At 48.4% G+C, this 72,089-nt stretch overlaps 1 protein-coding gene across 1 annotated transcript; it reads left to right on the top strand.

The window, feature by feature from the left end:
• Positions 1-32,960: 32,960 nt before the first annotated feature.
• Positions 32,961-39,050, top strand: LOC146062855 (uncharacterized). Its single transcript, XM_083174861.1, has 10 exons — positions 32,961-33,030; positions 34,647-34,751; positions 34,881-34,985; positions 35,115-35,219; positions 35,322-35,426; positions 35,552-35,656; positions 35,754-35,855; positions 36,014-36,112; positions 36,202-36,309; positions 38,458-39,050. Exons 1-10 carry the CDS (start codon positions 32,961-32,963, stop codon positions 39,048-39,050), a joined length of 1,497 nt encoding a protein of 498 aa, XP_083030987.1.
• The last annotated feature ends 33,039 nt before the right edge of the window (positions 39,051-72,089 follow it).

Genomic DNA, 72,089 nt, shown 5'->3' with positions numbered 1-72,089 from the left:
CCTTATACTCCAGCCTCCATTCAACTCCAGACCTCTCCGTTCAACTACAAGTATTCCCATTGGTCTCCTTTACAGTCACAGTTTTCTCCGTATCCCGTCATCAACTTTATTAATTTATACGCAAGAACTTATTTATTTTATTTATTTACAGTTTCTTATATATTCCGTTGTGCTTTACATAGTTACATAGTAGGTAAGGCTGAAAAAAGACTTGCGTCCATCTAGTTCAACCTGGTATAGATATCCCTTGCTGATTTGGTAGGTTCTGGTATTTTACAGAAAAATTATATTTCTTATTTGTACCCATGGATGTTTTTCTCCAGTAAATGTTTGTCCAACTTTGCCTTGAATGCATTTAATGAGCCAGCCGTTACCACCTCTCTGGGAAGAGAGTTCCAGAGTTTGACTGTTCTGACCGTAAAGAAATTCTTTCTACTAGCTGAATGAAATCTTTTTTCTTCTAATCTATACTCATGCCCTCGCGTCCTAGATTCCTTTCTAGTAGAAAAGAGGGTGTGTGACAGTTCCTTATATTGGCCCTTGATATACTTGTACATGTTGAGCATGTCCCCCCTTAAACGTCTCTTTTCTAATGTAAATAGTCCCAAATTGCTTAATCTCTCCCCGTAGCTTAAATTCTCCATTCCCCTAATAAGCTTTGTTGCTCGCCTTTGGACTTTTTCTAATTCTATGATGTCCTTTTTATAGTGTGGGGCCCAGAACTGTACTCCGTACTCTAGGTGAGGTCTCACCAATGCTTTATATAGTGGCATAATTACCCTCGAGTCCCTAGTTTCCATTCCCCTCTTAATACATGCCAGAATTTTGTTGGCCTTTTTTGTAGCTACATTACAATGGGCACTACATCCTAGTTTGCTGTCTATTTGGACTCCTAGATCCTTTTCAAGTATGGAATTACCCAGTTCCTCTCCACTAAGGTTGTAACTTGCACACTGGTTGTGTCTCCTAAGGTGCATAACCTTACATTTATCTACATTGGACCTCATCTTCCATTTTTTTGCCCACTCATCTAGAATTGCAAGATCATTTTGAAGCATGGTGACATCTTCTGATGATTTGATGACTTTGCTAAGTTTTGTATCGTCCGCAAAGATGGATACATTGCTGAGTAACCCTATCCCAATATCGTTAATAAAAATGTTAAACAAAATGGGCCCCAAAACCGAACCCTGGGGCACTCCACTTAGTACCGGTATCATATCTGATACGGCACCATTCACAACCACTCTTTGTTCTCTATTACATAGCCAATTCCCTACCCATCTGCAGATATTTTCACCCAATCCTAGGTTCTCCATTTTAATAATCAATCTCTTGTGTGGGACAGTATCAAATGCTTTAGTGAAATCTAGGAAAATCACATCTACAGCATTTCCATTATCGAGGTTTTTACTAACCTCTTCATAGAACCCTAGTAGATTAGTTTGGCATGAACGATTTTTCACGAACCCATGTTGGTTAGCACTGAGTAGACTGTGATGATCTAAATATTTCTGGATACCATCCCTTAAAAATCCTTCAAATAGTTTACCCACAATTGATGTTAAACTAACGGGTCTGTAATTAGCGGGATCTTCCTTTTTTCCTTTTTTGAATATTGGCACTACCTCTGCTATTCTCCAATCTTTTGGTACTATACCTGACGATAGTGACTTGTTAAAGATATAATGTAGGGGGGTAGCTAGTTCATCCCTTAATTCCATTAATACCCTTGGATGAATCCCATCTGGCCCTGGTGATTTTTTTACAATAGTAAACAGTGAGGTACTTGTGTAGTTTCACGGTGCCGCCGTGCGCACAGTCTGTCTCAGAATTTTGGCAGCTTGCCAGACGCTCTGTTTAACTGTGTGCGTGCCGCTCTAGCTGTAAGCTACGTATTGTCAGCTACGTTATCAGCGTAGCGCCGGGCAGCAACAGCGCGCTGCCCAGGCGCTGACAGGTCACTGTGGTACTTGTAGTTCCACAGTGAAATAGGCAGCCCTGCGCACCGCTGACAACGGGGGTATGTAAAAGTGAACACCCCGGCACACCGCTGACGTGCCGGGGCTTCCAAACTGTCCCCCATGTAGACGCTAAAATTTAGGCGCAAAACCGTCTGAATCCAGACTGCCTGCAAGCCGCTAAGAAGGGGGAGTCTGGATTTAGACGCTAAAGCGTCTGAATCCAGACTCCCTGCAAGCCGCTAAGAAGGGGGTGCCTGGATTTAGACGCTTCACAGGTATCCGCGTCCCTTTGCGGGCTTCACAGGTATCTGCGTCCGCTCGCCACGCTTTGGGCTAGGTGGCTCGCTGCGCTCGCCACACTTTATAAAGTCAACTCCACGCCGTTGTGGATAGTGAGGGTATGAAAAAGTCGTAGGACGCGTACCGCCTCCGCTCGCCACGCTTCGGGTTGGCGTGAATAGTGGAGCTGTTTCAGGAACACATTCACACCTGCACACTCATACACCTGAGACAGTAATGACGACATTTTTGGTAACTGTTAACTGGTTTTTAGTTAAAATTTAACTGTGAGAACTGAGGAAAAAATAATGAACAGTAACTAATCAAATTCCCTAGTCAAATTTAGGGAAAAGTCATGATTCATGAGAGGAACAGGAAGGTGCTGCTGCGTCATCACCGCCACCACTTGCAGAGGAATCAGCTTCAGATGTGGATGCTGTCGGCTCGGTGCTGTCATCATCCTTCTCGAGCAGGGGGAGCAGGGTCAGAGCATGCAGGATTCGCTTGAAGGGGTCCTGGGCGCCTAAACTCTGCCTCCACATGAACTCCTGGAGGTACGAGTCCAGGTGATGGCGCGCAGTCCCCCTTTGGCGCTTATTGTGCCACTTACAACTGCCCCACAAGCGCTCAATGTTTTGGGTGTGCACCCCAGTGTCAGGATCCACAAAGTTATATCTGTGGTTTACTTTCCTGTGCTGGTACCCGGCCTGCTCCAGCTGCTGCGTGTTATACGCCCTCCAGCAGTCTGTAAACACAGTGGTGCCCGGTTCCACATGGGCCTCAATGGCAGCCATCTGGGTGGTCGCATTCCACCTCTCCACCGCAATGATGAAGCACTGCCCGGTCTCCATCGAGATGCCCCCGAACACCCACTGCTGGGGCTGGAGCCATCCCACATTGCTCTTCCTCTTCGTAGAGACTTTCATCCACCTCCACGATGGTACCTGGCCCTCCAAACCGCAGCTGAGGCTGCGCTAGCAGGTCCACCGTGCAGGCCTCCCTCATCAGGTTGTTGTATTGGACTGCTGTTTTCTGCAAGATATTGAGCTGGCGGTCGCAAAACTTTATGCTGGTCAGCTCTGCCGCCCAGCAATAGATGAAGCGGATCAGGGTGACGAAGCTGAGGTGAGACCCCCTGAACCACTGCACGGACCTCACGCTCACCTTCTTCCGGCAGCTGCGAATGTGTCAGCCTCATGGGGTGGCCATTGGGGCAGGTCTGGGTCTGCGGCCTGCAGGAATGCCACCGCCTCCTCCTCTGTCTGCGGCAGACTAAACAGAGTTAGACGCTCCATCGCCATAGTCAGGTTCGCCACTGCCATTATACACCTCTGTCTCTCACACAGTGCTACTACTGACTGACTACGCTAACTGTGTAGCGCTCTGACTGCCTACGTTACGCCTACCCAAGATTCACAAGTCACTCACTACACCCCCCAGGTCACCCTCTTATTTCTGGCATCAATTCCTTAACCTCCAATATTTCTTTTTATGTTGACTCTTTTTTTTTAAAACACGAATTCTACACATTTTCTTGAATTAATCCAAAATGTTATTTGGAAAGGCAAATATGCAATTTATAGGGAACTATAAGAACTTGCTTCATATTATTTACTTCGCAAGAACTTATTGCTTCATATTATTTACTACGCAATAACTTATTGCTTCATATTTACTTTGTTCTCCCGTTGACCTCAAAGAAGTATTTGAGTGCTTTCCTGTTGTTCTCCATTTATGAAAAAGTAATTCATTAAACCTGCTCGTTTTAACCCCACTTCTCCTGATTCATCTGTGGTCCCGGTAACTCACATGATTCCATCCGATCCTCCACTCGTGACACAAAATTGCTGTGTAATGTAAATACAGTATGGGTCACTATATGCTGTGTAATGTAAATATGGGTCATTTCGTGCTGTGAAATAGGAATATGGGTGTCACAACATTCAGTTATTGTTTGGTGCTTACCTGGTTTGTGTCTTCCCCTGTCAGTTCAGCTCGGCTCCATGCTGCAAGAAAGTTCTGTGTGATCTGAGCTCTGCTAATTAATTGCAGCACCTGGGTGAATCTCTGCTGCAAGGGAGTTCTGTGTAAAGGTGCCCACACACGCACCGATCCCGGCGTGCGTTGTGGGCTTAACTAGCACACATAGCATCGCATCGTATGCCTTGTGCATACGATGTGCATACGATGAGATGCTATGCTAGAAAAAGCTAGTACAAAAAGTATGTGCAGCACATTCTTTTTGTACTGTGCGATGGGGTGCTGCGGGAGCGCGCACCCCATCGTATAGCATCGCACCGCCGGGATCGGTGCGTGTGTGGGCACCTTTACCTGACCATGCTCATCCCTCATTGATTGAGGCACCTGTAGTACCCAGTTCCCTGTGCTTCCTATAAAGGCCGTCTCTGGCAGACAGAATAATCAGATATTTAATAAAGTAGGCAAATAATCAGAGTAATACTCATCTACAGGCAGTAGCAGCTATGTAACCACGGGTATATTCCTCTCAGTGGTAGCCATAAACATGAAGCATAGGAGCCATACATGTACCCTGACGGGCCATTTCGGCGCTTCTGCGCCTTTATCAAAGGGTAACCAGAGTATAGCAGCATAGATGCCCATAATAAAGCAGTGGGGTGTACCACACTTACCTATAGCAGGGGTGTAAATGCCTCAATCACGGTCGCGCTGCATTCCTCAATGCGCCCCACAACATTCCAGCGTCACTGGTCTACTCCCGGAAGTCCCAGAACCAAGATACCGAAAGCGGAACCAAATAGCGCAGATGTTATGTGTGGGAAGCAGTTCAGGACGCCGCGTCAGCCGGAAGTGGTCAGCCGTTTACACCGGTTGCCATGGTAGCATGGTATTCCTATTACCTTCATCAATAAATCAACAAACAATAAAAATAAGAACCATAACATAATCAACATGTAGGGTATATCACAGCCAGTGCCCATTAATGCGAATAATTCTTTTATCCACACTATACAGTGTGACATATAGAGCACCACAAAGGATGCTTTTATCAAAAAAGAACGCCATTATATTTACTGGCAACATGGCTTCGTGTGTACCCCGCATCAAATATATGAACAACAATACACAATATACAACTAATAGAAAGTAAAAATCATGAAAATAAAAAAGGTAAAGGAAACTTATGAAAAAACTGTTAAAGGCACCATAGAGACAGCGTGTGCCAGCATCGCATGCAGTAAATAATGGTCAGTAACCAATAAGCCATAAAGCTCTACCAGGTTTATCCCAATGTGTCCTAAATAAATATAGACATATTAATCTCCTCATTAAGTCCTTGAGGGGCAAGTGATTGTAAATTATAAATCCACTGACTCTCACGTTGGAGTAGTCTCTTATGTTGATCACCCCCTCTCCTCAACGGGGGGATGTGATCGATCGGGATGAATTTGAAATCACTCATCTTATGGCCATTCATCGCAAAGTGTCTTGCAACAGGGGGAGTTGTGTTCTCCACTTTGATTAGTGCCTTTTTTTAATGAGGACTGGTGGGCTGCGATCCTTTCCTTTAGAGTACGGACAGTCTTGCCCACATAAACTTTCTGACACGGGCACAGAACAACATATACGACAAACTTAGTGTCGCGATCCATGCGATGTTTCAAATTGTAAATCCGGCCCGTCAGTGCATGCTGCCAGCTACTGCCTGTCACAATGTGTTTACAATTAACACACCCGGAGCACTTGAACGATCCTTTCTTGGTGCTAAGCCATGTACCTGGTCTGTCTACATGGGGACTAATGTCCGAATATACCACGTGTTGCTTGATGTTTTGGCTCCGTTTATAACAGAAGAGTGGCGGCTTTTTGCACGTTTCACCCATGATGGATTCTGTGCGAAGGATATGCCAATGTGACAGAATTGCTGATCTTAACTTGCCCGATGTAATGGAATATGTGTTGGCGAACATAATCCTGTCCTCCTTATTCCCTTCATGTGATACTGCCTTCAGCAGATCATCTCGTCTAAGGGAAAGGCACCTTGTTCTCGCATTATTGATTTCCTCAGCACTATATCCCCTCTCTGCAAAACATTTGCTCATTCCATCGATAACATTTGTCAAGTCTGACTCTTGTGAAGTTATCCGTACTGCCCTAAGTAGTTGGGCATATGGGAGTCCAGATTTAAGCGGTTGAGGATGGAAGCTGGAGGCCAATAATAAACTGTTCCTATCGGTTGATTTCTTAAACAGTTTTGTTACAAATTGCCCATCATTGATTGCTATAGACACATCAAGAAAGTCTATAGACTCATAACTGGCGGAATGGGTAAACCTGATAGAGCCAGGGAGGGCGTTAAGCTGCCTGACAAACTCATCCAAAAGCTACTCACCTCCGGTCCAAACAAAAAATAAATCATCGATGTAATGTACATACATTGAAATAAAACATGAAAAATTAACATCTGACATAATGAAACGACTTTCAAAATCATACATAAAGAGGTTCGCATACGATGGGGCCATGTTTGACCCCATCGCAGTCCCCTTGAGCTGTAAATAAAAATTATTATCGAAAAGAAAATATTTTTTATGCAAAATGACTTCAATGAGTAAAATCAAAAATTCAGAAGCAGGACCGGAGTAGTGAGTGCTCGAGGATATTATCAGCCTGATAGCAGCTACCCCCTCCTCATGGCCTATATTTGTATATAGGCTGGTGACATCCATGGTCACCAGCATGTTGTTGGTGAGTGGTCTGCCAAAATCGGTCAATTTATTCAAAAAGTGAGTAGTATCTCGCAACCAAAAGGGAGTGTTCTGCAAATGGTAATCAACATATTGTGATTGCTCACTCGATTAGGGTCTGCAGGGGCTGCTGTACACAAGTCCAGTGTACAGGGGCTGCAGTGGCCAGTGTACAAGGGGCTGTACAGGGGCTGTGTTCCGTGTGACAGGGCTTGTGTCCAGTGTGACAGGGCCTGTGTACAGTGTGACAGGGTCTGTGTCCAGTGTGACAGGGTTTGTGTCCAGTGTGACAGGGTTTGTGTCCAGTGTACAGGGGCTCTGTCCAGTGTACAGGGGCTGTGTCCAGTGTACAGGGGTTGTGTCCAGTGTACAGGGGTTGTGTACAGGGACTGTGTCCAGTGTACAGGGGCTGTGTCCAGTGTACAGGGGCTGTGTCCAGGGGCAGTGTCCAGTGAACAGGGGCTGTGTACAGGGGTTGTGTCCAGTGTGACAGGGCCTGTGTCCAGTGTGACAGGGGCTGTGTCCAGTGTACAGGGGCTGTGTCTAGTGTACAGGGGTTGTGTCCAGTGTACAGGAGCTGTGTAAAGTGGCAGTGTCCAGTGTATAGGGGCTGTGTACAGGGTCTGTGTCCAGTGTACAGGAGCTGTGTCCAGAGGCTGTGTCCATTGTCCAGGGGCTGTGTCCAGGGTGACAGGCTGTGTCCAGTGTCCAGGGCCTGTGTCCAGGGGCAGTGTCCAGTGTCCAAGGGTCTGTGTCCAGTGTGACAGGCTGTTTCCAGTGTAAAGTAAGGAAAATAAATAAAAGTAATAAATAAAATAAAAACCCATTTTTGGAGGATGAAGGAGGAGGAAATAGTGGGAGATCAGCAACCTGATAGAAGTGCTGAAGCTGCTACCACCAGTCATGACAAGGCCGATACCTCTTTGTATTTCTCTTTTTTTGGGATAGTTTATTAAACTGCCACCCTGTCTGCCCCTGCAGTGCCGCTCTGCTTCCAAGATGTGCCAGGTTGGAAGTGTAAGGTCCACATGTATGTGATGCCCACTGCTGCCGCTGTCACACTCAGCCGCAGCGGAGCGGGTCCATTACTCACCCGTCCGCGCCCGCCGCCGGCTAGCGTGTGTCAGGCTCCAGTCCTTGGGGCAGCGGGCGGCAGCGGGCTGGCGTGCAGTGAACGGCGGGGAGGCTAGTGAGCACGGCACACGTTCTCCTTGTTGGTGACGCCGGGAGGCCGGCGCCGCCATCTTGCTTAAGGGCAGCACAGGGATTGGTTCCTGGTCTGAGGTTTCCACCCATACTGCCCTGACAGCCAATGGCAGCTAACCCCTGGGGATATAGGGGACCTGCCTAGGGCTGTTCAGGGTCAGTACAAAGAGGTCTCTAGAGTCATTCACAGCTCCTTGCTGACTCCTGACTCGTGACTCCTGGTGCCTAGTTCTATGTGTTTGCTGCTGGAATACTGCTGCCACTGATTCCTTGCTGCTTCTTCCGCCTAGGTCCAAGTGCCTTCCCGCATCCCTGAGTCCTTCAGTGCAGTCTTCCACGAACTCTTCTTCCAGCAATCCTGTATCCTGTTTCTTCCCATTTAAAGGAACGTTACCACCAATCATCAGTGTTACCGTCTTCCGGATCTCCTGCTTCTTCAACCTCCCAATTCAGACTTTTTGTTTATCACAGACGTGGTTCATCTTCTTTCTGGACTTGCTACCCCAACTTATTCGTTTACCACTAACAGTCACTTAAAGACGTATTTGTGCTAAAAGTTGTCTGCCATTTATGAAATCATTTATTAAACCAGCACGGTTCAACCCTTCTCCTTCTGGTCCGCCTCCTGTTCCTGAGCACCACACGACTTCATCCAACCCCCCACTCGTGACAGTTTGTACTGACCCGATGGAGTCGGGTGAAGCACAGGCCTCCATGACGGAGGTACTACAAGGCATCGTGGCTCGTTTGGAACAAGTAGAGGCTACACAGCGTCAAGTAGCCCAATTCCTACAGACCCTGTCACCTCCTTCTGTGGCCTCCCCTGGTCCTCCAGCCCCGGCGCAGGGAGTTCCGATACCGGCACCCATTCCAGGCCCAAGTGTTCCCAACCACCTACACTTGCCAACTCCTAACAAATATGATGGTTCACCAAAAGGATGTCGTGGGTTTTTGAACCAATGTGACGTTCATTTTACCCTTCAGTCTTCCAACTTTTTCACGCCCAAGGCTCGAGTGGCATACATTGTGTCCCTTCTGACAGGGGCCGCCCTGGATTGGGTTTCACCTCTCTGGGAACGCTCTTATCCCCTGCTCAATGACTATGACGCCTTTATTACCTCCTTCCGTCGCATCTTCGACGAACCCGGCAGGGTCTCCTCAGCTGCCACCGAGATCCTAAGGGTTCGCCAGGGAAGCCGTCCGGTGGGACAATACGTCATACAATTCCAAACCCTGGCTTCGGAATTGAGATGGAATGAAGAGGCTCTCGTCTCAGCTTTCTGGAATGGGCTCTCCGGTCGAATCAAGGACGAATTAGCTACACGGGATACTCCGCTCACTCTGGTCGAACTTATTTCGCTATGCAATAAAGTGGATCTACGACTACAGGAGCGTCAACTCGAGAGAAATCGTTCAGATCGCCTTCGCCCTCGTTTTCCTCCTAACCCTCTACCTGCACCCAAGTCGAGTTCTTCGATGGCTGCTCCTTCGGAAGAACCCATGCAGATCAACCGCTCCCGGCTCTCGTTGGAGGAAAAATCCCGTAGACGACGAGAAAATTTATGCATGTATTGTGGCTCCTCCGCTCATTTACTATCCTCCTGCCCACTGCATCCGGGAAACGATCGCTCCTAATCTCCCCGAGGGAGGTCTGATTAGGAGTCTTGCTTCCATCTCCCTCCTCTGCCGATTCCACCATCCCGGTTACCCTCGTATCCCCTCAAGGAAGAATCAAAGTCCAGGCCTTGCTGGATTCAGGAGCAGCGGGGAACTTCCTCTCTGCGTCTTTCATCACCCAACACTCCCTGTCCGTACGACCCTTGGAGCATCCATTGTTCCTTACCGCGGTAGATGGGAGTCGCATCTGTAGCGGGCAGATTACTCTTCAAACCTCTCCAACGACTGTAATTGTGGGGGCTCTTCATCAAGACACAGTAGAGTTCATGGTTCTACCCCAGTCCTCGCATGAAATGGTTCTGGGATTGCCATGGCTCACCCAGCACAACCCTCATATCGACTGGTCCAACATGGAGATCAAGGCTTGGGGCACCAATTGTTCATCCACATGCCTATCCCGGGTTATCCCACTCAACCAGGCTAATCAGCAAGTTGAACCCACCAGCCCTTCTTCGTCTTCTTCATCTCCACCTTTGTCCATACCTACCCCATACCTTCCCTTCTCAGACGTCTTCAGCAAAGGAGGTGCCGACACCCTTCCTCCACACCGGCCTTGGGACTGTCCAATAGAGTTGATGCCCGGAAAGTACCCGCCTCGTGGACGTATCTACCCGTTGTCTCTACCCGAGACTGAGGCCATGTCCACCTATATTCAAGAGAACTTAAGTAAAGGATTCATTCGACCATCCACCTCTCCGGCAGGGGTGGGGTTTTTCTTCGTAAAAAAGAAGGATGGATCCCTCCGGCCTTGTATCGATTACAGAGGGTTGAACGATATCACAATCAAGAATCGTTACCCCCTGCCTCTCATCACAGAATTATTCGATAAGATCAAAGGGGCTTCTATCTTCACAAAATTAGATTTCAGAGGGGCCTACAACTTGATCCGGATCCGTCCCGGAGATGAATGGAAGGCGGCATTCAACACCCGTGATGGTCACTACGAATACCTGGTGATGCCGTTCGGTCTTTGTAACGCTCTTGCCGTCTTCCAGCAATTCGTTAATGATATATTCCGGGACCTGTTATATAATTCCATCATGGTCTATCTGGATGACATCCTCATCTTCTCCCCTAACCTCCATCTTCATAGACAGACAGTGTCAGAAGTCCTGCGGCGTCTTCGCCAAAACCAGTTGTTCTGCAAGTTGGAGAATTGGGTGTTCGAGGTCACCTCCATTCCGTTCCTTGGTCATATCCTCTCCTGCACCGGTTTAGAGATGGATCCAGAGAAGGTGAGAGCCATTCAAGATTGGACGATCCCTACCACTCTCAAAGGAATCCAGAGGTTCCTGGGCTTTTCAAACTATCATCGCCGGTTTATCCGGAATTTCTCCACCATTGCTGCACCTCTCACCGCCCTCACTCGCAAGGGAGCCGATCCAAGCCAATGGTCCCCCGAGGCCTTCCATGCCTTCCAACAACTGAAGGACGCTTTCATGACTGCCCCAATCCTGCTCCAACCAGATCTGGACAGACCTTTCATCCTGGAGGTGGACGCATCCTCTGAGAGGGTAGGAGCAATTCTATCCTAGAGAGGAGATGACCAAGAACTGCACCCGTGTGCCTACTTCTCAAAAAAAAATCTTCCTGCGGAGAAGAACTATTCCATAGGAGAGCAGGAGTTGTTGGCGGTCAAGTCAGCATTTGAAGAGTGGCGCTATCTCTTGGAGGGAGCGCGACATAGGATCACTGTTTACTCCGACCACAAAAATCTTTCTTTCCTCAAACAGGTCCAATGTCTCACTGCCCGTCAAGCCCGCTGGGCTATGTTCTTCGAACGCTTCAACTTTCAGATCCAGTTTCGACCCAGGACCATGAATGCCAAGGCCGATGCCCTTTCTCGCTCTTTTAAAACGTCTACAGATCTCGAAGCAACTCCCCAGCCAATCTTGAGCCCAATCGTCTTCGCTCAGGTGACAACCCAACCTACACCTCCTCCTGGCAAGACCTTCGTTCCTCTCAACCTTCGCAAGAAAGTTTTATCTTGGGCCCACTCTTCCCAGGGCACTCTGGGGCACAAAAGACTCTAGAGTTTCTACTCCGCTCATACTGGTGACCCACCATTCGTAGCGATGTAGCCAACTTTGTCGCATCCTGTGTAAAGTGTGCTCAGCATAAGATGCCCAGAACTCTCCTGCTGGTACTCTTCTCCCGCTCCCCATTCCAACTGAACCGTGGACCCATTTGTCGATGGACTTTATATCCGAGCTTCCCCCCTCAAAGGGGCATACAGTGATCTGGGTGGTGGTTGACCGCTTCTCCAAGATGGTGCACTTCTTCCCATTAAAGAGTCTTCCATCGGCCTCAGTATTAGCTCAACTTTTTATTTCTACCATCTTCAAACTGCATGGTCTACCCAAGGAGATTGTTTCCGACCGCGGAGTACAGTTTGTGGCAAGGTTCTGGAGAGCACTTTGCTCCGCCGTGCAAGTTAAACTCAAATTCTCTACCGCCTTTCATCCACAGACTAACGGCCAGACTGAGCGGGTCAACCAGGAACTAGAGGCATTCATCCGGCTTTTCGTCTCCTCTTCCCAAGATGACTGGGTAGACCTTCTACCATGGGCAGAATACGCCCACAATATCTCCTATCATTCGTCTTCAGGAACCACTCCTTTCTTTACCATATATGGCAAGCACCCACGATCACCAGACTTCACCTATTTACCTTCTTCCGAAGTACCTGCAGCAACCTCCTCGTTGCAACGATTCGGTAGAATCTGGTCGGACGTCCATAACGCCCTCCTCAAATCCTCGGCTCGATACAAGAGGATGGCTGACAGAAAGAGAAAGGCAGTTCCTCGTTTGAGAGTCGGAGATCAGGTATGGCTGTCTACCCGCCATCTACGCCTTCGTTTACCATCCATGAAGCTAGCTCCTCGGTTTATTGGGCCATTTCCGATTACTCAAGTTATTAATCCAGTCGCTTACAGGTTACAACTACCGTCATCTCTGAAGGTTTCCAACTCCTTCCACATCTCCCTTCTCAAACCTCTGAGATTAAACATGTATCAAAGAAAGGTGCCCAAACCGCCTAAGATTTGCTCCGAGAGGGAGGCAGAATTCGAAGTAAACTCATAGACTCCCGTTGTCGTAATTCCCATCTTCAGTTTCTGGTGGAATGGGCTGGATTTGGTCCCGAAGAGAATTCCTGGGTAAATTCTACTGATCTGCACGCTCCGAATCTGGTGAAACAGTTCTTCCAAAGAAACCCACACAAGGTGTGTAGGTGCCCTGGGGTCACCCAGAAAAGGGGGGGTACTGTCACACTCAGCCGCAGCGGAGCGCGGCGGGTCCATTACTCACCCGTCCGCGCCCGCCGCCGGCTAGCGTGTGTCAGGCTCCAGTCCTTGGGGCAGCGGGCGGCAGCGGGCTGGCGTGCAGTGAACGGCGGGGAGGCTAGTGAGCACGGCACACGTTCTCCTTGTTGGTGACGCCAGGAGGCCGGCGCCGCCATCTTGCTTAAGGGCAGCACAGGGATTGGTTCCTGGTCTGAGGTTTCCACCCCTACTGCCCTGACAGCCAATGGCAGCTAACCCCTGGGGATATAGGGGATCTGCCTAGGGCTGTTCAGGGTCAGTACAAAGAGGTCTCTAGAGTCATTCACAGCTCCTTGCTGACTCCTGATTCCTGACTCCTGAAGCCTAGTTCTATGTGTTTGCTGCTGGAATACTGCTGCCACTGATTCCTTGCTGCTTCTTCCGCCTAGGTCCAAGTGCCTTCCCGCATCCCTGAGTCCTTCAGTGCAGTCTTCCACGAACTCTTCTTCCAGCAATCCTGTATCCTGTTTCTTCCCATTTAAAGGAACGTTACCACCAATCATCAGTGTTACCGTCTTCCGGATCTCCTGCTTCTTCAACCTCCCAATACAGACTTTTTGTTTATCACAGACGTGGTTCATCTTCTTTCTGGACTTGCTAACCCAACTTATTCGTTTACCACTAACAGTCACTTAAAGACGTATTTAAGTGCTAAAAGTTGTCTGCCATTTATGAAATCATTTATTAAACCAGCACGGTTCAACCCTTCTCCTTCTGGTCCGCCTCCTGTTCCTGAGCACCACACGACTTCATCCAACCCCCCACTCGTGACAGTCGCTTAGTCATCCAGCTACCTCGGTATATCCTTTTGGCCCAACTACAGTAAATGAAAACAATTTTGTAAGCTGTGAAGTGATCAAAATTGACTAAAAATGAGTGGAAACTAAAGTTATTGAGGTCAATAATACTTTAGGGGCAAAAACAGGCCCAAATTCTGTTATTTTAGCCATTTTTTTGCATTTTTTCATAAAAATCCAGATCCAAAACCAAAACCCACAAGGGTGGTTTTGCCAAAACCAATCCAGATCCAAACCCGAAAAAGTGGCCGCCGCACATCTCTAGTACAAATGTATATCCCTCTCAAGTATCCTCCTATTCTCCCTCTCAAGTCACCATTATTCCTCCTTATTATTCTCATTTCCCCCTGTTCCTCCTCCTTTCATGTCTCCCCCTTTTCCTCCTCCTTTCAAATTTCCCCCTGTTCCTCTCTTCTCATGTCTGCCCCTGTTTCTCTCACTCTCTAACATCTCCTCAAGTACATCTCCTCTTTCATCTCCCCATTTCTCTCCCTCTCTCACCTCTCTCCCTGTTCATCCTCATTTTACCTCTCCCCCTGTTCCTTCTCCTCCTCTTACCTCTCCCCCTGTTCCTTCTCATCTCTCATCTCTCCCTTTTTCTCATCTCAGGTGTCTCCGTTTCTCCTCTCATGTTTCTCCCTATTCCTCCTTCTTTTAAGTTCCCCCCTCTCCTCCTCTTGCATCTCCCTTTCTTCCTCCTCTTGTTCCTCCTCTCATGTTTAAGTCTGTTCCTGCTCTCACACTGGCGCAGATGTATTAAGCCTTAACAAGAGATAAATGCAAGAGTGATAAGGAGAGATAAACGTCCAGCCAATCAGCTCCTTACTGACTTTTTTCAAACACAGGCTGTAACATGGCAGTTAGCGGGTGATTGGCTGGACGTTTATCTCTTCTTATCACTTCTGGATTTATCTCTTGTTAAAGCTTAATACATCTGCCCCTATAACATCTCCCCAGGGAAGAGTCTATGCCAGAAGCCAGGTGCTGACTCCATGTGTGTCTTTGTGCTGTAAATGGCAGTGCCTATATTTAGCCCCAGTTCAGTCCTGGATTGTGCGGTACAAGGCGCGAGGGAGCTCTTGCTGCTGATAAGGGGTTCCCCTGCCTTCCCCTCTTTAAGACTCCAACCTAGGGTGACCAACTCATCCCTTTAATCCGGGACACATATTAATTACACAGGTTCTGTGGCAGTTTAAAACCAGGTGAAATGGAGTCTTGAGGTGTGACAGTTTAAAACCAGGTGAAAGCCAGCCACAGAACCTGTGTAATTTATATGTGTCCCAGATTAAAGGGATGAGTTGGTCACCCTACTCCAACCACCCCATTTTTGGGGCTGCTTTTAGAAATTTCCCAGGCTGGTTTTTCATCCCAATCCGCCCCTGGGTCTTTGACACTCAGGTAAACCACAGCTGACAGGTTCAGATAAGAGCAGGAACTATCACCAGTGATTTGGGAGTGGACAGCCAGAGAATAAAAAGGCAGCTGAGCCAATCAGCATGTAATTGACAAATTGTGTGCAGCTGCGTGTAACCTAGGACTTCCTAGACAACGGGGAATGCCACCTGTTCCTGGTGTCCCAGTTGCCAGGTAACTGACAGCCCGAGCACCTGGAGTCATCCTGTTGCTAAGCACCATGAAGGGATTAGGAGGCTTTGGGTCTGGCGTCTGCCTGTTGCTAAGTGCTGGGTGGGGAGCAGGAGGTGCGGCAGGTGATGGCCGGGGTGCGTACCTGACAGCCAATGACCCCTATGGAGGTGTGAGTGCTTTTACGCGAATTCAGCCCGCCATATAGTGTGCCTGGCATCTTGATGATTCACACTCGCGAATCATCCGCACCAAACAGGATTGTCCCCAATTACTTCATCTTATCCAGTGTATGCGATTTCTTGTCACAATATTTAATATACAATGTTCGGAGATAATCCTCTGACTCTGCTCCTGGAACATGTAACATAGACAACAGATATTATAGCGCAGTAATATTTGTAATCATACATAAACAACCATATTCACATGGAAAAACATTTTTAACCCTCTGGAGTTAATGGTGTCCAAAATGTGAATACATTTACAGTAGAGATGAGCGTGTTCAGATTTGGGGAATCCAAGCACGGGTTTTCCCGCCCAGGCTCGCAGCATGCCTTTCAGGAGCTTGCGAGATCCCGCTGTTGGATCTCGCGAGATCCAAACCCTATATAGGGGTGGGGGGGGGGGGGCGCCATCTTCACTCCAGCCTTGGAGATTGAAGAGGGAGAATATCTGTCTGTCTGCCCGCCCGTGTGCTCGTTCTCCCGCCCATGTGCTCACTCTCCCACCCGCTGCCTGTGTGCCCTGTGCTTCATAGATAACTGCTTAAAGTTATTAATACTATCAATATCTGTAGTGGTTTTAACCACTACAGCTCCTTCCTTCCTGTGCCTCAGTGTTCTGTAGTCCAGTGGCACTGACAGTCTACTGTGCCTGTGCCTCATAGATTATATAACTGTCCTTGTTCTGTAGTCCAGTCCAGTGGCACTGACAGTCTGTGCCTGTGCCTCATAGCAGTAGCGCACAGGCACAGACTGTGAGGGTCCCCTCTTTACATGGCTGAAAGCTGAGGGTTCCCTCTTTCCATGGGTACAAGAATTTTAAAAAACAGCCCTTGGGAACCGGAGATATCTGACTTCAAAGCAGTGGTCCCCATCCAAGCCTATTAATTGCTCTTCCCAGCAGACAAGCCGGCGGTGACCCGGGGGAGCAGATGGAAGCGCCGTCGGAAGGGGGCGCACGCGCCTCTTGTGCGCGCGTCCCCTTCTCGCCATCGATATGTCGCTGGCGGGGGATGGCGGCTGGCATCGCCATCCCCTGCCAAGATGGGACCTGCCCCATCTGTATCAGCCTTCAAGCAGCTGGATACTGCTCCAGCTCCACACACCTGGTATGTAGTTTTATATGCTCATTGACAGATTGCTCTGCCTCCTGAACTCTGATCCCCTAGTCCCCAATACCATTTGGTAGGTGGAATTCTCTAGTTGTTAATTCCATTAAAATCTAAGAAATCTATTTCCGGAAACTGGAGATATCTGCAGTCAGGCAAGCTGTCCTCCCACCAGAAAATTATGAATAATAAGCCCACTCCACTATACTATCCACTGCATATTAAACATCCTCTACCACCCTGGAAGTTATGTATCAGGGCCCCTTCATTCAGCCCAATGCCCTCTTCTCCCACCTCATCTCCCACCATCTGTGCAGTAAAGGGGTAATTAGTGGAAAATACTGATCCAGGCCCTACATGCTGAGTGTTTAATATAATACCCCCTACCACCTGTGGGACATCAAAGCTTCCCCCACCCCTAACGCTGGAGGATCGGTAGGGGCCCAGTAAAGGGATTTTTGTAAGAACTTACCGTTCGAATCCCTTTCTCTGATATGGTCCTGGTGGCACAGCTCAACACTGGGATGTAGGAGGGTCCGAAGGAGCCAGGCACCTATCCTAAAGCTTTTAGAGGGTAGGCTCCTCCCCTACTGCATCCCCGGACTCTTCAGTTCAATCTTTCAAAGCCACTGGAATACATTAACTCAGTACAAACGCCTGCACATATTATATGCACATTTTATAACAATAACTGTTAACTTTTAACCATTTTAACATGAACATCATGAAACTTCTGGCATACTTACTGAGTGTAAGGGAGGGATCGCTGTGTCACCAGGACCATATCAGAGAAAGGGATTCGAACGGTAAGTGCTTACAAAAATCCCTTTTTCTCTTTCAATGGTCCTGGTGACACAGCTCAACACTGGGACGTTCCAGAGCCGGTCCTTTGGGTGGGTACGCTCAGGTCTGCAGCTCTCAGCACTGCTCGCCCGAATGATGCGTCCTCCGACGCGAACTCATGGAATCTATAGAATTTGGCAAAGGTATGAACAGATGACCAAGTGGCAGCCCTGCAAACCTGTTCAGCTGTTGCCCCATGTCGAACCGCCCAAGAGGTGGCAACTGACCTGGTGGTATGCGCATTTATTCTGGCCGGCACAGGCCTTCCCACTTTGGTTTATGCAAAAACTATTACAGATCGCAACCACCTAGCAATAGTCTGCTTAGAAGCAGGCCAACCAATTTTGTGTACAGTATGTCATACAATACCAACAAAGTGTCTGTCTTTCTGACACTCTTTACTCTGTCCACATAAATGCGTAAAGCACGCACAACATCCAAACTCTTCAACTTGTCCCTTTTCTTAACACCCTCTGGGGGTTGAAACACAGGTAGAATTATCTCCCGATTTAAATGGAAGGCAGAGACTACCTTCGGTAAAAACTGAGGACCGCCCTATCGTCATGAAAAATTAAGAAAGGAGATCTGCATGACAAAGCTCCTAACTCTGACACCATCTTAGCTGAAGCCACTGCCAGCAAAAACACCAACTTCCATGTGAGAAACTTAAGGTCCGCCGACCTCAAAGTTTCAAAGGGTGCCTTTTGAAGGCATTCCAAAACCAGTGACAAGTCCCAAGGCGCTACTGGTTGTTTGTATGGAGGTTTCAACCTAGATACCCCCTGCAAAAATGTCTGAATTTCCGGTAAAATGGCTATCCTCTTCTGGAAATAGATGGACAAGGCCGAAATCTGCACCTTCATTGACTGAAGGCTTAGGTCCGATGAGAAACCATCTTGTAAAAATTCCATCATCTTTGATAATTTAAAATGAGATGTGTGTGACTTCCGTCTCTCACACCACCTAATGTAAGTTTTCCATAGTCTATAATAATTTGCCGAGGATACAGATTTCCTGGCTTTAATCATAGTGTGAACCACTGCATCAGAAAAACCTTTTCTTTTCAAAATGGCAGTTTCAATAGCCAGGCCGTCAAAATTAATCGAGCTGAATCCAGGTGATTGAATGGACCTTGTCTTAGAAGGTCTGGCCTCAGAGGTAGACGCCATGAGTCCACAGACAACCTCTGAAGCTTCGAGTACCAGGACCTCCTTGGCCAATCTGGGGCCACCAAGATCACCGGGATCTTCTGCCCTTGTATTTTCTTTAAAAGTCTCGCCAGCATTGGAACTGGTGGAAAGGCATAAAGGAGATTCCCCTCCCAGGGGATAGTCATGGCATCCACTGCCTCCGCTAGTGGATCCCTCGTTCTGGCGTAGAACCTGGGTACTTGATGGTTGAACCTGGATGCCATCAGGTCCACATCCGGAGTTCCCCACCTCGAGGTGATCTGCTGAAACACCTGCGGGTGTAAGCTCCATTCCCCTTCCTTGAGCTCCTCCCTGCTCAGGAAGTCGGCTTCTACATTCTCCACTCCTGGTATGAATATAGCCGATACAGCTGGAACATTCTGTTCCGCCCATAGGAAGATTCTGGACACCTCCCACATGGCCAATCTGCTGCGTGTACCTCCCTGGTGATTCAGATACGCCACAGCTGTGGCATTGTCGGTCTGAATCCTTAAAGGGAGGTTCAGTAACCTGTCTCCCGCCAAGGAAATCACTTTCCAGACAGCTCTCAGCTCCAAGATGTTGATCGGTAAGGCTGACTCCTCTGCAGTCCACAAGCCCTGCAGTCTGAGGTCCAAGACTACTGCCCCCCAGCCCCTGAGGCTGGCGTCGGTAGTCACTACAAGCCAGTTCCAGGTCTGCAATGACCGACCCCACTGAAGTGAATCCACTTCTGTCCACCAGTTCAAGGATGTCACACCAGGGGACTCAGTCGACAAGACTGAGACCTCTGGTGGGGACCTGGACCGGTACCTGAACCGGGGAGGTTGGAGAGGACCCCTGCGCATGAACTGCGCGACAGTGCACCCAGAGCCAATAAGCAGTCAGAGGTAAAAGTACAACCAGATTTATTATGCAGAAGGTTGTAACGGTACAGGCAGTAAAGTATGCAGGAGTAATGACAGTTCATGCAGATTGCAATACTTTACAGGTATGATGGAATGTGGAATCGATGGTGGAACATCGGATGGATATCGGATATGGAGACTGTGGGTCCGGAATGACGGACGGAAGATAGGAGCTTGACTGTGGGTCCGGAATGACGGATGGAAGCTTGACTGTGGGTCCGGAGTATCGGACTATCGATGGTGGAACATCGGAGGTGGATGATGCTGGAGCATCGGAGGACCAGAGTCCTGGAGCTAGGCTGGATCGCTGGGCTGACGAGGCAGGCTCACAGGTGATGGAATAACCTGGACTTCAACAGGAGATGGAATAACCTGGAATACACTGCAGCATGGAAGACAACACCAGCAGAGAAAGACACTTGCACGGAGACAAGGACAGCTGACCATATACAGGAGACAACTGAAGCACTAGCATTGATCTGAGAGCTCCCAGCATACTTATACCCACTGGGTGGCCAGGATTGGCCAGGCAGGTATGACTGGGAGATCAGATCACACAGGATTGGACAGGAATGACATGTGACTGGGAAAACATGGCAGCCCCCATGTCAGGCTATGGCGGGAAAGTATGTTTGCGCACACCATGCTGGATACTGGGAGCAATGGCGGCGGACAGGCGGATTGCCGTGCACTGGGTACTGTCACTGGGGACAAGGAGAGCGGTGCGCCGCGCAGCCGCGGACTCAGCAGCGCTGAGCAGACTGGAGGATGGCAGCGGTGATGGCGCACGGCAGACAGGACGCCGGCAGAGATGACGTCTGGACCGCAAGCTGAACCTGCGGAGGCACTTAGCCGGTAAGAAAGTCTGTCTGAGAGCTCGGATCGTGACAGCACCCCCCCCTTTAAGGGTGGCCCCAGGACACCTTTTAGGCTTGCGGGGAAACTTGGAGTGGAACGCCCGGATGAGTCTGGGAGCATGGACATCGATGGCATTGGTCCATGATCGTTCTTCGGGGCCGTAGCCCTTCCAATCGATCAGATATTGCAGACGACCATATCGGATGCGAGAGTCCAAGATCTTACTGACCTCATATTCTGTTCCACGCTGGGTGCAAACCTTAGGAGCCTTGGGGAGCTTGGAATGAAAGCGATTCAAGACCAGCGGCTTGAGCAGCGAAATGTGGAATGTAGCTGGCACTTTCAAATAGGGCGGCAACTTGAGCTTGTAAGCTACTGGATTGACAACTCGCTCAACTGGGAAAGGACCAATATATCGGGGAGCGAACTTCATCGATGGCACTCTCAATCGAAGATTCTTAGTTGACAACCAGACACGATCTCCTGGACGGAGGGCTGGCACAGCTCTGCGTTTCCTGTCGGCAAATTTTTTGTACCTGCTTGAAGCCTTCAGAAGTGAAGAACGAATGAGCTTCCAGGATTTGACGAATTGCCGGATGGTCGTGTCGACCGCTGGAACAGAGGACACAGGTTGCAGAGTGAAGTCAGGAACTCGAGGATGAAACCCATAATTGGCAAGGAATGGAGTGACATTAGATGAAGAATGATATTGGTTATTATGGCAGAACTCTGCCCATGGAAGGAGTTGAGCCCAGTCATCTTGGGAAGAAGAGACATATGTGCGGAGAAATGCTTCAAGGTCCTGATTCACCCTCTCCGTTTGGCCATTGGTTTGAGGGTGGTAGGCTGTGGAAAACTTTAGCTTGATTTGAAGCAGGGAGCACAGGCTTCGCCAGAATTTGGCTACGAATTGGACTCCTCTATCGGAGATGATTTCGAGAGGCAGTCCATGAAGCTTGAATATCTCTTTGATGAAGAGCTGGGACAGCTTGGAAGCTGACGGAAGACCGGTGAGGGGAACGAAGTGAGCCATCTTGGTGAACCGATCAACAATCACCCAGATGGTGGTGAATTTGTCAGACTCTGGAAGATCAGTTACAAAGTCCATAGAAATATGCGTCCAAGGATGATGTGGCACTGACAGTGGCATCAATTGCCCAGGAGGAGACTGACGACTGGTCTTGTGCTGAGCACATTTAGCACAAGAGGAAACAAAGTCCTGTACATCCTGTTTGAGGGACGGCCACCAGTAGGACCTGGTGATAAACTCGTAAGTTTTCTGAATGCCTGCATGGCCAGCGAATTTTGAAGCATGCGCCCAACAGAGCAACTTCTTTCTTAGAGCTGGCTTTACATATCTTTTCCCTGTAGGGGGCGTGAGATTTGAAACTCTCGTTGCGGAGAAGGCCACTGGATCAATAATAAAATGTTGATGTGTGGACTTTGACTCACTTTCTTGCTCCCATGAGCGGGAAAGGGCATCAGCTTTTCGGTTTTGTGTCCCTGGACAGAACGACAGCTTGAAACGGAACCTGGAAAAGAAAAGTGTCCATATGGCTTGACGGGGATTTAAACATTGAGCAGACTTGAGATACAGAAGATTCTTGTGGTCTGTGATAATTGTGATCTCATGAACAGCGCCCTCTAGAAGATATCTCCACTCTTCTAATGCCAACTTGATGGCGAGAAGCTCTTGGTCACCGATGGCATAGTTACGCTCTGCAGGCAGGAATTTACGGGAGTAGAACCCACAGGGATGAAGACGACCATCGGGCGCTTTCTGCGAGAGGACTGCCCCAACACCCACGGAGGAGGCATCAACCTCGAGAATAAAGGGCAAGGTGGTATCAGGTTGTCTTAAAACAGGAGCGGAAGTGAACCTCTGTTTCAACAGATGGAAGGCTTCGATGGCTTCTGCCGGCCACTTCGCTGGATTAGACCCCTTTTTAGTCAAGGCAGTGATGGTAGCCACAATAGAAGAGAAGTTACGAATGAACTTTCTGTAATAATTGGCAAAACCCAGGAAACGTTGAATACCTTTCAGCGAAGAGGGAATTGGCCAATCTTGGATGGCCTGCAGTTTTCCTGGGTCCATTTGAAGACCGGAACCGGAGACAATGTACCCTAGGAAGGGTATAGACTTCACCTCGAAGACACACTTCTCCAGTTTACAGTAGAGATGATTAGCTCGCAGCCGGGACAGAACCTCTTTGACCCAATAACGATGTTCTGTGATGTTATTGGCGTAGATTAAAATGTCATCGAGATATACAACTACATGACTGTACAGAATGTCCCGAAAGATCTCATTGACATAGTGCTGGAACACGGCTGGGGCATTGCTGAGCCCAAAGGGCATGACGAGGTACTCATAGTGGCCGTCTCTGGTATTAAACGCCGTCTTCCACTCGTCGCCCTCTCGTATGCGGATGAGATTGTATGCACCTCTCAGATCGAGTTTTGTAAAGATGGTTGCACCGCTGACACGGTCAAACAGCTCGGTGATGAGAGGCAACGGATATCGGTTCTTTACTGTAATGTCATTGAGGCCGCGATAATCAATGCAGGGACGTAGGCCTCCATCCTTCTTTTTGACGAAGAAGAATCCTGCGCCAGCAGGAGAAGTTGAAGGACGGATGAATCCCTTTGCCAGATTTTCCTTGATGTAACTGGTCATGGCTTGGGTCTCTGGAAGAGAGAGAGGATAAGTTCTACCTCTGGGTGGTTCTTTGCCTGGGATAAGTTCAATAGGGCAATCCCACGGTCTGTGAGGAGGTAGGACATCAGCGCCAGACTTGCTGAATACATCTGAGTACTCTTGGTAGGGAAGAGGCGGAAGGTCTGCTGCATCGGCTGAAGAATGACGAGCTGGGAGTACCTTTTGGAGACAGGTACCGGAGCAGGAAGGATCCCAGGAAAGGATTTCAGATGTCTTCCAATCAAGACGAGGATTGTGAAGACGGAGCCAGGGTAAACCCAGAACCAGAGCATGAGTGGCTCGGGGTAAAACCAGGAAGGACAAAAGTTCAGTGTGCAGGACTCCCACTTTTACTGTAAGTGGCAAAGTTCTGCGGGAGACTGTCGCATCAGGAATCCTACTGCCATCCACAGCAGTAAGGAAGACAGTCTTGGAAAGACTTTCAGTGGGCAACCCCCACTTGCGGACCAGTTCTGCAGTAACAAAGTTGCCAGCGGCACCGGAATCAAGAAGCGCGGAGACAGTCTTGAAATGCTGACCAACTTGTAGGGAAACTGGAAGGACACAATCGGTTGCTGATGGAGAGGACTTAATTACTCCTAGCCTACCCTCTCCTTGACGGGCTAGGAGGAGGAGTTTTCCTGACGCTTTGGGCATGCAGAAATTTGATGTGCAGGATCGGCACAATACAGGCAGAGCTGTGCCAACCGTCGACGTCGACGTTCTCCTGGAGACAAGCGGAAACGGTTTATCTCCATTGGTTCTTCTTTGGAATGGACCGCAGGAGCAGTGGGTAAAGAAGGCGGAGGAGTTGGCACTTTAACTGGAGCGCTCTTGTGACGTTCTATAGCCCTTTCTCGGAAGCGTAGGTCTACTTTAACACACAATGAAATAAGGTCACTTAGACCTGAGGGTAAGTCTCTTGTAGCGAGTTCATCCTTGATACGATCGGATAGGCCATGCCAGAAAGCTGCGTATAAGGCCCCATCACACCAGGAGAGTTCAGACGCCAGAATCTGGAACTGGACCAGATATTGCCCGACGGAGCGGGATCCCTGTCTGAGACGGAGGAGTTCAGTGGAGGCAGATGCTGATCGCCCAGGCTCATCGAAGATACGCCGGAATGTTGACACGAAGTCCTTGTAATTGGACAAGATGGCATCAGATCTTTCCCATAAGGGAGACGCCCACTCTAGTGCCGCTCCACACAGGAGGGAGATGATGTAGGCAATCTTAACCCTTTCAGTAGGGAAGTTACTGGGTTGCAGCTCGAAATGAATCTCACACTGATTGAGAAAGCCTCGACAGGTCTTGGGGTTCCCATCATACTTGGTGGGGACAGACAGATGAAGGCGAGGTGCAGCAGCCATTACAGGAGGATGAACGGGACTTGGAAGTTCTCTGACAGGCTCAGGGCCACTGAGAGTGGTCTGTAACTTATCCAGCCGGGAAGACAGATCTTGCAGACAATGAATCACTTGGCTCTGCGCAGCCTCTTGCTGATCCAAGCGAACAGCCAGTTGCTGTACAGGGCTGGGTGGAGAAGCTTGGTTTGCGGCTGGATCCATTTGGCTAGTGCTTACTGTCACACCAGGGGACTCAGTCGACAAGACTGAGACCTCTGGTGGGGACCTGGACCGGTACCTGAACCGGGGAGGTTGGAGAGGACCCCTGCGCATGAACTGCGCGACAGTGCACCCAGAGCCAATAAGCAGTCAGAGGTAAAAGTACAACCAGATTTATTATGCAGAAGGTTGTAACGGTACAGGCAGTAAAGTATGCAGGAGTAATGACAGTTCATGCAGATTGCAATACTTTACAGGTATGATGGAATGTGGAATCGATGGTGGAACATCGGATGGATATCGGATATGGAGACTGTGGGTCCGGAATGACGGACGGAAGATAGGAGCTTGACTGTGGGTCCGGAATGACGGACGGAAGCTTGACTGTGGGTCCGGAGTATCGGACTATCGATGGTGGAACATCGGAGGTGGATGATGCTGGAGTATCGGAGGACCAGAGTCCTGGAGCTAGGCTGGATCGCTGGGCTGACGAGGCAGGCTCACAGGTGATGGAATAACCTGGACTTCAACAGGAGATGGAATAACCTGGAATACACTGCAGCATGGAAGACAACACCAGCAGAGAAAGACACTTGCACGGAGACAAGGACAGCTGACCATATACAGGAGACAACTGAAGCACTAGCATTGATCTGAGAGCTCCCAGCATACTTATACCCACTGGGTGGCCAGGATTGGCCGGGCAGGTATGACTGGGAGATCAGATCACACAGGATTGGACAGGAATGACATGTGACTGGGAAAACATGGCAGCCCCCATGTCAGGCTATGGCGGGAAAGTATGTTTGCGCACACCATGCTGGATACTGGGAGCAATGGCGGCGGACAGGCGGATTGCCGTGCACTGGGTACTGTCACTGGGGACAAGGAGAGCGGTGCGCCGCGCAGCCGCGGACTCAGCAGCGCTGAGCAGACTGGAGGATGGCAGCGGTGATGGCGCACGGCAGACAGGACGCCGGCAGAGATGACGTCTGGACCGCAAGCTGAACCTGCGGAGGCACTTAGCCGGTAAGAAAGTCTGTCTGAGAGCTCGGATCGTGACAAAGGAGTCTCGAGCGTCCGAAGACAGCACTATCAGTTCCGACTTCATGGTCTGTGTGTTTCCTGACCAAGCCGACAAAATGTTCCACTGGAACGCCCGAGAGTGGAACCTGGCAAATTGAAGCGTCTCGAACGACGCCACCATTTTCCCCAGGAGCTTGAGGCACCTCCATACTGAAATGCTCCGAGCTCTGAGAATCTCCTGGACTAAGGTGACCAGATCCCTGGCCTTTACCTCCGGGATAAATACCCGATGGAGATGGGTATCTAGGATGACTCCCAAGAATTGGAGCCTCTGCGATGGTACCAACTGAGATTTTTGCAAGTTTAAAATCCAGCCGTGAGCCTGTAAAAAACTGATGGCTTCTGCCAAGTGACTCTGAAGCATGGCTGCTGACTCTGCTTTGAACAGCAGGTCGTCCAAATAAGGTATCACTGTGATTCCCCTGAGCCTCAGCACAGCCGCCATCACTGACATTATCTTTGTGAATACCCTTGGCGCGGTGGCTAGCCCAAAGGGTAACGCCCGGAATTGTAAATGCAGGTCTCCTATAGCAAACCTCAACAAGGTCTGATGTTCCGGGTGTATGGGGACGTGCAGATATGCGTCCTGGACATCCATGGACGCCAAAAATTCTCCCTGGTCTAGGCTCAGGAGCACTGACCGTAGAGACTCATTTTGAAATGGTCTACCCATAAATGAACATTTAGGGACTTCAAATTTAGTATCGGTCTGAAAGACCCGTCTGGTTTTGGCACCAGAAACAAAGTGGAATAAAAGCCTTTCTTCCACTCTGCCCTGGGAACCGGAGTAACCACCCCTTTCTCTAATAGGGAGTGAGCTGCTCTCACAAGAGCTGTACGAAGCCGCGCTTCCTTTGGCAAAGATGTGGGGATAAATCTTTTCGGAGGCAGACCTCTGAAAGGAATTTTGTAACCCTGGGCTATAATGTCTAACACCCAGGCATCCTGGTCTAGAGAAGCCCATGCGTCTCTGAAATGTGAGAGACGCCCCCCCACCTTTATAGCTGCCGGGCAAATCCCCTGACAGTCATGCGGAGGGTTTGTCCTCTCCTTTGGTGACAGGCTTCTTGTGAAAGGAGCCAAACTTGGACTTCGGGGTCTTGCCCTAGAGGACTGAAACTTTCCCCTGAATGACTGTCCTCGAAAGGACGCACCACCTCTAGGGGAGGACCGAAAGGACGGTCTGAAGGCAGAAAACCTGGATGTCTGCTTAGCCGTGGGAGCCGGCAGAAATGTACTTTTGCCGCCCGTGGCTTGTTTAATCATTTCCTCTAATTCTGATCCAAATAATAACTTTCCTTTGAAAGCTAAAGTTTCTAGGGCCTTTTTGGACTCATTGTCCACTTCCCAGGCCTTAAGCCAGAGCACTCTCCTGGCATTAATAGACACTGTGGACACTCTGGTTGCCATTTTAAGTGCTTCCTCCTCTGCTTCTACCACATACTCTGCAGCTGCCTTAAGCTTCTCTGCCAGCAGCAATACACCAGGGTCAGCCTGCAGCATGGTGCATAATTCACTAGCCCACTCAATCATGGCCTTAGAGACCCAGGCTGAAGCAATAAGGGGACGTAGGGTAAATCCCACCCCTTCAAATATAGCCTTGAGGTTACCCTCCAGCTTTTTATCCACAGGATCTTTAAACGCTGCACCGCCCTGTACTGGTAAAACAGTAGCTTTGGACAAACGTTCCACTGAAGCATCCACAACTGGCACCTTTTCCCAGAGCTCCGCATGAGACTCCGGCATGGGGTACAGACTAAGGAATCTCTTAGGCATTTGAAGCCTCTTATCAGGGGTTTTCCAAGCCCCTTCCAACAATTCCTGTAAACCTTCATCTGAAGGAAAGGTAACAGCCTCCTTACGCTGCCGCTTAAACACACCTTTAGCAGGAGTTTTATCCTCCACTGACAGTTTCAAAGCCTGTTTCACAGCTACAATAAGATCCTCTACTCCTGCAGAAGAGGTCTCTTCAAAATCATCACCCTGATCCCAGGGGATGTCAGTATACGCTCCCTCCTCCTCATCTACCAATGTAGGCATAGCATAAGACCTTTTAGGGGTCCCTGCAACATCAACATCAATCTTGTCTAGTATCTCACTAAACCTGTTGATCCCCCTAGCAGTATCCTGCATCACCTGAATAAAGGAAGGATCTGCCTGGGTAAGAGGCAAAGAGCCAGAAGACTGCTGAGATGATGGCATAGGTCTCTGAGATTCTACCAAGGCATCACTCTGTCTGTCCAGTAGCTGTACCAAAGCGTTCACTGACCTGCCTAGGGCACTGGCCCACGCGGGTTCAATCTGCTCTGCCCTCTGAGGTTCACTTCCCATGGGTCTCACAGCAGCGCAAGTGTTACATAAGCCCCCCTTGGCCATCTGCTCAGGGACAAATTTCTGTGTGCATACATTACACGCGCTCAGTGCAATAAGGGCTCCCTCCCCCAAAACCACAGCATGTTGCTCAGACATGATAAAAAGTGATATATATATATATATATATACAGTGCATACAATGTACCAGCGATTATACAGGTTTAATGCACTCAGTCACTTAGCTGTCTGTCGGTTTCAGATGCGGGGAAACGATGCCCAGGAAATCCAAACACTCTGCTAGGATCTGTAAGCCAGCTCAGCTCCGCTGCAAGTGTACTGAAAGGCACCAAACACAGAGTGAGGGAAGAGACCAAAGTCCCTGCTGCTGCGGGGTCCGTGACTTTTGGCGCCAACCACCCCCAGTCAGCCGCTCCCTTGGTAGGATCTCCTAGTTCCAGTATCTGCCCCTCGACTGGGGACCACTTGGAACATGCCTGTAACAACGCTGCTGTCCTCTCATATAGGAGCTCAGCGTGTAAGCTCCGCATAAAATGGCCGCCGCCATCACGGAGCGCCTGTCCCCCATGATCCCCACCTAAACGTGAAGCCGGTTTCAGGACACTCCGGAGCCCAGGCAGCTTCTTAAAAGAAGCTGTAAGCGCTGCACAGGGAGGCCAGACAGCGTCTCCCTTGTGCACAGTGAGCTGACAGGACGCGCTTCTGTCAGCTCCTGCTGCGCTAGCAGTGTGAGGATTCACTATGAGAAATCCTCACACTGTGCCTACCTAGCTAGAGTACAATTAATAAAATAATAAAATTCCCCTAACTACTCTAATTCTTCAGCTGCTCCTGCAGCTCTTTAGAATAGCACCCACTCCAGTGGGCACCTAACACGAACTGAAGAGTCCGGGATGCAGTAGGGGAGGAGCCTACCCTCTAAAAGCTTTAGGATAGGTGCCTGGCTCCTTCGGACCCTCCTACATCCCAGTGTTGAGCTGTGTCACCAGGACCATTGAAAGAGAAACATTGTTATGCCAAGGGGCCTACACTGCTGTTGATGCCCCTGTATATATATATATATATATATATATATATATATATATATATATATATATATATATATATATACACTTAACATCGGCACTCACCTTTCCTAGTTTTGGGGTGCCCTATGGCTTGTGACCACATTGTTTAAACAGACATTGGATGGGCTCTGCACACACTAAAGTGTATATATTGTTTATTAGATTAATTTTTTTAATTAGTCTTATTGTGGTCACATTCTCTCATGCACCCTGTTTTTAACTAAGATTCCATAGCTTGTGTTAGCCATTTCCCTAGATGATTAGTGACAGGTGTGTTGGTAGCTGCTCACCTATAAAAGCAAAGTCTGCTGTGAGCTTCAGACCTGATAGCATGCCTGGTATCAAACATTGATGTGATAGCTATGTGTATTGCAGCCATTTTCAGCGATAGTGGTAGGACCTGCAGAACAGTGGGGTCCCTTGACGGGGGCTGCAGGCTTAAATGCATTGATCAATTCATGAACCAAATCTCCACTATTTATTGTCAGTTAATTTAGTGTGTGCAGAGCCCATCCAATGTCTATATATATATATATATATATATATATATATATATATATATATATATATATATATATATATATATATATACATACACTAAACATCGGCACTCACCTTTCCTAGTTTTGGGGTGCCCTATGGCTTGTGACCACATTGTTTAAACAGACATTGTAGGGGCTCTGCACACACTAAATTAACTGATAATAAATAGTGGAGATTTGGTTCATGAATTGATCAATGCATTTAAGCCTGCAGAGCCCCTACAATGTCTATATATATATATATATATATATATATATATATATATATATATATTTTTTTTTTATTATTATTATTATTATTATTATTTATATACATTTGGTCTATCTATAATACTTTAACTGACCCGGCATATACTGGGTCACCTAAGTGTCCATCTCCGTGCTTTGCTCCGCCCCTCTGGAAACCCTCTTCTGAAAATCCTGCGTTTGCCCCTGAGAGTTTTGAAAAAGTGCATTGATATAGGCATGGTGAGGATTAGAGGGTAGATGGTGGTCAGAGAGAGCACAAAGATGGGTAAAGAGGAGGTCAAGGGTGTGGCCAAGGCAGTGAGTATAATAGTAGATGAGACGTAATAATTATATACAGACATAATCACTGAGTGCTTCCTCGTCATGCAGTCACTGTGAGGAGCACTGCTACACAAGGTATTAAGAAGGGGTCTCCGGTCTCCTATATACAGATATGATCACCGAGTGCTTTCTTCTCATGCAGTCACTGTGAGGAGCACTGCTACACAAGGTATTAAGAAGGGGTCTCAGGTCTCCTATATACAGATATGATCACCGAGTGCTTTCTTCTCATACAGTCACTGTGAGGAGCATTGCTACACAAGGTATTGAGGGGGTCTCAGGTCTCCTATATACAGATATGACCACTGAGTACTTCCTCCTCATACAGTCACTTTGAGGAGCTCTGCTACACAAGGTATTTACCTTCAGGGCAGCCGAGAGGGGGGGGGGGGTGGGGGGTGGGTACTAATTACCAGGGCCCAGGCTTGCTGCATGGGGCCCTGGTCTGACCCCTCCGTCCCTCTCCGGTAGCAACACTTCTACATCATGTGCTGTGCTGATAGCAGGCTCAGCATGAGCGTCTCACTGACAGCGTGTGAGCTCATGCTGCGCCTGCTGTCAGCACAGCACATGCAGTAGGTGTGTGCTGCTGCTGAGTTTAGAGTTTTTAGAGATTTCTTTCACCCTCCTCTAAACATTTTTGGGGCGTGGCCTAAGTGTGGGAGGTGGCCACACCTCCCACACTTAGGCCATGCCCCAAAATTTTACCGGGGCCCGGCATTCCTCTCGGGCTGCCCTGTTTACCTTGTATTTACCGGTCACCGCGCATATTGCTAAATTTCTACCGATGTGCATTGGAGAGTATTTTGACCAGTTGTATCTCTGTTATGGGAATTGTACCGCTGCAGAAAGGAAACTTATACAGAGGGTAATCAAAATGGCCCAATGGATAATGGGTACTACTCTCCCGTCTGCTGAGGAGATTCAGAGTAAGCGATGTTTGCACAGAGCTCTTAACATTTTAAAAGATAACACCCACCCGGCAAATGGTTTATTTGTGTTACTACCGTCAGGCAGGCGTTTTAGTTGTTTACGGAGTAGGACTAGTAGGCTGAGGAATAGCTTTTTTCCGAGGGCTATTGTAGAATTAAATACAAAATTTGGTCAGGGGAGGAGGGTTAATGGGTTTTAAGTATTCATTGTAATTTGCTTATGGATTTCTGTTTTTTTATTGTATGTACGTGTTCGGATGGATGCTAAATAAACAATAAAGTGGTATCTATGGGGGAAATGTACTAATATGGAAATCCGAAAAAATCGTATTCGTATTGCACCTACGACCGAGTACGAATGTTTACGAATGGAAGTGTTGTAAAAAAAGTCGTGTTCCGGGCTGGTATTAACTATATACTGTAGTCGTATTTTAAAAATTCGTAAAAATCGATGTCGTAGCCATGCGTAGGTTTTTCGTGAACTTTTTCGTGTTTTGGAGAATTCGTAGATTAAAATACTAATGTCGTGGAAAAAGTCGTGCCCAAACTATGATTTTCTACGAATAGTTGTGAAATGAAATACGAAAAATCGTATTTTTTTCCACATGCGTCACTACGAAAATGAAACCAGATTCGTGATTCGTGATTGGTGGGTTTTTTTTTACACTTGGGAGGGCTCTCACAGCCATATATAAGTCGTGGGGGCGCCAAAACTACTTGTGGGTGTAGTTTGGAGTGTGTAGGAGAGAGGTGCAGTGGAGAGTTGTTTGGTGAGGTGAGGTATTGTGCTAATTGATTTCTGAGTGTGTATTGTTGTGGAAGTCTTGTGCTATTGTTTGTCTTGTCCCTTAAAAAGTTTGTCATTGTTTTGAGTATAATTTGTGTCCAAAAGTTGATATTTGTGGGTGTTTGTGTGAGTGTGTGTGTTTGAGGGAAGGAGTAGGAGTGTGTTTTGTGTTGTTTGTATTTACTTTATTGTGTGTTTTAGAAGTTTGTGGTGATGTCTGAGAGTGGTGAGAGTTTCATGGAGATGGGTGAGGTTGAGGAGCTGGCTGCTGTGATGGTGGGTGATGAGGAGGAGGAGGAGGAATATGTGGCTGAGGAAGGTGAGGGTGAGGATGAAGATGATTATGATGTGCCTGTTGACCCCCCTGCTGGCTCTCAGACGGGGAGAAACAAGGCATCTTCAGATAATCCTGCCAAGAAGATGCCAATGTTCAGGCCTGCTGAAAGCACTGCCCTTGTCAACACTATAATTAAGTATAAGGACCCACTATTTTTCAAGCCAGTGTCGGCATCACGGAAGGCAGCTATATGGAGGCAGGTTGTGGAAGCGGTCAATGCGCATGGAAGCGTTGTCCGTGATTTTCCAAACTGCAAAAAACGCTTCTATGACATTCGCCGGCTAGTGAAGGAGAAACTAACCAAAGAGGCGAAATATTGACGCAAATATGGGGCCAATGTCCCATCACGCATTGAATGGAAAAACTATGAACGTGCAATGGCAACTCTGATCCCGCAGGAAATCCTAACGCCACCTGGTGCGCTTGATTCCGATGCATATCATGCTGGTGAGTAGTGGTCATTGCTGTCATTGTAGAATGCTATAAAATGTTAAATGCAGCATCACACATACAGTAACTGACATTGTTTACTCACCAATGTGATGTACACATGCAATCAACATCACATGGTTTAGTTGTTTGCATAACACTTTTTCTGTACACATTTGGTCGACACAAACAGTATGTTGACATGTGAAGGTAATTACTTTGAATGCACACATGTTTAGTGTATTGGGTAATTGTATAGCACACACTGTTTGCATTACAACACTATAGCACATATTTGGTGTGCACAAACACTGCAAACCATATTCAAGCTCACTATAACTTAGCAAAATGGATTTTCTCTTTGCCAAAATAGATTCACTTCAGGGTGACAGATGTAACTTGTGCAGAGATCCTTCAATTTGTGTGTGGAACTTCAAAGTGAGATCTATATTGCTATGTAACCATAAAGCACACAGTATTGTCCCTGCACAGAAAATCAATCACTGAGTTAAATCTGTGCACAAGTAACATCTGCCCCACCTGCAGTGCACATGGTTTCCTGCATGTTACATTTTTTATTGTTGTGTAAAGTGAAGTCCAATAACCTCCATAATGCTTCAACACATTGCTAGTTGTTTTAATGTGTATGTTAAAATATATAAACATACATGCATGTCCTGCTTATGGTGTGTTTTCCAACGTCACTTTGCAATATGGAACCTGTTCACATGTGTGAAACTAATTTATATTTATGTTTGGGTGTGCATTTTTGTATGCACTCTTTCTGTTGATACTTCGTAGTGTTGTTCTTTTTGGATTGTGTCTGTGATTAGAGGAATTGTTGTGCTAACAATGGTTGTTGTATCCCCTAGCAACGGCAATTTGGTCTTGGTCAAAAATATCGTGCAAGGTTTTTGAACAAAATTTACATGCATGAATATTGTGTGTAAATTGTGAGCCATTCATGTGTGTTATGCATGTGCAAACATCATGTATATTGTAACAATCTTATCCAGTTTAAAAACACTTTTCAGCACATTATTTGTACTGCTCTTGTAATGAAGGTGTCATGTTTGTGTGTTGTTGTACGTAATCTCTGATTTCATAGTGGTTGCTCATTGTGATGCTAATGATGTTGTGTTGTGTTTGTGTATTTATCATCACAGAACCCCGTCGAAAACAAAAAAATACAGGAACTCCTTCTGCCTCACCACTGTCTGGACACCAACATATGGGCACCCATAAGTCTAAAGAGAAACAACACACATCCCGTGGTGTTTCAAGTCGCCTACGACCGCCACACCATCAAATTAGTTCTGCTTCTGTGGGTGAAGATGAGCCGGATTATTGTGCTGATGACGCAGGCATGTATTCAAATAGTGCCATTGTCACTTTATATTCTCTATGTGGGCCACATTATGTAAGGCTCCAAAGTAGTGAAATGGAGACATATACAAACCAAGGCAATCCGCTACTGTCTCACATACTGTGTTAGTAAAATGTATACATGATTAGGATTGTCGTCCTTTACATGTTTCCACTTGTGATTAGTACATCTTCTTCTATCTCTCTCTTGCTCTCTGCCTGTCTGTGTATTTCAATAAACTCATGTTTTTCTTCTTATCTCTTTACAGCATCTCGTCCTGCTGCCAAACGGTCAGTCCCCTCTAAAACTACCAGGACATCAGCCACCATTTTAGAAGAGCCAAGCCAGGGAGATGATTTCAATGTTGACACAGGTGTGCTTTCCCATTAATCCCTTATCTTTTCTCTCTCTCTCTTTCTCTCCTCTCTCTGTCTCTATCTCTCTCTCTTTATCTCTCTCTCTCTTTGCACAAACTCATGTTTCTCTTCTTATCTCTTTACAGCATCTCGTCGTGCTACCAAACGGTCAGTCCCCTCGAAAACTACCAGGACATCAGCCACCATTTTAGAAGAGCCAAGCCAGGGAGATGATTTCAATGTTGACACAGGTGTGCTTTCCCATTAATCCCTTATCTCTTTCCTCTCTCTCTCTCTCTCCTCTCTCTGTCTCTATCTCTCTCTCTTTATCTCTCTCTCTCTCTGCACAAACTCATGTTTCTCTTCGTATCTCTTTACAGCATCTCGACCTGCTGCCAAACGGTCAGTCCCCTCGAAAACTACCAGGACATCAGCCACCATTTTAGAAGAGCCAAGCCAGGGAGATGATTTCAATGTTGACACAGGTGTGCTTTCCCATTAATCCCTTATCTCTTTCCTCTCTCTCTTTATCTCTCTCTCTCTCTCTCTTTGCACAAACTCATGTTTCTCTTCGTATCTCTTTACAGCATCTCGTCCTGCTGCCAAACGGTCAGTCCCCTCGAAAACTACCAAGACATCAGCCACCATTTTAGAAGAGCCAAGCCAGGGAGATGATTTCAATGTTGACACAGGTGTGCTTTCCCATTAATCCCTTATCTCTTTCCTCTCTCTCTCTCCTCTCTCTGTCTCTATCTCTCTCTCTTTATCTCTCTCTCTCTTTGCACAAACTCATGTTTTTCTTCTTATCTGTGTACAGCATCTCGTCCTGCAGCAAAGCGCTCAGTACCCACACAAAGTCACATGACTTCTGCATCTACTGTATTGGAAGTGACACATGTTGATTTCTTTAATGTGGATACAGGTGTGTTTTATAATGTAGTTATGCACACATTAATCGGTACATTTGCTCTGTGTTCCTCTATATTGGTAAAATAAATTGTGTTTTAACACTAATACAGCATCTCCTGTGGGAAATCGAACAGCACCTTTACGCCCTCAGAGGAGGTCATCACCCACTTCAGTGGACCTTAGTCCGGGACATTTCTTTGATGTTGAAATGGGTAATTTGTGCTCTCAAGTGAACACATTTCAAAGTGTTTATATGTGTGTGTATATGTTTCTTTCTCTCTATCATATATACATACTGACATACATCTCACATTTTCATGTTTGTTTGTGAAGTCAATGTATGTTAACTGTAATATTTTTATATGCACAGCATCAGGTACTGCTGCTGGTTCTGCCCGTTTAAAAAAGCCTACTGCAACGGCAACTGTGTCAGTGGCCCCGCGGGACAGTGATGATGATCTTATTACAGGTACATATTGTGACATATTGATCACAAATACAAATGACAAGTCTTAAAGTGCAAACACAAATTTATTTCAATGTCTTTTTACCATTTAGCAACTGCATGTGACCCACAGTCTCCAGCACCACTTGGGCCAATGAAGATCCGTCCACCTGTCCTCACACCACCACGCCACCTTACTCTGCCACAAGACACCCATGAAGGTAACAATACTCTATGTAATGGTGCTCATAACACCTACCATGACCCGCTCCAGGAGGTACACAATGCTACTTTACTGCACTCCCATCTCATGTCTGATTACAACTGTGTGCAATACCATAATTTGTGTTGTTGCTACTTCAGCACAGGTGATGGGAATCATACATCAATAGGGAAGTGCATGAACATAACATTATGCCCCTCCTGTAGTGGTAAATGTGTACAGATTGGGTTATTGTATGGTGTGTATGCTTGTGCAATATAGGTGCCTACACACACACAGATATTATGTATGATGTATATGTTGAACAACAAATGCATGGCATTTATGCTACCAGATGAGAATTCAAAATGTAGCCATGTACTCAATGTAAACGGTACACAATTTTTAACTTTCCTACATATGTCATAAAGCAAACGGTGTACAATAAATTGTCTGTCTGAACACTTTTTCAAAGCGTTGGCAACAATTATTGCACTTGTCATTTCCACCCATACATTGCCTGTTTTATGTTCCAATCACATACATCAAACATAACATCTGTAAGTGTGTACTCAAATGAACTCCCTTGCCATCACATAACCAAATCTCTGCTAAAAAGATTCAATTGTAATTAATGGTTCCCCTCAGCTAATTTGATACAGGCTTGTTTGGCCAGTCCATCAGTGCTGCAGCTGACATCATTACATAATTACTCTGAAAGTCCAGAGTGTTTTTGCTTTTCAGCCAGGATTTCGCCATTTCTCATACATTGATTATTTCATTAGACACACTTCCTGTATTTGGAATTGACCATGTAATGCGCAAATGTAATCACTAATAATTATGTGGTTCACTAATCATTTTGAAATAAGCACAGGTTAAACAACATACATTAATGATTAAGTGAGTGTGTGCTTTATGTGGCCTTTGGGTGCAGCAGGCTCATTGGTGCACAACCAAATGTATTTGTTGCTGAACTCTGTACTAGTTGCCATAACAATTCACCAAACACATGTGCAGTGCAGATGGGTCCAATTTAACATGTATAGAAACATATGGATTTGTTCTAGTCTTGTTGCTGGGAAGCATATGCAGAGTAAATGTTTGTGGATTAGAGCCAACAGCAATTTACATTTCAGTGCCCACACACCACAGGCAAATTTAACTAGCTGCACATGTTACATGTGGCCCACCTGCACTGTACATGCTTCTAGCCATGTATGTCAAAATTGGCAACTACAATCACATTGAATGAAAGGCAATAGTGCAAATCTCAGTGAAAGTCCAATTTAATATCAAAAATGTTACCTGAACACAGCTGGCAGCACAGCATGTTTCCCAACATGACTGTCATTCTGCTTGGCTAATGGCCCATTTTGCCAAAACGGAACTTTAAGTTGATGATAACATAACGATCTTATCCCACACCCCCTTTAAATGTTCACTCACCCTTATCAATGTGTAATAGTGGCCAATCACACTTAAGGTGCATACACACTGTACAATTTTGTAGACCAATTTAGTTGAAAGACATTTCCATTGAACCCAGTGTCCTGGAAGAAAGATACTGACAACAAGCAAATGACGAATGATGATGCGCATACCCGGCAATTGTTTATCACAATTGTTTGTCAAGTGTGCATGCAGCTCAATTTGAATATCTTGCAAAAAGAGGCTATAAACTGTAGCTAGATCTTTCATCTATTGGCCAAATTTGTCTACAACATCTTTCATCCAGGACACTGGGTTCAATGGAAATGTCTTTCAAACAAATTGGTCTACAAAATTGTACAGTGTGTATGCACCCTAACTCATTTGCCAACAATTTGTAAGTATGTTAGAAATTTTGTATGTGGGTGGGATGGGACTAAAAATTTGCATTAAATGTGCTGTCCGTCCATCCAGATTGTTCATATTAAAATGTGCTTAAGTGTAAAAAAGTGTACATACATACTGAAATGTGTAGTATTACACCAGGTGTAGGTGTGATTTTCACATGTGTGATGTTAGGTATATAGTATACATCATATGTTTACTTATCAGTGTAAAATATTTAGCGACAAGTACAAATTGCCTAACACCAGTGACTTATTAAGATTAGGTATTTGTACTGGATATATGAAATATGTCAGTGTACTAATAGTCATGTTATGGCTCTTTATTATAGGTGTTGTCATTCCTGAGGATGATGCCAACAGGGATATAGAAGAGGAGCCGCCCTACAGGCAGCATTTGCGGCAACTGCCCCCATCAACTCCACCCACCCAAAGGCTACGTAGCCCACAATTACCCTTCAGTCCAACACCAGGGTCGGGTGGCCCTATTGCAGATTTTTTCCAGAACTGGGGGGAACAACAAGGGCGATGTGAGGCAGCATTCACGAAGCAAGCCCAGAACAGTGAAAAAATTTACCTGGAGACAGCACGCATCTCAAAAACACTGACCCTCCTTCATAAGGATAACAGGGCACTGCTCAAGTCGCTTACAGAAATGCGGGTGGAGCAGATGGCATTCCAAAATCGCATGGTTACACAAATGGAATCACTATGCCAACTACAAAACACCCACAGCCGCCTATTTGAGGATATATCTGTCTCTTTCCGTGAGCGAAATATGATGGCGGCCAGAGAAAGCACCACATCTCACAGCAGCAGTGCTACGCCCCTAACAAGTCCCCTCCCTTCACCAGCACGCCGGTCAACCAGACAAAAACCTAAGGAAACCACCAATGTGAAGGGGTCAAGGGCATCCAAACGTTAATAGACCGAATTCAATTGTGTAATTTGTTAATTTTATGCTCTTTTTACATTCAAACCACAAGTAAAAGAGATTGGTGTTCAACATTTCTGCTTGTTATTGTCCATAATTGAAGCACATCATATATACACACATTACAATGCAAAATATAAGAACATAAAACACTTTGCTATTCTCTTTCCAGTACACATGGAAATAAACAATATATATGTTAACACCCACATACACACACCACAAAAGGGAAACATTTGAGGATAAATCTTTAACATGTATGAAATCCGTTGGATTCTGCAGGTAACTGCCATGTGTATTCAGACAATAGAACACCTTGAAATAAAAGAAAAAAACAATTACACATAATCCACACACATATACACATAAAATATTTGCTAACACTTACTTCTGCACAGTATAGTGCATGCAAGACATCTCGCAATACAGCTATGGAATCAGTCTGCAATTTATTTGGCCATAGGAGATACAACTCTGCCACACCAGGTCTTTAGAAGAATTATCCCGAGCAGGGTGTGAAGAACCCCTGGAGGCTGCATGACAAAAAACAGGTAGGTGTTCAGATCAACATGACCATACGATGTTGATGGCTGCATTATGATTTAAGCCGTGAAGTTTGAAAAAACAAATACAAAACACTACTACAATGGAACACTTACGATCATTTTTATCCAAATAATGAAATCACTTACAAACAATACTTACAGGCAAAAGACAGGCCAAAAAATCACATCCAGGTACCAGGCAGACCAGGAAAACAAGCCCCATACACACGATCAGCCTACACAAGCAAAGTGGCAAAAATATAGAATGAATGCTCCAAAATACATGTATTGATATGTGGGTGTGGCTTGCCAATTACATGACGGGGTATTGTCTAATCGCTGTGCCCAATTATCCCCCCACAAATGACATAACTTTCTTGTTGGATAAAATTGGCCACAGCAGCCATCTTTATTGAAACAATACAAAATTAACAATAATCAAAAACATTCCCCACGGAAGGTGGTCCCCGAGGCCCTCAATAAATCAATCCACACCTCTAAGCACTTCCAGGAGTTGTTACCCCCAGCCGATAGCGATTGGCTCGAGGGCACCAATTGTCAACACCCAGTGCTCATTAATTAGCCTCACCCAGGGGAGTCCAGCCCCCTCATGGGGCCCTCCCCGCCGCATAATTAAGCCTCAATGCCACCAACCTCGAGGACCCCTCTCCGCACAGGCCACTGTGACAAAAGACAACCTATCAATAATTCTTCCTAAAAATTATTAAATTAGGGAGGGTGGGTGGGAGCTGTTCAGAAAAATCTCCCAGTGACCCCTATTTCCTGCCTGCACTCTGCTTATATACCCTTACTACACCCCGTTAAGCCCCTCCCCCTATGACCCTCTCCTTAGACACCCCTTCTATGACTGTCCAGCTAGTCAGCTCCCTACAAACCCTGTCAGGGGAGCCTACCCCCAGGCTTTGCCTCCAGTCCGGCTCCTACATAACAGTTACACCTAATGCATACAACATAGACAGGATCAATGCCACAAAATTGATTTAGGCGAAACTATGCAAAAGGTTACCAAATGAATAGTTATGTAAGACATCAGAAAGCAATTTTAACATGTAAGTGGTCCTGATAGTTTGAGCAGTGATATGTGCATATAGCATGTCCTTAATGTTGGCCATATGCCATAGTTACTCACCACTAAAGGATGCCTCGATGAGTTCATTGCGAATCTGCCGCCCAGACGCTGTACTCCATCTATCACCAGATGTTTCCATTTCCAAATCAGTCTCACTGTCTTCTCCGCCCTCAATGTCTGGTAGATTTTGATCCAGACAGAGGTTGTGAAGAAAACAGCGAGCCATCACAATTTGAGACCTTTTGGGGGCTGTACAGCAACAAGCCACCAGACTTATCTAGGCACCGAAAGCGAGATTTTAATAGGCCAAAGCATCTTTCTATCACACATCTGGTGGCCTTATGCGCACGTTGAAAATTGTGTTCTGCTTCAGAAAGGGGGTTAGACAGTGGAGTCAGGAGCCAGGATAAACAGGGGAACCCCTTATCACCTGAAAATAAGTTATGGTTTCACAATGAGAACAACACATGACATGATTGTTTGATTACACACATTAGGACATATATGTATTACATTACTTGCTGTTGGTCAAACATGCAGATGACACTTCTTGCATCTTCTTAAACATATATTAGTCATATCAACATGCATTAGTGAAGTAAAGCAGCATAAAATGAAAAAGAACCTATCGATACCAGATATGTATGTCGCGATGTATCAAATTATTATTTGGTTATTCAAAAATAACGATATATTGATATATGAAACAAAATTAATATTTATATATATATCTATCTATCTAATATATATATATAGAGAGAGAGAGAGAGAGAGAGAGGCACAGATATATATATAAACAAGCAGGTATGGTGACTCATACATCATCGGAGATGATTGAAGGCATGGCAGTACAGGGTTTAGTGCACCACATTTGTATTGATGCTTTAAATTGTGTTGCAACAAACCCTGTAGTGTGATGTCTTTCATGAAGTTCGGCTATGTATGAGTCGCCATACCTGGTGGTGCAACAGTCATTTAAAAAAGAAACCAGTGTATTTCATCAGCTGCGTGGAGTGGCAGATCTCTCACACCTGTATATCTCTATATATATGTATTATCTAGCAAAATATACAGCTGTATACATCCTAATATGTAATATTAGATATATGTAGATAGCTAGATATAGATATATGTCCATCCCTAATGATAGGCACTTGGCGAACCCAAATTGAAGTTTATTGAGTGTGACTACAAACAAATATATGCAGCTCATATAAACAACACTCATCCAGACATGTAAAGAATGAACACAGCACACAGGGTGGTTGCAAGTCTGGAGGAGTGACGTTTATATTGGTAAGCACACCATTTTTCTACAACAACTACATAGACAGGCATTTGGTCGACACCATTAGTTTGACAACTCAAAAGGTGGACATGACATTATGGTAACAATGGCATTTGGTCAACATTGTGTACGTCAACAGTGAAAAGGAAAACATAGAATTGACACCTGTATTTCGATGCAACATGTGGCAACAGGCGGTATTTCATGCCCTACTATCCACTGGGGCGTGGTTGGAGAATAAAATAGTGTGTGAAGCGCAGCAAGCCACCAAGGCTAAACCATATTGAGCAAAGAGAGTGATGCGAGGAGCTGTGGTTCACTTCAAACTGTGTAGACATTTTGGCCAGAAAACATTGTCAGAAACCATGTTGACCTTTTCACTGTCGACCTAGACATTCTCAACTAATGCCAGTATTGACCTCATGACATGTCGACCTAATGCTATGTTGCCCTAAAACCATGAAGAACTATTGAGTTGTAAAACGAATGGTGTGGAACGAATGGCTGTGAATCGACTTGTTGCACACAAATGGTCCCACATCTTTTTATATGTGATACATATATAGAGATATAAATATCTCGAGCGAGAAAGAGAGACACAGACACTTGCACATGTATGCACCAAAATATACAGAATGTAAAACACACATGTGTAATCAATTCCCTATGTATCACACACTGCACTTTATACAGTATTAGACACTTACCCAGTAGCCAGCCCTCTGCCATTGATCCGGCTTCAAACTCATCAAAGAGGACTGACTGGCCAAGGATGTAGGCAGGGGCTGGCTGGCAACTTTTAGCCTAGGGGGCAAGTCCAGAGCACTGGCCAATAATCAGCCAAGTCACCGTCGGAAGGAATGCTTTTGCGCGCCGAAAAATTAGGGGCGTGGCCTATCATAAGGGGCGTTGCCTGTACCATGATTGTATTGTGTACCTGCAGATTGCACATTTTAGCGAACCTTGTAATACCCATTACACATAAAGCCACATGCCGTAATGCCAATTACACATTATGCTGAAAACCATGATGCCAGTTACACATTACGCCCAACACTGCGATGCTAATTACTCAATACACCGCACACTGTGATGCTAATTACACATTATGCTGCACACCTTGATGCCCATTACACCCCATACTGTGATGGCAATTACCCAATGCTCCCCACACCGTAATGTCCATTACGCCCCATACCATGATGCCCATTACACCGCACAATGTGATGTCCACAGTGCCAGATATGCCCCCACAGTGCAAGATATTCCGCCACAGTACCAAATACACATATGCCCCCACAGTGCCAGACACAAATGCCGCCACAGTGCCAGATATTCTACCACAGTGCCAAATACGCATATTCCTCCACAGTGCCACATATGCCCCCACAGTGCCAGAGACACATATGCCCCCACAGTGCCAGAGACACATATGCCCCCACAGTGCCAGAGACACATATGCCCCCACAGTGCCAGAGACACATATGCCCCCACAGTGCCAGAGACACATATGCCCCCACAGTGCCAGAGACACATATGCCCCCACAGTGCCAGAGACACATATGCCCCCACAGTGCCAGAGACACATATGCCCCCACAGTGCCAGAGACACATATGCCCCCACAGTGCCAGAGACACATATGCCCCCACAGTGCCAGAGACACATATGCCCCCACAGTGCCAGAGACACATATGCCCCCACAGTGCCAGAGACACATATGCCCCCACAGTGCCAGAGACACATATGCCCCCACAGTGCCAGAGACACATATGCCCCCACAGTGCCAGAGACACATATGCCCCCACAGTGCCAGAGACACATATGCCCCCACAGTGCCAGAGACACATATGCCCCCACAGTGCCAGAGACACATATGCCCCCACAGTGCCAGAGACACATATGCCCCCACAGTGCCAGAGACACATATGCCCCCACAGTGCCAGAGACACATATGCCCCCACAGTGCCAGAGACACATATGCCCCCACAGTGCCAGAGACACATATGCCCCCACAGTGCCAGAGACACATATGCCCCCACAGTGCCAGAGACACATATGCCCCCACAGTGCCAGAGACACATATGCCCCCACAGTGCCAGAGACACATATGCCCCCACAGTGCCAGAGACACATATGCCCCCACAGTGCCAGAGACACATATGCCCCCACAGTGCCAGAGACACATATGCCCCCACAGTGCCAGAGACACATATGCCCCCACAGTGCCAGAGACACATATGCCCCCACAGTGCCAGAGACACATATGCCCCCACAGTGCCAGAGACACATATGCCCCCACAGTGCCAAATACATATATGCCCCCACAGTGCCAGATATGCCCCCACACAGTGCCAGATATGCCCCCACACAGTGCCAGATATGCCCCCACACAGTGCCAGATATGCCCCCACACAGTGCCAGATATGCCCCCACACAGTGCCAGATATGCCCCCACACAGTGCCAGATATGCCCCCACAGTGACAGAAACACATATGCTGGGGTGAGGGAGGGGGGGGGGGGAGCGCTTACCCACTCGCTAGCTGCGGGCCGTGCTGCGGCTGGATCAGCTTCTCCAGCCCTCCTGCGCTGGCCGCGGCTTCCAGAACACGGCCGCGGCTACAGGAAAATGGCCGCCGGCCTCCTGCACTAAGAACATGTCCTCAGTGCAGGGGGCCGGCGGCCATTTTCCTGTAGCCGCGGCCGTGTTCTGTAAGCCGCGGCCAGTGCAGGAGGGCTGGAGAAGCTGATCCAGCCGCAGCACGGCCCGCAGCCAGTGGGTGGGTAAGCGGCCCGGGGGGCATATGGCACTCTGCCCCCCGGCCCAGCCCGCCCCTGGATGTAGGAGTCATGACATGAGCCAGGGTAGCCTGCAAACACACTCATGATCTTAAGTTTGGCATCACAGACCACCTGCACGTTGGTACTTGTGCTTCCATGTCGGTTGTAATAGGAACGGGCAGTATCCCGAGGTGGTCTCAGCGGAATGTGGGTGCAGTCAATTGCACCAAGCACATTTGGCATGCTTGCAATGCGATGGAATTGTACCCTAACATCATGCCACTCTGTCTCCTGGCTTGGGAAGCAGATTGAGGCATAGATATGTGGCTCAAGGGCTTGAAGCACCTGGGTCAGGTACCTGGACAGTGCGGGCTGAGATATGCCAATGCCTTGGCCAGTGACATGTTGAAAACTGCCGGATGCCAGAAAGTACAACACAGCCAGCAGTTTATGCAGGCCTGAGACAGCGCATGAGCGTCCTGTCACAGGATCTAGCTCCAGTCTAATGAGGCCATACAGACGGAGAATGTTGGTACGATTAAGCCGGAACATCTGTATAACAACATCATCCGGCAATGCGTCAAAACATAAACGCTGTCTAAATAAACGAGGCCTACGCAGCCTCTGTGATACCTGCTGAACCTGCTGATCATGCTCAATTTCATAACGCCGGCGTCTTCTTCGTTGGCACAGCCAGGACATCAGGTGTCTCAAAGACCACACTGAAGCACTCTGATACAGCAGATAGTCTGCCATGCTAGAAGTGAGGAAGTGTTTGTAGGTATTGATTTGGCTTTTATAAGGCACACATTTGTGATTGCAAAGGTCTGTGATGGATTTTTCAAATGTTAACACATGTGTCCCATTGAAGCCTGTGATATACACTTCAAAATAGACCTTGCAAAGGAAGGTGTATTTTTTTCCACGATTTTGTTTACGAATCGTAGGTGTTTATGAATACGATTTTACGAATGTACGAATACGATTTATTAGTACATGAGGAAAAGACGGCTACCCAATGCAAAAATCAGGCGTATTCTATCGATGGTGTAGACTTTTCGTAAACATTCGTATTCGTATTTCACAATACAAATACGACCTCTATATGACAGGATTACGACCAAAATTATTTCACGAATCTACGATATTTGCACTTGATACATGATGATTTCACGAATACGACACAAATTCACGATTTTTACCCTACGAATACGACTTTTTAGTGTTTCAAAATACGAATCCATATTAGTACATTTCCCCCTATCTATCTATTTATCTACGAGGGTGCCTCAGATCTCCTATATACAGATATGATCACTGAGTACTTCCTCCTCATACAGTCACTGTGAGGAGCAATGCTACACAACGTACTGAGGAGGGGTCTCAGGTCTCCTATATACAGATATGATCACCGAGTGCTTTCTCCTCATACAGTCACCGTGAGGAGCACTGCTACGTCAAGGTATTGAGGGAGTCTCAGGTCTCCTATATACAGATATGATCACTGAGTACTTCCTCCTCATACAGTCACTGTGAGGAGCAATTGTTAGCAGCATGAGCGCCCGGCGCCGGGGGGCTGGTGCTGGAGGGCTGCACACAGCACTTCCGCCCGGCGTCTCCGAGCGCCCGTGCGTCACTTCCGCCCGGCGGAGTGACACGTCTGCCCGTCAGTCAGACGGAGGGATAAGTCCTCGGCGTTCCCCTGCAGCCGCCCAGCGGTTGCCAGGCAACAGGGGACGCCGAGGGACGCGCACTCGGCCACCTGATTGTAGTTAGGAGTCGGGGGGCCGGTCCATTACAGCGCCTGTTCATTTGCTGCACCATCCCTTTTAAGGGATGGCTGCGAGCAAGATGGCGCCGGTTATAGCAGTTCTTCAACTATCCTGGTCGGTTCCAGCTCCCAGATTCTGTTCCACTGAGTCTCTGGTCAGCTACCCTGCTTCCCTTGTCCAGTCTGCTCAGCTCCCCCTCCTGGGGCCACGTGAGTGCTCCTTTGGAGCTCGGTTCTGTTCCTTATTTTCTCATTGTTGGCAAGTTGCCTTATCCTTTGTGTTATTATATTCTTGGCTGTCCAGCCATTCCTTGTTTAGGGTTAGGTCCCTGCAGTCTCTATTAGCCCTGCTGGCTTCCGTCAGCAGCGGGGCTGATTCAGGACTGCTCTCACGTTTCCTCTCCCTCCGCTAGAGCCCTGTCAGGCAGGTTTATCTCAGTTCCGTGCTTTAGTCGTTTTGGGGATTTGTATGTTTGTGTTTTTTCCTGCATTTTGGAAATTCCCCGTATCACTCCTCTTGTGTTTGCGACTGGGTCGCATTCCCGTCCTTGGCCTGGTGCCGGTAGACAGGGTGTCATCTCCAGTTAGGCCCAGTAGTCAGATTACCTCTTGAGCATACCTCTGACGATCGCTAGCCCCTTGTCCCATCCTAAGACCTAGCTGCATCAGGGTTGGAGCGGGCCTAACTCGTTCCTTCGGATGCGGCGGCCACAGGTGAACACTAGCGCTCGCAGGGGCTTGACATCTGCCAGAGTGAGGGTAGGGTTTCGCTCTGGCCGTCCTAACCAGCGGTCACGGCTACGGGCTCACGCCTGACTCCTCGTTCCCAACCTACGGTCATAACAGCAATGCTACACAACGTATTGAGGAGGGGTCTCAGGTCTCCTATATACAGATATGATCACTGAGTGCTTCCTCATCATTCAGTAACTGTGAGGAGCACTGCTACACAAGGTATTGAGGAGGAGTCTCAGGTCTCCAATATACACATATGATCACTGAGTACTTCCTCCTCATACAGTCACTGTGAGGAGCACTGCTACACAAGGTATTTACGAGGGTGCCTCAGATCTCCTATATACAGATATGATCACTAAGTACTTTCTCCTCATACAGTCATTGTGAGGAGCACTGCTACACAAGGTATTGAGGAGGGGTCTCAGGTCTCCTATTATTATTATTACTAGGTGATTCATCGCACCCTACAGGCGCTCTTTACACCGTCGTAAGGATCCCCCGCCACCCCCGCGATTCGCGGCACCCCCACGACCCCCCTCCCCCCATTCGCGGGACTCCCGTGACCCCACCCTCCCCCCATTTGCGGGACCCCCCCGCCCCCCCTCCCGCAATTTGCGGCACAACCGTGCCCCCCCTCCCGCAATTTGCGGCACAACCGTGCCCCCCCTCCCCCCATTCGCGGGACACCCGCAACCCCCCCCTCCTGCGATTCGCAGGACCCCTGCAACACCCCCCCTCCCGCGATTCTCGGGAGACGGGTCGCGAATGGGGGGAGCGGGGGTCGCGGGGGTCCCGCGAATCGCGGGAGGGGGGGCGCCGGGGGTCCCGAAGAACCCTTGCGACCACCCCACCCCACCACCCCCCCTCCCGCGATTCGCAGCATCCACCTGACCCCCTCTCCCCCCATTCGCGGGACCCCCGGTGCCCCCCCTCATGCGATTTACGGCACCCCCGCGACCCCCCCTCCCCGAGTTCGCGACCCCCCCACGACTCCCCCTCCCGCAATTCGCAGGACTCCCGTGATTTGCAGGACCCCAGCGACACCCCTCCCACGGCCCGCGGGACCCCCGCGACCCCCCCTCCCACGATTTGCGGCGCCCCACGACCCCCCTTCCCTCCATTCGCGGGACCCCCGGCGACCCCCCTCCCCCCATTCGCAGGACCCGTGACCCCCCCTTCCTGCGATTTGCGCTCCCCCTGCAATTCTAGCCCCCCTCCCGCTATTCACGCCCCTTCTGCGATTTGCGGACCCCAAAGAATCTCCGGCGCCCCCTCCCGCGATTCACGGCACCCCCCTCCCGCCCTCCTCCCATTCGTGGGACCCACGCGACCCCCCCCCTCCCGCGATTCGCAGGACGCCCGCGATTCGCTGGCCCCCCGCGACCCCCCCTCCAGCGATTCACGGCGCCCCCCCTACCGTGATTTGCGGACCCAAGCCCCCTCCCGCGATTCAAGGCACCCCTCGCAACCCCTCCTGCGATTTGTGGACCCTCTCCCGCGCTTCACGGAACCTCACAGCTCCTCAGGTGCCCCCTCCCCTGATTCGCGACCCCCCGTGACATACCTTCCGCGATTCACACACCCCTCCCATGATCCACGGCACCCCCCGCAACCCACCCTCCCGCGATTCACAGCCCCCCACGACCTCCCCCTCCCGCGATTCATGAGCCCCCGCGCCCCCCTCCCGCGATTTGCGGACCCCCGCGCCCCCTCCCTCTATTCACGTCACCCCGCGCGCCCCTCCCGCGATTCACGGACCCCCACAACCCCCCCTCTCGCAATTCACTGACCCCCACAACCCCCCTCCCGCAATTTGAGGACCACCCCTTCCAGCGATTCAAAGCCCCCCACTGCCAGAGTGTCCCCACGGTCCTCTGCACCAGCGCCACAACTTTTATCAATGTCTTGCCCACATACCACTATTATACAGCCTTCTGCTCTCATACACCCACTTACTCCCTCCCAGTGCGAGGAGACGCTCACCCACTGCCGGGCGCTGCATACTGTCCCCCACCCTCCTTCAGTTCTAGGGATTCCCATCGACCATCAATGATTTCAAATCATCGATGGTTTATGGCCGATGTTGAATACTTTTGCCATCAATGTAGGAGGACCAGATGGTTTCCCTACATCAATGGTAAAGGAGAACCAATCAAGTTTCACATTTTTTTAAGGTGCCAGGACACGGAGCATAGCTCCGCCCCCCCACACCCGGAAGTCCCGCCACCGAGTTCTGATTGACCCACGGCCTATTCAGTCAGATATATTGGATGACCATTGATAGCTACAACAATCGATGGTTATCCAAGTAATATGTTACTACTATCGATGGCATGGTGCAAAATCGCCATAAATGCCAACCATCGATGGTGTCTACACCAATGCCCATCCCTACTCTGCAACAGCCAAAAACCTTTACTACCCCTCATGCCCACACACCTCTATCACTGCCCTGCCTCCTGTTCTCCTGTCCCGTAACTTCCGCCAGTGGGAAGCCGCTCACCCTGTGTTGCCCACATTCCCCTATCATGCTTTACCACCCAGCCTCCTGCTCTCATGCACCCTAACTCCCACCCAGTAGGAGGAGACACTGACTCGGGGCCACCATCCTGTACTCCTGTGATGCCACGCTGGACCCTCAGCCACTGGCAGAAGCTGCACAGTGTCCCCCACCCTCCTCTTTAGTCCCCCTTATGCCCACACACCCCTATCACTACCCAGCCTCCTGTTTTCCTGTGTCGTGACCTCCGCCAGTGGGGAGCCGCTGACTCAAAAACACCCTACTATACTATTGCACACACACTCCAAAACAACACGCACACCCCCCCCCACACAACCACAAAGTCAGTCACTGTACCCTCCACACTATCAATGTACATCTTACTCTGTAACCGCTTTTTAATTAAACAAAACAATACACACCCCCTTCCAAATCATATGCTCTCTATTTAACACATTTCACCTATAACTCAAGTTGCAATACAGGGCATCTTTCATACAATTCTAACAATACAAACATTCACAAAAAAAGTCCTGCTCGCAGTCACCGCTCGCCCACGGCATTAAATATATGCCTTAGAGATGAGCGTGTTCGGATTTGGGGAATCCAAACACGGGTTTTCCCGCCCAGGCTCGCAGCATGCCTTTCCGGAGCTTGCGAGATGCCGCTGTTGGATCTCGCGAGATCCAAACCCTATATAGGGGTGGGGGGGGGGGGCGCCATCTTCACTCCAGCCTTGGAGATTGAAGAGGGAGAATGTCTGGCTGTCTGCCCGCCCGTGTGCTCCGTCTCCCGCCCATGTGCTCACTCTCCCACCCGCTGCCTGTGTGCCCTGTGCTTCATAGATAACTGCTTAAAGTTAATAATACTATCAATATCTGTAGTGGTTTTAACCACTACAGCTCCTTCCTTCCTGTTCCTCAGTGTTCTGTAGTCCAGTGGCACTGACAGTCTACTGTGCCTGTGCCTCATAGATTATATAACTGTCCTTGTTCTGTAGTCCAGTCCAGTGGCACTGACAGTCTGTGCCTGTGCCTCATAGCAGTAGCGCACAGGCACAGACTGTGAGGGTCCCCTCTTTCCATGGATGAAAGCTGAGGGTCCCCTCTTTCCATGGGTACAATAATTAAAAAAATCAGCCCTTGGGAACCGGAGATATCTGATTTCAAAGCAGTGGTCCCCATCCAAGCCTATTAATTGCTCTTCCCAGTGAGATATTTCAGGCTGTCTGACTTAGAGTTTTTCTGAGGGTATATTCCAAAAGCTAGGACTCTCATCCTTTAAAGGACACTAGTTGCTTGTCTCTACTGTTCCCAGAACCAGAGATACAGATGGGGCAGGCCTAATCCTTGCTGGCGAATCGCCAGAACGTCACCGCTGGCGATTCGCCAGCCATCTGACTGAGACACGCGTGCATCTCACCCGCACGTGCATCTCAATCTCCGTCGGTGGGGAGACGGGAACCCTGTCCGTCTCCGCCTCAGGGAGACGGACAGGTTTAGGGGGGGTGCGGGCAGGCGGCGGGGACCCTGGGTTACCGCCGACAAGCCAGCGGTGACCCGGGGGAGCAGATGGAAGCGCCGTCGGAAGGGGACGCGCGCACCTCTCGTGCGCGCGTCCCCTTCTCGACATCGATATGGCGCTGGCGGGGGATGGCTGCTGGCATCGCCATCCCCTGCCAAGATGGGACCTGCCCCATCTGTATCAGCCTTCAAGCAGCTGGTTACTGCTCCAGCTCCACACACCTGGTATGTAGTTTTATATGCTCATTGATAGATTGCTCTGCCTCCTGAACTCTGATCCCCTAGTCCCCAGTACCATTTGGTAGATTGGATTCTCTAGTTTTTAATTCCATTAAAATCTAAGAAATCTATTTCCGGGAACTGGAGATATCTGCAGTCAAGTAGGCTGTCCTCCCACCAGAAAATTATGAATAATAAGCCCACTCCACTATACACCCCTCCACTGCATATTAAACATCCTCTACCACCCTGGAAGTTATGTATCAGGACCCCAATGCCCTCTTCTCCCACCTCATCTCCCACCATCTGTGCAGTAAAGGGGTAATTAGTGGAAATTACTGATCCAGGCCCTACATGCTGAGCGGTTGATATAATACCCCCTACCACCCGCAGGACATCAAAGCTTCCCCCACCCCTAACGCTGGAGGATCGGTAGGGGCCCAATACATTGTTATGCCCAGGGGCCTACACTGCTGTTGATGCCCCTGTATATATGTATGTTATATATATATATGTATATATGATATGTATATATATATATTTTTATTATTATTATTATTCAGCAGTGGAGATGGGCATTATTAACAACAAGGTTAAAAGTATTCTTTCTTGTGAATTTCCTAAGAATCCTTTATTGTACACCCTGCCGAAGATTCACAAGAGGCTGGAAAATCCCCCTGGCAGACCTATTATCTCTGCCAGGGGTTCGATTTTCCAGCCTGTCTCTGCCTACCTCGATGTGTACCTTCAGCCGGTGGTTCAGAAATCCCAATATTCCTTACAAGACACTATGGCTTTATTACTCGCCTTGAAAAATCTCTCTATGGTTCCACCTAATTGCTTGCTGTGTAGTATTGACGTTAATGCATTGTATACCAGCATCCCGCATTCAGAAGGGATTGCAGCCACTCGTCATCTGATTTCTAGCGACCCTGTATATTGATGTTAATTTTTTTTGCGACCTATTAGAGATGGTGCTGACCAAAAATTATTTTTATTTTGATGGTGAATATTTCCTCCAGGTATCTGGCTGTGCGATGGGGTCTTCTGTGGCCCCATCGTACGCCAATGCCTACATGATGGAGATTGAAAGGGAGATATTTTTTTCAGATCCCACCATCAGTAAACATGTTTTTTATTATGCTTGTTATATCGACGATATGATTTTACTATGGTGTGGCACTGCAGCGTCACTCACTGAAATAATTGATCGTCAGAAAAACAGCTTTAGTCCGATAAAACTTAAAGCTACCATCTCTGATAAGGTGCATACACACGGGCAATTTTGTGCAAAATCGCAGGAAATATGGTCGCTGAGCGACCATATTGCCCGCAATGGGAGTGTGCACCGGCGATATATCGCCAGGTGCGCGCTCCCGTTTTTGCCCCTGTGGTGATCGCTGGTCGCAGGAACATTCTCCTGCGACCAGCCGATTACCACTGCCGGGCTCCCCCGGCAGTTTCTTTTTCATCAGCGACCATCTCTGGTCGCTGATGTAAAGTAGAAACTGAGCAATATATTGCTCAGCCATATATTGCTCAGCAATATATGGCTGAGCAATATATCTCCCCCGTGTGTACACAGCAATAGTGTCATCGACTTTTTGGATGTTCGGATTTCTCTGGTTGATGGCTCATTGACAACCACTTTGTTTGTAAAGCCCACCGATAGGAATATGCTGCTCACTCCTACTAGTTTTCATCCTCCTACGGTGGTCAAGGGTCTGCCTTTCTCACAGATGCTGCGGGTACGCAGGATCTGTAGTGAGGAGGCTGATCTGAACAATCAACTTGATCTTATGATCAACAAATTCCTGGATCGTGGCTACGACCGCAGGATGTTAATGGAGACCAAAAAACGTGTATTAGCCATACCCAAAGTAAATACACTTAAAAGAAAACCCCAAAAAAGTCAGGATAACCGTTTATTTTGGCCAACACAGTATAATACTGCCAGCAATGTGTAATACCCTTTCCTATCTATATATGTATATGTGAACAGGAAAGGTACAAAAGATTTTAAAACTGTGCAAAAGTGTTATAAATATAAAAAAAATTGTAGTTATTGAGTAATAACCTTGGGCTTTATAGAAGTACAGTATATATGCATATATAGGAAGAGACTGCACATGTATTAGCTTCCTCACAGAGGAAATACAGCAAGGGTTAATATAACCCAAATGGGTTTGACTAATCTAAAAGGACTATATATTTGTCAATAAACAGATATGTATATCAGAAATAGTTTCTCTAATAAGGGAACATCCCTTCCTACTGTAACATATGGATAATTCCAATTATTATGCCCTATGGCAGATCTTGGCGGACTGCACCATTATCCCTGCATGTGGGGGAGAGACTTGGAATTGATTCTTTCGTTTATTGTCCACATATAGGGTTAAATAAAGTTGGGGTGCGCGAGGGGCAGGGAATGAGTAGCCCGCTCAAACGGAGGATATAAAAGGGGGAGAGGTAGCGCAGAGTGACGCAGTTGTTACCTCAGGATTAAAGTATATCAGAGCCGCGCAGCATCGCAGGGGTGGACAGCACAGCTGAGGGAGTGAGAGACATTCTTACCCGTGGCTGACAGCGGGGCAGTATCTCTCCTGTCCTGGATGATTGCCAGCAGCCGGCTCAGTCGTATGTACAAAGCTTTTGGGCGGGGAGGTCCCGATCAAGGTGTCACAGAAAGAGGAGGCATCAGAGGCGGAGCCGATAATTGTAAAGTAACAGAGGGGGTGGTGAGTGGCTGTGTAGTGAGCAACATAGGGAACACCCCTCATATCTCACCCCCCCCCCCCCCCCCCCCCACACACACACACACTCCTAGCCATATAAGGGGAGGTCATCAAGGACTGAGTGATTACCCATAAAAATCCTCAGAGCAGCTACGAGAGAGAAAGAAATATGACTGTCCCATTCAATGACCTAATTGGTTCATCACAGTATTTACTTACAGCTTTTATTGTGAAAAGCCCGAGTTAGGACAGAAAGCTGACCAAATTGTCAAGGAGTTTTTGCTGACACCAGCTGGCTGCATAAAATATAGCTTGTAGCTGTGGTATAGATCAGAGGTGACCAGCCACTTGCATTATCTCCGTACTACAGTGATTTACAGTCATTGAGAAGGAGGATCACAGATAAAGTCAGTCAGCCTGGCAGAGCAGAGGTCAGCTCAGTGTGACATTAATTATTATTAGGCTGTGCACAGAGACTCATATTAACCGCCACGGACCGGGTTTATTCTAGTTCATTCTTTCTGACAAAATCCTTCTTAGATGGACAAAACCATGTGCACTGCAGGGGGGCAGATGTAACATGTGCAGAGAGAATTAGATTTGTGTGAGTTATTTTGATTCTGTGCAGGGAAAATACTGACTGCTTTATTTTACACTTCAATATAGATCTCACTTTGAAGTAAAACCCCACCCAAATCTAATTCTCTCTGCACAAGTTACATCTGCCCCACCCGCAGTGCACATGGTTTTGTCCATCTAAGAAGGATTTTGTCAGAAAGAATGGACTAGAATAACCCCCTAGTGTGCTCCCGTGCGTAGTGAAGATAACAGGTGAATTACGGCTGCATCTGCACAGAATAGGGAACAGCCATCTGTTGAAAGCCAAGTGCAGAAGTGTGTAAAACCAGCATTTACTATATACATTGGGGTGCTCATAGACTGTAATAATATATATGGCAACGGTCACAGCATATACAGTGTTTACCCTGCAGCGTTTGAGTACAGATAGTAAGGAGGGTTGTATTCCCTTTTGAACAAACCTTTCGGACTGTTGGAGGGGTTATACAGGGATAGCCAGTGCTGCTGAGCAGAGTTCAAGCACAGACTTATCATTGCAGTAGCTAACAGAAAATATTAAACCAGCAAGAATATAGGGACTCATTAAAGAAGAAAGTATATATATAAAGGCAGCTGGAAGGGACAGGGCTAATTCTAAACAAGGGAATAAAGAGACAGACTCAAAATGGAAGTAATGGAAGTAAATGGAAGGTGCTTGGCATTCCCATCATCTCTTAATTTCCCTGCACGTGCTTATCCAGCCCACCAACAACAGATTGCATTATCGTATATAGCCTATTGAATGGAACATTTATCGGTCCAGATATTGGACTAAGTCAGGGTTGCCGACCCTCCCGGAATTCCCGGGAGTCTCCCGAAAATCGGGTCACCCTCCCGGCCCCCCGGAAGGGTGGGCAACCCTCCCGGAATCTGGGGGACGCCCCTGAACCCCCCGAATCGTCCATGTAAATGCCGCAATCCGCGGGTCTCAGAGGAGGGGGCGGAGCTAAAATGGCACAATCGCGCCATTTTAACCCCGCCCCCTCCATGATATCAGTAATTTCTACTATTTCCCGTAGTGGGGGCGGGGCTTAATGACGTCACCGTCAAGCCCCCCCCCCCCCCCCGATCGGGTAAGGAAAGTCTCCTCTCCGGGCTTCTCCCGGAGAGGAGCATTAAAAAGTCGGCAACCCTGGACTAAGTGAAAGACAGCAGTCTCTTACTATCTTCAGTCAGCATCCTAGTGGATACAATATAAAATTCGGTACTTATGTAATATCTGGGCTCCCGGTTTTCTTATGAGACCGTGTCCCCTCGCGGGGCTCGCTGCGCTCGCCACGCTTCGGGCATGGTGGCTCGCTGCGCTCGCCACACTATATAAAATCAACTCCATGCGTAGTTGGATTGTAGGGGGTATGAAAAAATGGGGTGCATTTAACATGGGAGTCCAGATAATACATAAGTACCTAAAATTCTATTGTGGATACCATACCTCCCAACTTTCGCAGATGAGCAGGCGGGACGCTGCTGCTGCGTGCCGGAGGCGCGGCAAAATTTTCGGGGGTGTGGCCTAATTTGGGGGCGTGGCCTATACTTGCGGCTCTTCCCCGAGGCCACGCCCCCATTTTGCCGCTATGGGGGCATGACCCAGAGGCTCTAGCCATGCCCCCAGCCCCCTGGCTTCGGGAATAGACGCTGTGCGCATGCGCACAGCGTTTATTCCCCGCTGCTTAGCAGCTGACAGGGGGGACTCCCAACAGCCCCCCCACACCGCGGGACACTGCCGCCCGCGGGTGGGACAGGCCCTGACAATCGGGACTGTCCCGATAAAATCGGGACTGTTGGGAGGTATGGATACTGTTTCGTTTCATCCTAGGATTTCAAGTACATTGTTTCAATTTCCTATTACAGTGATTACAAAATATCACCTGGGAATACATCCAGAGGAGACTTTGAGGTTTATTTCTCCTTTGAAATACTGAACCTGACTATTAAATCCAAAAGGAGTAAAAGTGCTCATTATTGTTTAGGTTTAGCAGTTGGATACAGGGAGTATCCTCTAAACGATCACCTTACTGCTAATTTATACTATATGGGTCCATTATCCTGTGTTCATGGTTAATGTAATATGTGTGTAAATCTTTGAAGAATGTATAATCTATTCTAAAGTTTAAATTCCTATGAGATAGGTAATGTTAATATGTTGTTACTAAGATATATATATCCAATAAGTTACAACTAGAAAATGTGTACACAAATCTAATTTGAAAGAGGATTCGGGGTTACTTCGACTATTCAAGTTCTGGTTAAATAAAACTGAAGTTGTCACTTTCATAACTGTGTAATAAAGATTTACCTGTGTCCAAAGACACTAACTTTTCCTTGGACCCTGGAAAACATACAAGGGCGTTTCCCCAAGCTCGCCCTATTGAGCTAGATATTTACATATAAAGTCTAGCTGTATTACATCAAAGTTTGGGGTGGAGGCTCGTATTCTAACTTCTGTGCATACGGCACTAAGACAGCGTTACAAATGCATCCAGAATGGCCATTAAAAATTTCTGGCCAATAATCTCGACCGATAAAGATTTAAAATCTCTGTCCAACAAAAAATTGGTCACCAGCTATTCCAGGGGGCGCAATTTGCGTGATTGGCTGGTCCATAGTGATGTCACCAATTTTGATACCAGTCCATCCAGTACATTTTTGGGGGTACCTAAAATGGGATGCGTTAAATGCACAGGCTGCGTGATGTGCAGCTACATGTGGACGGGTGAATCAATCAAACACCCACGCACCAACCAGTATTTCAAAATCAAGCATCGTTTAAACCCAGTGGTTCCCAAACTGTGTGCCGTGGCTCCCTGGGGTGCCTTGGGACACTTGCTGGGGTGCCCCAGGTTGGTGGTCCAGGTTCAACTCAATTTTTTTATGGTTAATTATTTATGGGCAAAACCAGTGCTGGTGGCTGCCAATCATAAAATGTGTACAAACAGAAGCAAATCCTGCCCTTTAGCACATAACTGACCCTAAGAATCGCATATAAAGCCAATCTAATTAATTGTTTTTGGGCCTAGGGGTGGCGCGAAAAAATTCAGATACACTAGGGTGCCGTGATTCAAAAAAGTTTGGCAACCCCTGGTTTAACCTGTTCTTCACAATTTGTGATATATGTTTTAGTTTGCCCTTGTGACAAATATTACATCGGGAAAACCGATTGTCAATTTAAGGTTAGAATGGCCCAGCATCGCCAGGCCATTCGGGCGGCGATTTTGAAAGGTACCAGTGAAAAACCCGTAGTTCAACACTACGCGACTATGGGGCATTCACCTACCACTATCAAACATAAAATAATTGACCACATTCCGCCTTTGCAGAGGGGGGGGCAACAGATCCAAGTTGCTTCTACAGAAAGAAGCGTAATGGATCTTTACCCTTGATACACTAACGGACTGAATGAAACCTTAGGTTTAAACTGCTTCTTGTAGAACTGCCACATATTTTTACTGTACTACAGTATGTATCTTTTGCTATTTTGCCTGTTTAGAATGTGTGCATATACATCTGCTAACATTATTGTTATTTCCGACAGTTTGTTGTAAGTTTCTATGGTGACGGGTGCACGTGGTGACATCATCATTGAGTGCCGCGGCGGGAGGACGCCCGCACGGAGCACACGGACTCGTGGTGATGGTTGAGCACAAAATGGGTGAGTGTTTGCATATTCTTTTATGTCCTGATGAAAATGGCAGAGGACCATTGAAACGTAGACTGAAACAGGCTGAGTTCTGAGTCTTTATTTCATTCGTCTTGAGTGCCTCCGCTTCCTGTCTGTGTGTGTATATCTCTTATATATTTGGCTACATCTGTCACTCAAAGTGTGTCTGGAGCTGTAACGCTAGGTGGAGCCTCTGACTCACATGACTGACTCACATGACAGAGAACCAGCCCAGTGAGCCCACAGACAGTGCCAGACACCTTCTGCCTCTCCATGTTACACAGCAAAGACACAGCTACTCACCAGACACACCAGGTGAGCGCCCCACACCTCCATACCTCCCAACATGACCCTCTCCAGGAGGGACAGAATGCTCTGTTTGTGGACTTCCATTCCCCCCCCCCCCCCATTCACGGCATCCCCAAGATTAAATGGCACATGCAAAACACTGACATGGCTATGGTCGACAATGAAAAAGGTTGACAAGATTTATTTTTCACTTTTTCAATGTTTTCATATTCATTCTCATGTGTCGACATGGACACCAATAAAGTGCCATACTTATGTCAACATTTACATGTGTTGACCTTTCTGTGTTGATATTTTCTTGTGGCGATTCGCGGCACCCCCCTCCCGCGATTTGCAGCACACCCCCCCGCAATTCGCAGCACCCCCGGTGACTCCCGCGATTCGCGGCCCCACCCTGTGACACCCCCCCCTTGCGATTCGCGGCACCCCACGCCCCCCCCTCCCACGATTCGCGCCAACCCCCTGGGCCCCCCCTCCCGCGGTTCACAGTGCCCCCCACGACCCCCCCTACCGCGATTCCCCACCCCTGACACCCCCTCCTGTCATTGCGGCAACCCTCCGCCCCCGCGACCCACCCTCCCGCGATTCACTGCAGCCCCCCCTCCCACGATTCGTGGCACCCACACACCCCCCCCGCGACCCCCCCTCCCGCAATTCACGGCATCCACCCATGACCCCTCCTCCCGTGATTCGCGGACACCCCTCACCTCCTCCCTCCCCCCCCCACCCCCGCGCGCAATTCACGGCAACCCCAGGATTAAATGGCACATGCAAAACACTGGCACGGCTATGGTCGACAATGAAAAAGGTTGACATGAGTTTTTGAAGATTTATTTTTCTTTTTTTGAATGTTTTCATATTCATTCTCATGTGTCGACATGGACACCGATGAAGTGCCACACTTATGTCAACATTTACATGTGTTGAACTTTCTGTGTTGATTTTTTCTTGTAGCAATTTTTTTCCAGTGACAACTATGAACTATGTGCATGTCAACCTACACATCATCAACCAATTCTTTGTATAATATATAACACACTTTTACTGCAGGTGTTTTAAGTCAGACCTTTGACTGCTACTATTACTGTTTATGTAAATGCATTCTAAATGACAGCAACATCCTACCATCCTTCTACAAGAATATATAACCAACTAGGTGATTCATCGCGCCCCGTGCCCCCCCCCTCCCGCAATTCACGGACCCCCCGCGCACCCCCCTCCCGCGATTCGCAACCCCCCCTCACGCAATTCACGCCCCCTCCCACGCTTTGCGGACCCCGCCCTCTCCCGCGATTCGCCGACACCTGCGCCCCCCCTCCCTTGATTCACGGCACCCCCGCGCCCCTCCCGCAATTCACGGCACCCCTAAGCCCCTCTTTAGTCCACCGTATACTCACACACCCCTATCACTACTCAGCTTCCTGCTCTCCTGAACAGTAACTTCCACCACTGGGGAGTCGCTGACGCTGTTTTGCCCACATGCCCCTATCATGCCTCATAGCCCAGCCTCCTGCTCTCATGCACCCTAACTCCCACCCAGTAGGAGGAGACACTGACTAAGGGCCACCATCCTGTACTCCTGTACTGCCACGCTGGACCCTCACCCACTGGCAGAAGCTGCACAGTATCTCCCACCCTCCTCTTTAGTCCCCCTTATGCCCACACACCCCTATCACTACCCAGCCTCCTGTTTTCCTGTGTCGTGACCTCCGCCAGTGGGGAGCCGCTGACTCAGAAACACCCTACTATACTATTGCACACACACACCTAAACAACATGCACACACAGCCCCCCCCCACACACCCACAAATGTCACTGTACCATCCACACTATCAATGTACATCTTACTCTGTAACCGCTTTTTAATTAAACAAAACAATACACATCCCCTTCCACATCATATGCTCTCTATTTAACACATTTCACCTATAACTCAAGTCGCAATACAGGCCATCTTTCATACAATTCTAACCATCTTTCTCATATACAAATGTTCACAAATTAAGGGGGCGCAGCCCCTTACGACGGTGTGAAGAGCGCCCGTAGGGCGCGATGAATCACCTAGTATATATATATATATATATATATATATATATATATATATGTAAAAACAGAGAAAGAAGGAGCGCACAGCGTGAGCAAAGTTTATATGAAGTATTTACTGTAACTCAATAAAAGAAAGCTCACATACATAGCATAATAAATGTAACCGCGTGAAACACAAACATAATCACCGCTCCTAGAGCACGTCGCAGTGCAGGCACTGGGGACACCAGTCGATCCAACACGATGTTTAGTGCAACGTAGGTACTCTCAGCATGTAGCGGGGCGGGCACTGGGGACTCCAGTCACACCGTCTAGCGTGTATCAGCAGCGGCGGTCACTCCGGCTCAGATGTAACAGCAGCAGCGGGGACCAAACTTTCACAGCAGGAAACGACAGATACAAACAGTGCGGACCAGATAGGAAACCAGTGATCTCAGCATCAGATGGAAACGCCCCAACGCGTTTTGTCATTGGACTTCGTCACGCCTCCTGACGAAGTCCAATGACGAAACGCGTTGGGGCGTTTCCATCTGATGCTGAGATCACTGGTTTCCTATCTGGTCCGCGCTGTTTGTATCTGTCGTTTCCTGCTGTGAAAGTTTGGTCCCCGCTGCTGCTGTTACATCTGAGCCGGAGTGACCGCCGCTGCTGATACACGCTAGACGGTGTGACTGGAGTCCCCAGTGCCCGCCCCGCTACCTGCTGAGAGTACCTACGTTGCACTAAACATCGTGTTGGATCGACTGGTGTCCCCAGTGCCTGCACTGCGACGTGCTCTAGGAGCGGTGATTATGTTTGTGTTTCACGCGGTTACATTTATTATGCTATGTATGTGAGCTTTCTTTTATTGAGTTACAGTAAATACTTCATATAAACTTTGCTCACGCTGTGCGCTCCTTCTTTCTCTGTTTTTACATACCGCCATTTGGGGCCTGACTAGCCCATAGAAGTGAGCTGCACCATATCTCCATATACAGATACTTATACAGCATTTTATTCATTAATGATATTGCGCAGAAGTATCTGTTTGTATATATATATATATATATATATATATATATATAATTTTTGAAAGGAGGGCACTCACCAATTCGCAGATAAAATTTTCTATTTATTCAATTCATTTAAAATATTGAACTCAGATAGTCGTCATCAACGTTTCGGTCCGCATTTCAGACCTTCATCAGGACAGACATTGTAGCAGCAAGAGATCTTACTCCAACAGAGACCTAATTAGAAATGGTCCCATGGTGAACTTATATACCCACCCATACAGGAAGTATCACCCGACAGCCAATGGGAATTCACTCAATTGTAATTCACCTGTGTATGGATATAGACTAACTCCAAATCCTTCCCAGGGTTATCAACCTCTAAGGGTACAAGGTATCAATGGTCATGTCAAAATATTCAAAGAAAAACCCCACTCTCACCGGGAATGCAATATCGGTGTGCGTTCCATCTCTGTGGAACGCACCGCCATCTTGTTTCCGCCATAGGCGTTTAGCTGGAATTATACATGTACCGTCATAAGCTTATAAATACCTGTATCCTCAATGGGCATGTCAAAAGCGCATCCACATGCAGGTCCCTACCGGCACCTCACTGAGCCGAACCGCCGGACCGATCATCCGTGCGGCCCCGTTCACTGCTCCATACTAGCGCGTCATCCGGAAGTGACGCGTCTAGTAAACATCCGGTCATCTAGCGGTGCACAGCGCTATGCTTGCGCTTCATTGCCTAGCAACAGTTTGTGCTCAGGAAATGAGACATGTGTATCATGTGGGTACAATAGTAGCTGCATGTATCTAACATAGTTTATAAGTGCGGATATTAGATTCACCATGGGCACACTTATACATATATGTTGGACTAGTTCAATAAAGACATACATAACATAAATATACAAACAACATAGAATCAACCCATAGGTATGTTAACCCATAGATAGTATTACTGTTCCAGAGGGGGAAATTTATTTACCCTCCCTGCTCCACTGTACCTACCCAAAAAAAGGGAATGAATTTATACTTGTAGATATCAGACTACAAAGCTATAGTGTCCTCCATATGTTCCAACCAATATAGATAGTGTCCACATATACAAGTAATATCACTATTGAAGAGGGAAGTCCACTATTATAGAAATACACCATATGGAAGATGCTCGTTGAGCCCCCTTGGTGAACAGGTATCAAGTTGCTGTATCCATTTCAATTCTCTTTGTTTCAGGAGCTTCTCACGGTCGCCCCCGCGTGTTGGGGCGGGTATATGATCAATGTTCATACTTTTAAGGCTTGCAATCGAATGTCCTCCTCGTCATACAGTCACTGTGAGGAGCACTGCTACACAAGGTATTAAGAAGGGGTCTCAGGTCTCCTATATACATATACAGTGGCGTAACTATAGCTCCGCAGCCCCCGCGGTGGCGCAGAGAAATTGGGGGCGCCTGCCGGGGGGGCTGCGGGGCTATAGTTACCAACGGTCTGTGTCTCGCCCGGCTCTCTGCCGGGACCTGCCTGACCGTCACGGTCCCGGCCGGCTCCTGCTGCAATGAAAACTGACAATTAGAAAATGGCTGCCCCCATACTGCAGTCCGTTTTCATTGTAGCAGCAGGAGCCGGCCGGGACCGTGACGTCAGGAAGGTCCCGACAGAGAGCCGATCAAGACGCAGACCGCGGGTAAGAAGGTTAGGTGTGTGTGGGGGGGGCGAATAAACGTGCGGCGGGGGGGCGCCTTATAAATAAACATACTACTACTACATTCTGATTGCAGCAGGTAGAAAAGTCCTGCGGTACCTCTCCGTTGAGCATCGAGGGTGAAGCAACCTATCACTAAAAGTGCTACACAGATCCGTCAAAATATTTTTGAGAGGGTGTGAAGCATTATACAATAATAATAATGTTATCTTGCTGATCATTCTCCTCTCACCCACAATCTCTACAGAATCCAAAGGCATTCCTAGGACAGAACTGGCCTTCCTTACCAGTCTGTTTAGTCTCTTATTGTTGGCTGTTGAAACACTGCTGCCCCAGCAGACCACTCCATAGAATATGGCTGATGCCACTACACAGTCAAAGAAGGTCTTCAGGAGCGCTCCCTGCACTCCAGAGGACCTCAGTCTCCTCAACAGATAAAGTCTACTCTGCCCTTTCCTATACAAAGCAGCAGAATTATCAGTCCAGTCCAATTTATTGTTCAGATGAAAACCCAGATACTTGTAAGTTCTTACGATCTCAATATCTGAGTGAGATCACTGAGTGCTTCCTCCTCATACAGTCACTGTGAGGAGCACTGCTACACAAGGTATTGAGGAGGGGGTCTCAGGTCTCCTATATACAGATATGATCACCGAGTGCTTTCTTCTCATACAGTCACTGTGAGGAGCAGTGCTACACAAGGTATTAAGGGGGTCTCAGGTCTCCTATATACAGATATGATCACTGAGTGCTTCCTCATCATTCAGTAACTGTGAGGAGCACTGCTACACAAGGTATTGAGGAGGGGGTTTCAGTTCTCCTATGTACAGATATGATCACTGAGTGCTTCCTCCTCATACAGTCACTGTGAGGAGCACTGCTACACAAGGTATTGAGGAGGGGGTCTCCAGTCTCCTATATACAGATATGATTACTGACTGCTATAATAGATAAGAGCCCAGCACTTGTACTAATAGTTAGTTGGAGATTTATGGTTAACGTTCATTCTGTCTGGAGTTCCCCCTTAATGAGATAACTTACCTAGAGATCCTTGCCGCACATCAGAGCGATTTGCACCATCGTTAATGAATTGAGGATTAGGTTTTATTTGCTGCAAGTAGATAAAATAAATAAGGCGCCTAGTGAATTATGCTGCTTGGCCTATACCAGTGGTTCCCAAACTGTGTGCCTAGGCTCCCTGGGGTGCCTCAGGACACTTTCAGGGGTGCCTTGGGTTGGTGGACCAGGATCAATTCATATTATTTATGGGCAATGTAACAGGCAAAACCAGTGCTGGTGGCTGCCAATCATAATATGTGTAGACAAACAGGAGCAAATCCTGTCCCTCACCAGAGAACTGTGACATATAAACACAATGCACTTAATTTAATATATTTTTTCTAAATTTCTCAATAAGAAGCATTTGGCCTAGGGGTGCCTTGAAAACATTTTGATGCTCTAGGGTGCCGTGATTCAAAAAAGTTTGGGAAACACTGGCCTATACCTTTGCTTAACTCTTAAGCCTAGAAATAACTCACACTGAAACCTTATACTAAAAATAAGACACGAACACCAAGTGCGTAAGTTTAAAGGTCATGGAAATATTTATTATAAGTGGTATGACCCTATTTGTTAAGGGATGGCAAAGAAAGCACTTGAGACCAGCACCCCCGCACGGATGCCACTCATGGCAGCGACCGTGTCGCTCCAATCCGCTAACATCACTCAAATGTGGGTACAGCCTGCGCTGTGACGGGTATGCCACACCTCTCCTATGGCCTGACGAGGACACCTCCAGGAAGTGCCCAACGCCCCACCGCGTTGAGTCGGGACTTGCCCGCCATCCTGGCAGGGGGGTGGGCCAATACCTCTCAGAGACCACCTGACACCCCACCTGAGTGCTGGTCGAGAGCGCCTTCTCGCCACTGCCTTGGTTCCAAAGACCCCGCCGGGTCACCACGCGGAACCAGGCCCGGCCACCCAAAACAAACAAACTACGCTAAACTAAACTAGAAAAAAATATCCTGTAAAAACACGGCCATGCCTGAGTCTGACAGATGAACTCCGTCCGGCCTGTACAGACTAGGGGTCTCCTTCACAATAGTGGGATGCCTGACTGCCCTTAGCCACCACGTACCGTGACATGGCGTGGTTCACCTTTCTCCTGGCCCTCTCAATGGCCACCATGTTCCCCGCCAGTGAAAGCGGGGAACGATGTCTGACCACACAATCAACAGCCCAGGCCAACGAGACTGCATGCGAAGCAAGTCCGCCTAAGGGGGATATTCAATCTCCGGCGAGCACCTCCCATCGGGGAGATGCCCGCCGGGCCCTATTCAATGCTGTCTTCCCCGACAGCATTGAGCAGGGTATCTCGGCAGAATGAGCCCGACATCACTAGCTGTCGGGCTCGTTCTGCCGGCAACAGCCGGGAAGTGACGAGCTGCTGGCTGCAGCTCGCCTCTTCCCGGCCGCAACTCACTTTTTCACTCCCCGGCAGGCGGGACATTGAATCCCGCATGCGTGTTCTCGGTCGAGCTGACCGAGAACGGGACTGGGTCACGGCGGTCGAGCAAGCTTGACTGCCGTGACCCTGACATTGAATACCCCCCAAAATCTGTATGGTAAGGGCAATGCCAGTCCGCTTGACTAAATCATTGCCCCCTAGGTGAATGATTAAAACATTAGGGCGGCCCCATTTACGGGCTTTGGCAGACAGAAATTCCCACAGGCTATCCCACTGCAAACCCCTAACCCCGAACCAATGAACAGCTCGGGCCCGAGACAGCACCGGAGCCGTGGCGGCCAATGGGTGCCTAGCAGCCCAGAATATATATGAGTGCCCAACTAACCAAACCCTGCCCAGAGTTAGAGAGGGAGGGGGAGGGGCTGAAAAAGAAGAAACCTACTGGTTAGCATAAATCAATATACTGTAAACACAACTGCAATGCATTGACTATAGCCCGAGTGAAGGGGAAAACCTTAAAAAACCTCTGGTGATCTTTGGGGGACAGCTAAATTGTAATTAAGTCCACTGCAGAGGAAAAAGTAAAAAATTCCCTTCACACCGTCGATTCCGGAACGCTGGCCGTTCCAGAACCGATTGTAAGCTGACGTTTTCGGGCCAGCGCAACAGGCGCTTAACTACAAGCTATCCAATCTTACATATCTCTTATAAACTGAGGACTTCCACCTCCCTACCGCTTGAATGGAGGAAGGCGGAAGCCCCGCTGCAGCTGCGAAAGTTGCAGCCCCAATGCGGAACGAATGCGTTCCGAAATCAAGTTCCCGCAGACCTAAAGCCCCCACACACTGCCGAAACACAGCCGCAAACTGGAATCCGGTTAGAGGCCACACCTCCTTGTGTGCCAGAAACTGTATGGCGGTACCCGGTCCGCGGGACACGTAATCCTCTGCCAGAGAGACTGGACAGATAGCTTTTAGGCTCTGGGCCTTCAGGGTAACCCATGTACCCCTACCCCTTTGATCCGTCTTGGATCTACGCAGTTTGCACATGACCTGTCCTTCCCGCAGGACTACCTCCTCCTTGAGTTGGCCAGATTGTGACTGTTTGCTAGACGCAACTAGTTCGCTTACGCGGAACGTGCCAAAAAATGCAAATGAGAAGGCCACTCTGAAAAGAGCCGCCTCAAACTCATTCACAGCCACCGTGGATAAACACTGCATAAGCTTTGCTAGCATGAGCTCATCCACAGGCCGCCTTGCATCCGGGGCTACCGGTTGCACCTTGGCCCAACCTTTCATGGCCTTAGCCAACATAAAAGACTTAGTGGGGTCTGGTTCATTCAGCAGTTTGGAATAGAAAGCTATCCCCGCCAAAGCCGCCGCCATTGCCGACTTTGATCTACCCTTTTGGTGGTGTTCCCAGACAAAGGCGAGTAAACGGTCCTCGACCGACTTACCGCCCATCTTGGGTAAGACCCGAAACGTAGACCAGTCCCTCCAGGCTGCCCCATAGGCTCTACGCGTGGAAGGGGCCAAAGACAGGAGGGCAAGGGACTTCATGCCGGCTCTATGACCTGCCATACAAAAGGGGGACAGCTAAGCCCGGGGGGGGCAGCCCCAGGGACCAATTCGCGAAACCTCGCGAACTGGAACCACAAGAGTGCGTCCGCTATACTGTTATCTACCCCCGGGACGTGCCGAGCCCTAAACTGAATATTGTGTCGCAGACAGTGCAGTACCAGGTACCTCAATAAGCGAAAAACTTCGGGGGAAGCCGCCCTCTGGTTATTAATGGCGTGAACCACCCCTAAATTGTCGCACCAGAACACGATGTTCTGATCCGCCAACTGGCCTGCCCACAATTCTGCCGCCACAATGATGGGAAACATTTCCAGCAGCAACAGGTTGACCGTGTAACCATGGTCAACCCAGGACTGCGGCCATGGGGCGCTACACCATTCTCCCTGAAAATAAGCCCCAAAGCCCGTGGACCCTGCTGCGTCAGTGTACAGCTGTAGCTCGATGCTAGAGGAAGGGTCGGCTGGCCATAGCAACTCTCTATTAAAATGCTCCAGGAAACTGGACCAGACTCCCAGGTCATCCTTAATCTCCCGTCCTAACCGAACTGTGTGATGGGGGTCACGTACCCTAGCCGTGGCCCTCTCAAGTTTCCTGCAGAACACCCGCCCCAAAGGGATGATGCGGCAAGCGAAATTGAAAGATCCGAGCAGAGACTGAATCAGTCGCAGCCGAACCCTCCCCTTTCGCCGACATTCCTCAGTGAGAGCCTGCAGCTTGGCTACTTTGTCCTCAGGCAACCTACAGCAGCCCCCTGCTGAGTCAATTTCGATGCCCAGGTATGACAGCACCGTGGTGGGCCCCTCAGTTTTATCCTCAGCTATGGGTACCCCTAAAGACCCGAGTATTCTCGTTGCCCTGGCTAAAATGTATGCGCAGGTGTCATCCCCTCCTGGTCCTACAAAAAGAAAATCATCCAAATAATGTGCCACACCGCTGCGGCCCTTGCTTTCTTGGATGCACCAGTGTAAGAAGGTACTGAATTTCTCAAAATAGGAGCAGGAGACCGAGTATCCCATCGGCAGGCATTTATCTATGAAAATGCCCCCGTCAAACCTGAAACCCATGAAGCGGAAAGATTCTGGGTGTAGCGGGAGGAGCCGGAAAGCGGACTCGATGTCCAGTTTCGCCATCAGGGCCCCTTGCCCACAGCCCTTGACCAAACCCAGCACCTCATCAAACAGCTGCATTGGTCCTCGGGGATGGCGTCATTGATGGAGTGCCCGTGGGGGTAAGATAGGTGTTGTATTAATCTATACTTCCCCGGTGCTTTTTTGGGCACCACTCCCAACGGGGAAAAACACATGCGGGGTAAGGGTTCGGCCGGAAATGGGTCCGCCATCCTGCCCAACCCTACCTCCGTCTGCACCTTCTGTCTTACCACCCCCCGGGAAATCCCTTGCTGACTTCAGGCTTCTATTTGATACCACCAAAACTGACTCAGGGATGGGCAAACGGAAACCAAATTGAAACCATTAAACAAAAATTGGGCCTCCTCCCTGTTAGGGTAGGATGCCAACCCAGTTGGGCCACAATTATGGGTGAAGGGGCCTTACTTGTTGCTAGGTCCAGCATCTCCCTGCTCAGGAGTCCTTGCTGCCTTGCAAGATTTCCCTGGGTGCCCGGCTCGGCACCATCGGCATTCGTGCCGAAAACGGCATTTTGCCTCCCTGTCGCATTTGCCATTGTTAAAGGCAAAACACCTACTGTACCTCTGCCTGCTGGCTTACCCCCCGGGCTTCCCCCCCGAGAAAAGGCTTTTTACCCGTTGACTCTGAAGAGGGCTGTCCTTTCCCTATCACCTCTATCCATATTTCCACGTGCTTGCACCCCATGGTCATGGTTGTGGACCCCTCATGGGCGCGACAAAACTTTTCGTCATTGTCTCTTCAGGCGCTATTTTTTTTTTTTTAAACACACTTTATTGGGAAAAACACATATAGAGACATGTTGAAGTAACAGAGAACCTTTTGTAAACATGGAATGATAAAGTGATGTGGATTTCTAAGAGATTCTGTTATATCATTGTGCTTTTTAACTTTTTGGTATAACAGGGGTCAGGGGACCCTGACAGAAGAGGAAAGAAAGGAGAGTAAGAGGCGGGGGGTGGGGGGTTGGGGAGTAAGGAGGGAGGGGGGAATTAGGGGGGGGGAGACGGGCCATCTTGTTTATAGCTCATACGGGGGGGGAGAGTCTTGAGAATCTAGCCATGGTGACCAAACCTTATGGAAGGATTTTAATGAATTGCGTATTAATGCCGTCATATATTCCATTTTATAGACGTACCAGACACGGGAAAGTATCGCCTGGAATGGGGCCGGGTTGGGGTTTTTCCAGTCTACTGCAATTTGGCATGTCATTGCTGAGGAGACATGTCGGAGTAACTTATTCTGATGTCTTGAAAGTGTAGGGATGTTTAGCGGGAGGAGAAAGTATTTAGGATCTAAGGGGACGTCTATACCGAACATTTTTGAGAGTAGGGCTCCTACCTCTTTCCAAATGATTGCTAGCCTCGGGCATGTCCACCAGATGTGGAGGAAGCTACCCTCTAGCGGGCAGCCTCTCCAGCATCTATCTGAAGAATCAGGGAACATCTTATGTAGTCGTGAGGGCACATAGTACCAGCGGAATAGGAGTTTATATATGTTTTCTTTGATCCGAACGCACATTGAACTTTTGGCGGCGTTATCGCGGATCTCTTCCCAGTCTTCGTCTTCTAGGGATTGGTTTAGGTCTCTTTCCCAGGCGAGTTCGTGTGGAGCTCGGGGAGAGGGGGAACCGGGGTCCAGAAGGGAGTAAATTGCGGATATCAAACCTCTGGAGGTGGTGCGTTTCCAGCAAATATACTCAAATGAGGAGAGTGGTCTGGAGGTAATAATGGCCACAGTTTTTGAATTTCAGGCGCTATTTTTATAGTTGATGAACGCCTCGTTAACCAGGAACAGGTAACGAATGACGTTCAAATGTTTCTCAGGCCTAGTGCTCAGATAGCAAAAGCAAAAATGAGGAACCCTTTCAGCCAATTATGGAAGCTCTTAAAGGCGAGCTCCCCATTGGCTGAGGACTTCTTAGCCTTGTCGAAGTCCTTTTTCATGTCTGCTGTGAGGGTAAAGAGGTCCACAAACTTGCCCCTCTTGATCCTATCCTTTACCCCCCTGTGCGAACCCCTGGACACGGCTGTGTTGGAGCAGTGGACCATGTCCCCCGCCGAAGGAGCCTCGGCCGGGGACTTGTCCTTACGCGTGCGCTTGGGGCCCTTAACTCGTTTGGCTACAGCCCTCGTCACCAATTTTGCAAGCTTACGCGGGCGCTCTGCTGTCCCCTCGTCCCCATTACTAGCAGTCGAGTGGTAAGAGGAGGAATCACATAAAGAATTATCCGTGTTCTCACCATCAGTAGATCCAGCGTCCTGTTCAACTGCAGGTGTTGCCAAGGCTGCTGCAGCATCCGCCACTGTAGGCCTCGAAAACCCATCGGACTGACCCCTGCTGCTGGAACCGACCTGGGCCAAGGGGGTTGGAGGCATGTTCCCACCGGATGTGGATGGACCCACGGGGACGACGGGCCGTTTGGGGGCCGAAACTGCTGTTGAAACCCTCCGTGAAGAGCGGCTTGATCCCGCCACCGATCCTCCACTTGTTGTCATGTCTGCTAAAACAGGGAGAACATTAACACTGGACCTCGAAACAGTAGATCCCTTATCATCCTCCCTAGCACGACAACTAGTTGTGGGAGGGGCTCTGGGGACCTGTATTGTCTAGCTATGATAGGCAGCCCGCTGCTCCTGCTGTGAAGGGTAACCGCTCGTTGGGTATGCCTGCTGCTGGGCGGGTGCCCAGTGGCCGCACTGTTGTGTGGGATACCCCGTGAAACCCTGCCCGGGATGCGGTGCAAAATGTCCGCCCGACTGCGCAAAATATGGGAATGTCGAGCCGTGGCCCCCAGATGCTTGGGCCCCCCACTGCCGTGGGGCCGGGGAACAGGGAGCCTGTGGCCCTGTGAAAGCCCAGGTGGATTGGGCCTGTGGTGGGGGTTGGTGCTGCAAAAATGACTGCAGGCCCGCTCCCATAGGGGGAGCAGGGAAACCTGAGCCTGCAGGCTGGTGCCACTGGCCAGAGAAATGCTGGGGCCCAGCTGGCCCCGCACTGTGATGCCAAGGGGAATTGCCGCCCGGCTGTGGCCGTGATCGGGGAGGGGAAACCCTGAGAGGGCGCATATGAAGGGGCCACCCTCCGACCGTCCCGAGAAGGCCCAGTGCCAGCATCCATGCTGGCAGACAGCAGGTGCCCGACCGCTGGGTGTAAGGCAGGGCCTATGCCCGGATGTCCTGTAAATATGGCAGGCCCTAATGATGTGGATGTCCCCACACTAGGCCCCCCCCGTGATCACCTGCAGGGGGCTGCCCCTGCAATCCCCTTCCGGGGAACCAGCAATGGATGCCCACCTACCCAATGCGTGCGCAGG

The sequence above is a fragment of the Crinia signifera genome, chromosome 3, assembly GCF_055691185.1.
Source record: "Crinia signifera chromosome 3, ASM5569118v1, whole genome shotgun sequence".
Lineage (NCBI taxonomy): Eukaryota > Metazoa > Chordata > Amphibia > Anura > Myobatrachidae > Crinia > Crinia signifera.
The sequence above is the reverse complement of the archived record's forward strand: the minus strand, read 5'-3'. Positions and strand labels throughout refer to the sequence as shown.

Excerpts from the sequence above, each read along its gene's own strand:
- LOC146062855 (XM_083174861.1), top strand. The coding sequence starts at position 32,961 with ATGGCAACTCTGATCCCGCAGGAAATCCTAACGCCACCTGGTGCGCTT. Across the intron at positions 34,986-35,114 it reads TGATTTCAATGTTGACACAG|CATCTCGACCTGCTGCCAAA; the intron begins GTGTGCTTTCCC and ends ATCTCTTTACAG. Across the intron at positions 35,856-36,013 it reads TTTCTTTGATGTTGAAATGG|CATCAGGTACTGCTGCTGGT; the intron begins GTAATTTGTGCT and ends TTATATGCACAG.